Below are 72,089 nucleotides of genomic sequence, written 5' to 3'. Positions count from 1 at the left end.
GCAAGTATCGGCCGATACCCGATACTTGCGGTATCGGAATGCTCAACACTAGACATGACTGAACGGCAGAGAGGTAATGATATCGTTGTTTTTTATGTTATTTTTTTGCAGGTCAAAGTTTATTTATGGATTACCAGGGCAATAAAATGTGGTCAAAAACTTGTTGTCTTTATTTCATTAAAAGACTTTTTCATTAATGTCTGTGTGTGCTTAATAGTCTAGGGTTAATAATGGATAAGTGTCTTATTGATACCTCTCCATTATTAATTGGCTTAATGTCACCTTCCAATCGCAAGGTGACACTAACACATTAATAACCCATTCGCCACCACTACAGGGCAATGGGAATAGAGAGGATAAGTGCCAGAAAAGGCGCATCTTGTAGCCGGGGAGGGGGGGGGTTAAAACAATGGTCTCTCTCAAGGCTATTAAAATCTGCCCTCACCCACTGGCTTTACCTCTCTGGTTGCGATTTTGCCGCAGGAGCCCAAACTATTTTTTCCAATTAATTAACCCCTTAATTTAACACTTAGATGTCCCAAATTTTACACACAAATCATAATCTATTAGTCATGGGCATATAAAAACAACATGAAATGAAATGGATTACTGTATGTAACCATGTGTCATTTCATGTCGGGTTTTAGAATGATTTTACAGAAGCCGGCAAATGAATTAACGGCTATTCTGCTATGATATATATGTGTATGTTTTGAAGGGTTTTTTTTGTTTTGTTTTTTTTTAAACGATATGTACAGTGTTAGTTTACAATGCTATTTTAACATGAGTTTTTACATGGAGAGACCTTTTTACAATCCTTATTGAAAAAAAATGACTAAGTATGGAATGGACAAGGCAACTGTTAGGTGGATTCATAACTGGCTTAGTGATCGGACCCAAAGAGTGGTCGTAAATGGCTGCACATCCAGTTGGAAGAATGTCTCAAGTGGGGTACCACAGGGCTCTGTCCTGGGCCCTGTATTGTTCAACATCTTTATCAACGATTTAGATGAAGGAATTGAGGGTAAACTGATTAAATTTGCTGATGACACAAAGCTAGGAGGGATAGCTAATACTAGAGAAGAGAGAGAGAGGATTCAAAAAGATTTAAATAAACTGGAGCAGTGGGCAGCAACTAACAGAATGGTTTTTAACAGGGAGAAATGCAAAGTACTACATCTGGGCAATAAAAATGAAAAAAGCATATATAGAATGGGAGGAATAGGGCTAAGCAACAGCACATGTGAAAAAGACTTGGGTATACTAATAGATCACAGACTGAATATGAGTCAACAGTGTGATGCAGCAGCAAAAAAGGCAAATGCAATTCTAGGATGTATTAACAGAAGCATACAGTCTAGATCACGTGAAGTCATTATTGCCCTCTACTCCTCTTTGGTCAGACCTCATCTGGAATATTGTGTCCAGTTTTGGGCACCACATTTTAAAAAAGACATCAACAAACTGGAGCAAGTTCAGAAAAGAGCGACCAGAATGGTGACCGGTCTGCAAACCCTGTCTTATGAGGAAAGGTTGCAGGATTTGGGAATGTTTAGTTTGCAGAAGAGAAGACTGAGAGGAGACTTAATAGCTGTCTACAAATATCTCAAGGGCTGTCACATTGTAGAAGGATCAACTTTATTCTCATTTGCACAAGGAAAGACTAGAAGCAATGGGATGAAACTGAATGGGAGGAGACACAGATTAGATATTAGAAAAAACTTTTTGACAGTTAGAGTGATCAATGAGTGGAACAGGCTGCCACGAGAAGTGGTGAGTTCTCCTTCAATGGAAGTCTTCAAACAGAGGCTGGACAGACATCTGACTGGGATGATTTAGTGAATCCTGCTTTGAGCAGGGGGTTGGACCAGATGGCCCAGGAGGTCCCTTCCAACTCTACGATTCTACCTGCTCTATGTAAAACCTAATGTTAAAATCGCATTGCATACGCATGTCATGTGGGAAAAAAAAAAAAAAACGCACTGAAATCGGTCCGGTTTTTCTATCCAGAAAACGGACCTTTTTTCTAGCAAATGGGGATGTGCCCTAAGGGGATGTTTCCACAGGCCGGAATCTCTGCACTTTGGACGCAGCAGATACCCCGCTCCAACCAAAGCGCCGCCCCCTGTTGTACGTGTGGTGATACCGCATGTGTAAACAGCGCATCCTATTCATAGACTTATTTAGCTTGTGGAGATGGAGTGTTTCCGCAAGATTAAAAGACATGATGCACCATGTCCGGTTACGCAGGGCCGCCAAATGCGGCCGTGCACGCATAGTGGAGATAGGCTTTCATTAATTCCCCTCCACCATGCTGTAACATCTGGATGCTGTGGATTGGACACGGTGGCTGTACGCAGCGTCCAATCCACAGCAAATCCTGAAGGATTACGCCCCGTGGAAACATTCCTGTAGCGCAAAAACACATCAGATGTGAACAGAGACACGTCAGAACCACAGCAGAATCCGCAGCGGGTGCACACACCCTTAGTAAGCACCTGTTCACACCTGTTCACCTGCAGACCAGGTGAGTTCTGATATTTCTTCTTCTCCTTGTACTCTTAAGGTACTGTCACACTAAGCGATATCGCTGTGTGTGATACTTACCTACGACCCGCGAGAACGTCCTGGACTGTTTCTCCTCGTCAGCTTCCTGCTGTGCTTCCTGTGGAGAGACGAGCGTGGAGCCGGGCGGGAGGACGCAGGATCGCCGCGTCTGACAGGTAAGTAGCGATCCCCGACCCCTGCGACAGCGTCATATCACTGGTCGGGATCGCTGGTACATCACTAAGTGTGACAGTACCTTTAGTAAGCACCTGTTCACACCAGATTTACCTGCAGACCAGGTGAGTGCTCACATTTCTTCCTCTCCTTGTACTCGTCAGGCAGTTTCACACTTCCAAAAAAAAGAAAAAAAAAACTGGTACTGGAGCTATCCGTGTCCATGTGGATACGTAGGCCATCCGTGTGCTATCCGTGTGCACCATCCATGTGCAGTCTGTATATTGGAAAAATTAGTTTCAATGTTAACCCTTTGACTTTTCAAAATGCACACGGACAGCATCCGTGTGCAGTATGTGTTTACACGGATCCATTGACTTGTATGGGTCCGTGTGATCCGGGCTGTTGCACAAAAATGGACATGTCAGCGTGTTTTGCACACGGACACACGGTCCATGAAAACACGCTGACATCTGCATAGACACATTCATTAGAATGTGTCAGTGTCTCCGGTACGTGAGAAAACTGTCACTACACGTACCGGAGACACAGACGTGTGAAACTGGCCTTAGGGTATGTGCACACGCTGCGGATTCACCTGCTGATTTTTCCGTGCGGATCTGCAGGTAAAGTGGCCTGCGGTTTTCCCCTGCGGTTTGACACCTGGACAATGGAATAGGCGTCAAACTGCAGCGGAATCCGCAGAAAGAATTGACTGCAGATTTCAAACCGCTTCTTTTCTGCAGGGAAAAATCCACAGCATGTGCACTGCAGATTTGAAAACCCATAGGATAACATTATACTGTACACTGCTTGCGGAACTGCTGCGGATCCACAGAGGCCAATCCGCAGCAGAATCCACAGCATGTGCACATACCCTCAGTAAGCACCTGATTTACCTGCAGACCTAGTGAGTGCTGACATTCCTCCTTCTCCTTGTACTCTTAGTAAGTGTCACGATCCCACCGCTGTCACCGGTATGTCACAGACGGAGGGATGCGACGCACTGCCAACACACGGCTATCATAGGCTCAGTGGGGGCTTATCTTAGTTATCCCACCGCTGGCACCATGTGACAAAAATACAGCAAGCTAGTCTTGCCCTGTCAATTTATCGCAGGGGGGTTATTTTGGATGCCCCACCACTGCTACCAATCTTCCACGAACTGCGGGGATTTATGGATATTCCACTTTGGAACTCGCAGCTCTCCGGCGCCCCCCTTATCCTCAGGTCAGTCAGGGAACTACACCTGGGATAATTAGTCACCGGCCTGCTGCTTCAATGAGGTCTGGCTACCCGACCCCCTGCAGTGAGGGAATTATAAATGCTCTGGCCACAGCCACCCAATTAGCTTATAAAATCCCTTCCGTCACAGCCAGCAGTACCCGAGGCCCAAATCACATTTCGCTGCCACCAGCTATGATTCTCTTAATCAATGAGTTAATTAAGAGGATCCATAGCAAACCCCCAAATTAGTAGCGATTATCTTAAAGGTGCATAAGTTTCTTAGAGCATGGAGCCAGAGCTAATAAGTTTTAGAATTTAATCCCAAAAAAAGTGAGCAGTGCTTACACAGATAAAAGATGTTATAAAGTTGAGACATTAGATATGTACAATGCAAATATAAAAGGGATTAACAGCCGAAATCAAACTTACAGTTGCTTTAGGCTAACCATGTGGCCGGGGGAAGGGGCAACCAGCCACACGTCTCCACTCATCTGGAGGGGCCCTTTCAGCACAGACTCTGCAGCGCCTCTGAATAATTTTGGCAGGGAATGCCTTATAGTTTTGGGTCTGTCACATCATGAAAAGGACGGTCTAGGGTTGTTACTCCCCCTGCTATAGAAGCTACAATTCAACTACAAAACTTATAATACCCTCTACGAGATATAGTTATCTTGTATAAACACGCACAAAGGCTCATCTTTTCCGTCTCGTCACTGGCATTCATCCAAAACCAAACATGCAGACATTATGTCACACCGTTTAGAAGGAACCCCTTTCTCAGTTTCTGGGGTGCTAGAACCTCGCAACAGCCACCGTAGTGAAGCCAGATCAGCAGAAATGTCCGTTTCATTTTTCTGTCGCGAACGGAATCCGCGCTATGCTTTTTAAAATATTTCCCAGTACTTAATTGGCCTCATGGCTTCAAACAAAGACATTCTTTCCCCTGCCTGTGCAGGGAGGGGGAAAGGGATAGCTGCTGCCACAGGAAATGTCTGGTGTCCTATTACCAGCAGGCAGATAGCTGTGGGGAAAAAAGGAGTGGGCCGCAGCTGAGACAGGCAGATTTCTCATAGAATGGAAGATTCTGGAAGGTTCCAGCAAAATCATATCATACAGACATATCTTACTTATTATTACAGTAAGCATCTGTTCACACCTGATTTACTTGCAGCCCAGGTGAGTGCTGACATTCCTTCCTCTCCTTGTACTCTTAGTAAGCACCTGTTCACACCTGATTTACCTGCAGACTTGGTGAGTGCTGACAATACTCCTTCTCCTCTTTGTACTCTTAGTATGCACCTGTTCACACCTGATTTACCTGCAGACCAGTTGATTGCTCACATTCCTTCTTCTCCTCTTAGTAAGCGCCTGTTCACACCTGATTTACCTGCAGACCAGTTGATTGCTCACATTCCTTCTTCTCCTCTTAGTAAGCGCCTGTTCACACCTGATTTACCTGCAGACCAGTTGATTGCTCACATTCCTTCTTCTCCTCTTAGTAAGCGCCTGTTCACACCTGATTTACCTGCAGACCAGTTGATTGCTCACATTCCTTCTTCTCCTCTTAGTAAGCGCCTGTTCACACCTGATTTACCTGCAGACCAGTTGATTGCTCACATTCCTTCTTCTCCTCTTAGTAAGCGCCTGTTCACACCTGATTTACCTGCAGACCAGTTGATTGCTCACATTCCTTCTTCTCCTCTTAGTAAGCGCCTGTTCACACCTGATTTACCTGCAGACCAGTTGATTGCTCACATTCCTTCTTCTCCTCTTAGTAAGCGCCTGTTCACACCTGATTTACCTGCAGACCAGTTGATTGCTCACATTCCTTCTTCTCCTCTTAGTAAGCGCCTGTTCACACCTGATTTACCTGCAGACCAGTTGATTGCTCACATTCCTTCTTCTCCTCTTAGTAAGCGCCTGTTCACACCTGATTTACCTGCAGACCAGTTGATTGCTCACATTCCTTCTTCTCCTCTTAGTAAGCGCCTGTTCACACCTGATTTACCTGCAGACCAGTTGATTGCTCACATTCCTTCTTCTCCTCTTAGTAAGCGCCTGTTCACACCTGATTTACCATTTACCTGCAGACCAGTTGATTGCTCACATTCCTTCTTCTCCTCTTAGTAAGCGCCTGTTCACACCTGATTTACCTGCAGACCAGTTGATTGCTCACATTCCTTCTTCTCCTCTTAGTAAGCGCCTGTTCACACCTGATTTACCTGCAGACTAGTTGATTGCTCACATTCCTTCTTCTCCTCTTAGTAAGCGCCTGTTCACACCTGATTTACCTGCAGACCAGTTGATTGCTCACATTCCTTCTTCTCCTCTTAGTAAGCGCCTGTTCACACCTGATTTACCTGCAGACCAGTTGATTGCTCACATTCCTTCTTCTCCTCTTAGTAAGCGCCTGTTCACACCTGATTTACCTGCAGACCAGTTGATTGCTCACATTCCTTCTTCTCCTCTTAGTAAGCGCCTGTTGACACCTGATTTACCTGCAGACCAGTTGATTGCTCACATTCCTTCTTCTCCTCTTAGTAAGCGCCTGTTCACACCTGATTTACCTGCAGACCAGTTGATTGCTCACATTCCTTCTTCTCCTCTTAGTAAGCGCCTGTTCACACCTGATTTACCTGCAGACCAGTTGATTGCTCACATTCCTTTTTCTCCTCTTAGTAAGCGCCTGTTCACACCTGATTTACCTGCAGACCAGTTGATTGCTCACATTCCTTCTTCTCCTCTTAGTAAGCGCCTGTTCACACCTGATTTACCTGCAGACCAGTTGATTGCTCACATTCCTTCTTCTCCTCTTAGTAAGCGCCTGTTCACACCTGATTTAACTGCAGACCAGATGATTGCTCACATTCCTTCTTCTCCTCTTAGTAAGCGCCAGTTCACACCTGATTTACCTGCAGACCAGTTCATTGCTCACATTCCTTCTTCTCCTCTTAGTAAGCGCCTGTTCACACCTGATTTACCTGCAGACCAGGTGATTGCTCACATTCCTTCTTCTCTTAGTAAGCACCTGTTCACACCTGATTTACCTGCAGACCAGTTGATTGCTCACATTCCTTCTCCTCTTAGTAAGCGCCTGTTCACACCTGATTTACCTGCAGACCAGTTGATTGCTCACATTCCTTCTTCTCCTCTTAGTAAGCGCCTGTTCACACCTGATTTACCTGCAGACCAGTTGATTGCTCACATTCCTTCTTCTCCTCTTAGTAAGCGCCTGTTCACACCTGATTTAACTGCAGACCAGATGATTGCTCACATTCCTTCTCCTCTTAGTAAGCGCCTGTTCACACCTGATTTACCTGCAGACCAGTTGATTGCTCACATTCCTTTTTCTCCTCTTAGTAAGCGCCTGTTCACACCTGATTTACCTGCAGACCAGTTGAGTGCTCACATTACTTTTTCTCCTCTTAGTAAGCGCCTGTTCACACCTGATTTACCTGCAGACCAGTTGATTGCTCACATTCCTTCTTCTCCTCTTAGTAAGCGCCTGTTCACACCTGCTTTACCTGCAGACCAGTTGATTGCTCACATTCCTTCTTCTCCTCTTAGTAAGCGCCTGTTCACACCTGATTTAACTGCAGACCAGATGATTGCTCACATTCCTTCTTCTCCTCTTAGTAAGCGCCTGTTCACACCTGATTTACCTGCAGACCAGTTGATTGCTCACATTCCTTCTTCTCCTCTTAGTAAGCGCCTGTTCACACCTGATTTACCTGCAGACCAGGTGATTGCTCACATTCCTTCTTCTCTTAGTAAGCACCTGTTCACACCTGATTTACCTGCAGACCAGTTGATTGCTCACATTCCTTCTCCTCTTAGTAAGCGCCTGTTCACACCTGATTTACCTGCAGACCAGTTGATTGCTCACATTCCTTCTTCTCCTCTTAGTAAGCGCCTGTTCACACCTGATTTACCTGCAGACCAGTTGATTGCTCACATTCCTTCTTCTCCTCTTAGTAAGCGCCTGTTCACACCTGATTTAACTGCAGACCAGATGATTGCTCACATTCCTTCTTCTCCTCTTAGTAAGCGCCTGTTCACACCTGATTTACCTGCAGACCAGTTGATTGCTCACATTCCTTTTTCTCCTCTTAGTAAGCGCCTGTTCACACCTGATTTACCTGCAGACCAGTTGAGTGCTCACATTCCTTTTTCTCCTCTTAGTAAGCGCCTGTTCACACCTGATTTACCTGCAGACCAGTTGATTGCTCACATTCCTTCTCCTCTTAGTAAGCGCCTGTTCACACCTGATTTACCTGCAGACCAGATGATTGCTCACATTCCTTCTTCTCCTCTTAGTAAGCGCCTGTTCACACCTGATTTACCTGCAGACCAGATGATTGCTCACATTCCTTCTTCTCCTCTTAGTAAGCGCCTGTTCACACCTGATTTACCTGCAGACCAGTTGATTGCTCACATTCCTTCTTCTCCTCTTAGTAAGCGCCTGTTCACACCTGATTTACCTGCAGACCAGATGATTGCTCACATTCCTTCTTCTCCTCTTAGTAAGCGCCTGTTCACACCTGATTTACCTGCAGACCAGTTGATTGCTCACATTCCTTTTTCTCCTCTTAGTAAGCGCCTGTTCACACCTGATTTACCTGCAGACCAGTTGATTGCTCACATTCCTTCTTCTCCTCTTAGTAAGCGCCTGTTCACACCTGATTTACCTGCAGACCAGTTGATTGCTCACATTCCTTCTTCTTCTCTTAGTAAGCGCCTGTTCACACCTGATTTACCTGCAGACCAGTTGATTGCTCACATTCCTTCTTCTCCTCTTAGTAAGCGCCTGTTCACACCTGATTTACCTGCAGACTGGGTGAGTGCTGATATTCCTCCTTCGTCTCCGTGAAAGCTTGATATATGTTTTGGATCTTGCACCTCCCTGAAAAGTTCTGTGCATGAGGTTGTGTAATATCTGTATGGGCCATTCAGATACTAAAAATTCTTCACAAATTGAGGTGCTGACATTTTTCCTTACTTATAATGTCCATTTCATATTCGGCCAAACTGGTGAACAGGAGATTCCAGGTTATACGTTCTCCTCCATCTTCCACACAATACACCAGCTCCATTCTCAGGAGCGCTCAGCTGCGTGTATTTCTGGGCAGATGAACGCCTCGATCCGAGTGCCGGCGGCAGTGTCGGGTATTGAGGTATGAGACTCGTGCGAGTTTCTCGCAAGTCTGACCCCGGCCTTACAGTCTGCACTTGGCTCCCGGCAGCAGGTGCGCAGAGGGCAGGGGAGATGTGTGAACTGCCTGTGTTTTCTTAGGGCAGTTTCACACGTCCAGATAATCCCGGTACCAGAGCTATCCATGTCCATGTGCATACGTATGACATCCGTGTGCTGTCCGTGTGCTCCATCCGTGTGCTGTCCGTATGCTGTCCGTGTGCTGTCTGTATGCTGTCCGTATGCTGTCCGTGTGCTCCATCCGTGTGCTGTCCGTGTGCTGTCCGTGTGCTCCATCCGTGTGCTGTCCTTGTCCGTGTTTTTGAAAAATGATTTTCAATATTAACCCTATGACTCCTAATAACGCACACGGACAGCATCCGTGTGCGGAATGTGTTCACATGGACCCATTGACTTGTATGGGTCTGTGTGATCTGTGCTGTTGCATAAAAACGGACATGTCAGCGTGTTTTGCACACGGACACACGGTCCGTGAAAACACGCTGACATCTGCATAGACACATTCATTCGAATGTGTCTACGTGTGTCAGTGTCTCCGGTACGTGAGAGAACAGTCACTACACGTACCGGAGCCACTGACGTGTGAAACTGGCCTTGGGGTAGGGTCATACGGGTCCGTGTGTAATGCTATGATCCCGATACCCGAAGTCTTTATCTCAGTCCCAGGGGCCACTCGTGAGGACTAAGCTCCCTGTTTTAGTACTCACAGCAGGGCCCTACCTTTTTCTAGGGTCCCCCTCTTCTGCTGGACTGGACTTGTAAGCTTTCCTCTCCTTGCTGCAGGGGTCCCCACTTCCCTGAGAGGTCCTGCCGCTTCTGTAACTATCTTTTTTCCAAGCTGGGCCTTGTTGTTCCACAGCTGATTAACCTGTCACCTTCTCTCCAGCGCACAGCATGCCTCACACTTTGTCCATCGAAAACTCCCTCATTACTTCCTACATCCCTGTAACCTTCTCACTAGTTCCCCTATAGGGCCGGCCACCCCCCTCCATGGCATTAAGGTCAACCCTCCAGGAGCCTGACACACACACCTGCCATAGCGATAAGATACACTTTTATATATTACTAGCTGAAGAGCCCGGCATAGCTACAACAAATTATAATGATTATATTGCCTGCTGCGATGTTTCAGTGGCCCTTGAGGAAGCAGCTCTTGTCTCCCTTTCGCCTTTCTGTAAGTCTTGTCTCCCTTTCTTCTTTCTGTAAGTCTTGTCTCCCTTTCGCCTTTCTGTAAGTCTTGTCTCCCTTTCGCCTTTCTGTAAGTCTTGTCTCCCTTTCTTCCATTTCTGTACTCCTTTCTGTAAGTCTTGTCTCCCCTTCTCCTTTCTGTAAGTCTGGCCTCCCTTTCTTCCATTTCTGTACTCCTTTCTGTAAGTCTGGCCTCCCTTTCTCCTTTCTGTAAGTCTGGCCTCCCTTTCTCCTTTCTGTAAGTCTGGCCTCCCTTTCTCCTTTCTGTAAGTCTGGCCTCCCTTTCTCCTTTCTGTAAGTCTGGCCTCCCTTTCTCCTTTCTGTAAGTCTGGCCTCCCTTTCTCCTTTCTGTAAGTCTGGCCTCCCTTTCTCCTTTCTGTAAGTCTTGTCTCCCTTTCTCCTTTCTGTAAGTCTGGCCTCCCTTTCTCCTTTCTGTAAGTCTGGCCTCCCTTTCTCCTTTCTGTAAGTCTGGCCTCCCTTTCTCCTTTCTGTAAGTCTGGCCTCCCTTTCTCCTTTCTGTAAGTCTGGCCTCCCTTTCTCCTTTCTGTAAGTCTTGTCTCCCTTTCTCCTTCCTGTAAGTCTTGTCTCCCTTTCTCCTTTCTGTAAGTCTGGCCTCCCTTTCTCCTTTCTGTAAGTCTGGCCTCCCTTTCTCCTTTCTGTAAGTCTGGCCTCCCTTTCTCCTTTCTGTAAGTCTGGCCTCCCTTTCTCCTTTCTGTAAGTCTGGCCTCCCTTTCTCCTTTCTGTAAGTCTGGCCTCCCTTTCTCCTTTCTGTAAGTCTGGCCTCCCTTTCTCCTTTCTGTAAGTCTGGCCTCCCTTTCTCCTTTCTGTAAGTCTGGCCTCCCTTTCTCCTTTCTGTAAGTCTGGCCTCCCTTTCTCCTTTCTGTAAGTCTGGCCTCCCTTTCTCCTTTCTGTAAGTCTGGCCTCCCTTTCTCCTTTCTGTAAGTCTGGCCTCCCTTTCTCCTTTCTGTAAGTCTGGCCTCCCTTTCTCCTTTCTGTAAGTCTTGTCTCCCTTTCTCCTTTCTGTAAGTCTGGCCTCCCTTTCTCCTTTCTGTAAGTCTGGCCTCCCTTTCTCCTTTCTGTAAGTCTGGCCTCCCTTTCTCCTTTCTGTAAGTCTGGCCTCCCTTTCTCCTTTCTGTAAGTCTGGCCTCCCTTTCTCCTTTCTGTATGTCTTATCTCCCTTTCTTCCATTTCTGTGCTCCTTTCTGTAAGTCTTGTCTCCCTTTCTCCTTTCTGTACGTCTTGTCTCCCCTTCTCCTTTCTGTAAGTCTTGTCTCCCTTTCTTCCATTTCTGTACTCCTTTCTGTAAGTCTTGTCTCCCTTTCTTCCATTTCTGTGCTCCTTTCTGTAAGTCTGGCCTCCCTTTCTCCTTTCTGTAAGTCTTGTCTCCCTTTCTTCCATTTCTGTACTCCTTTCTGTAAGTCTTGTCTCCCTTTCTCCTTTCTGTAAGTCTTGTCTCCCTTTCTTCCATTTCTGTACTCCTTTCTGTAAGTCTGGCCTCCCTTTCTCCTTTCTGTAAGTCTGGCCTCCCTTTCTCCTTTCTGTAAGTCTGGCCTCCCTTTCTCCTTTCTGTAAGTCTGGCCTCCCTTTCTCCTTTCTGTAAGTCTGGCCTCCCTTTCTCCTTTCTGTAAGTCTTGTCTCCCTTTCTTCTTTCTGTAAGTCTTGTCTCCCTTTCTTCCATTTCTGTAAGTCTGGCCTCCCTTTCTCCTTTCTGTAAGTCTTGTCTCCCTTTCTTCCATTTCTGTACTCCTTTCTGTAAGTCTTGTCTCCCTTTCTTCCATTTCTGTACTCCTTTCTGTAAGTCTTGTCTCCCTTTCTTCCATTTCTGTACTCCTTTCTGTAAGTCTTGTCTCCCTTTCTTCCATTTCTGTGCTCCTTTCTGTAAGTCTTGTCTCCCTTTCTTCCATTTCTGTACTCCTTTCTGTAAGTCTGGCCTCCCTTTCTTCTTTCTGTAAGTCTTGTCTCCCTTTCTTCCATTTCTGTACTCCTTTCTGTAAGTCTTGTCTCCCTTTCTTCCATTTCTGTACTCCTTTCTGTAAGTCTTGTCTCCCTTTCTTCCATTTCTGTACTCCTTTCTGTAAGTCTGGCCTCCCTTTCTCCTTTCTGTAAGTCTTGTCTCCCTTTCTTCCATTTCTGTACTCCTTTCTGTAAGTCTTGTCTCCCTTTCTTCCATTTCTGTGCTCCTTTCTGTAAGTCTTGTCTCCCTTTCTCCTTTCTGTAAGTCTTGTCTCCCTTTCTTCCATTTCTGTACTCCTTTCTGTAAGTCTGGCCTCCCTTTCTTCTTTCTGTAAGTCTTGTCTCCCTTTCTTCCATTTCTGTACTCCTTTCTGTAAGTCTTGTCTCCCTTTCTTCCATTTCTGTGCTCCTTTCTGTAAGTCTTGTCTCCCTTTCTCCTTTCTGTAAGTCTTGTCTCCCTTTCTTCCATTTCTGTACTCCTTTCTGTAAGTCTGGCCTCCCTTTCTTCTTTCTGTAAGTCTTGTCTCCCTTTCTTCCATTTCTGTACTCCTTTCTGTAAGTCTGGCCTCCCCTTCTTCTTTCTGTAAGTCTTGCTCATTGAGGCGTAATACAGCTTTTGTCTCAGAAATAGCAGATTTCCACCTTGTGGGAGCCTAATACCATTTAGTTAGAACTTTTACAGAAGGACTAATTCCGAGTGGCATTAGTGGCAGCTGAATAAATAAGTTTAAAGCAAAACTGTCATCAGGATTTTGCTAAGTAAACTACAGGCATGGTCAGGTTGGCGCTGATACACCGATTAAATTGATACCTGGGGAGGAGAAATCCATTTTGTGTTTCTTTTTGTAATCTGTGTTTGAAGTTATTGAGATGCTGGTGCTCCGGGGCGCGATGGTTTGCGGATGTTTTTTGGTGCTCTGGCCCCATCATGATCATTCTGGGCTTAAGTGACAGGTCAGTGAACCTTCAGCGACGTGCTTCCTATTTTAAATACTGCACCTGCGCATTTAATATTGTGGTCTAAAAAAAAACAACTTTGCTTCAAAAAAACTGTGCTGGCGCATGCGCAAAAGCATCTATCGGCAAGCAATGCTCTCAATCTGCACATGCGTAGCCCACTATGTTTCGAGGACCAATGTGGGAACACGCACAAGAAAAAGAAATTGTGGCTGTTGAACATAGCAATGCTCCCGCACTTTTACACGAAAGACATCTGGTGCCATTTTTTTAAGCAACTTTTTAACACAATATTATCCCCTTAACGACTGCTGATACAACTTTTAATGGCAGCAGTTAAGGGGCCTTATTCCTGCTGCACCTCATGCTCCTTTTTACACAGCCTCATCCTACACCTCATGCTCCTTTTTACACATCCTCATCCTGCACCTCATGCTCCTTTTTACACAGCCTCATCCTGCACCTCATGCTCCTTTTTACACAGCCTCATCCTGCACCTCATGCTCCTTTTTATACAGCCTCATCCTGCACCTCATGCTCCTTTTTACACAGCCTCATCCTGCACCTCATGCTCCTCCTTTATATGCAGGACTCTCATTTTCCCCTCACACATGCACAGCAACTTCCTGTTTTGAGCACAGCGGTGTAATCCATGAGGCTCAGGAGCAACTCCATTCTAGACATGGCGGAGCTAGATGTGGCCTGTGCCTGCTGATACTCTGAAGGTGGCGGCCCTGATTGTAGCTCGCAGCGGCTGGGACATCACAGCCGGTGAGTTTTGCAGGGTGGCTTTTAAGGTGAATGTGTCTCTGCCTGTGTGCACTAACAGCGTGCGCCGTGTGGATGGGGCTTTGCGTGTGGCTATGCGGAGTGGGCGGGGCTTGATACACACACTCAGATAGAGATATATATATATATATCTAATATATCAAGCTCAAGTGTGTGTATATGTATGTATGTGTGTATGTCCGGGATTGGCATCCGCACCGTCGCAGCTACAGCCACAAAATTTTGCACAGTCACACGTCTGGACCCCGAGAGCGTCCTAAGCTATGTTGTGAGGTGAAATTTTAACCCCGCGCGTTCCAATTCACCAAACAATTTTGCCTATTTTTCTTATCATTTCTATGGTGTTATCATCCTTCTGTAAAGCTGGAAATAACACAATTTATTACCGTGCCAACACAGACCACCCTCTGAAACAGACTGCAGGGGGAGCCCAGTATCACACAGGATAGGATTAGATACACGGCTCAGCAGTCAGTATCACACAGGATGGGATTAGATACACAGCTCAGCAGTCAGTATCACACAGGATAGGATCAGATACACGGCTCATCAGTCAGTATCACACAGGATAGGATTAGATACACAGCTCAGCAGTCAGTATCACACAGGATAGGATTAGATACACGGCTCAGCAGTCAGTATCACACAGGATAGGATTAGATACACGGCTCAGCAGTCAGTATCACACAGGAGAGGATTAGATACACGGCTCAGCAGTCAGTATCACACAGGATAGGATTAGATACACGGCTCAGCAGTCAGTATCACAGGAGAGGATTAGATACACGGCTCAGCAGTCAGTATCACAGGAGAGGATTAGATACACGGCTCAGCAGTCAGTATCACACAGGAGAGGATTAGATATACGGCTCAGCAGTCAGTATCACACAGGAGAGGATTAGATACACGGCTCAGCAGTCAGTATCACACAGGAGAGGATTAGATACATGGCTCAGCAGTCAGTATCACACAGGATAGGATTAGATACACGGCTCAGCAGTCAGTATCACACAGGATAGGATTAGATACACGGCTCAGCAGTCAGTATCACACAGGATAGGATTAGATACACGGCTCAGCAGTCAGTATCACACAGGATAGGATTAGATACACGGCTCAGCAGTCAGTATCACACAGGATAGGATTAGATACACGGCTCAGCAGTCAGTATCACACAGGATAGGATTAGATACACGGCTCAGCAGTCAGTATCACACAGGATAGGATCAGATACACGGCTCAGCAGTCAGTATCACACAGGATAGGATCAGATACACGGCTCAGCAGTCAGTATCACACAGGATAGGATCAGATACACGGCTCAGCAGTCAGTATCACACAGGAGAGGATTAGATACACGGCTCAGCAGTCAGTATCACACAGGAGAGGATCAGATACACGGCTCAGCAGTCAGTATCACACAGGATAGGATCAGATACACGGCTCAGCAGTCAGTATCACACAGGATAGGATTAGATACACGGCTCAGCAGTCAGTATCACACAGGATAGGATTAGATACACGGCTCAGTAGTCAGTATCACACAGGATAGGATTAGATACACGGCTCAGCAGTCAGTATCACACAGGAGAGGATTAGATACACGGCTCAGCAGTCAGTATCACACAGGAGAGGATTAGATACACGGCTCAGCAGTCAGTATCACACAGGATAGGATTAGATACACGGCTCAGCAGTCAGTATCACACAGGATAGGATCAGATACACGGCTCAGCAGTCAGTATCACACAGGATAGGATCAGATACACGGCTCAGCAGTCAGTATCACACAGGAGAGAATTAGATACACGGCTCAGCAGTCAGTATCACACAGGATAGGATTAGATACACGACTCAGCAGTCAGTATCACACAGGAGAGGATTAGATACACGGCTCAGCAGTCAGTATCACACAGGATAGGATTATATACACGGCTCAGCAGTCAGTATCACACAGGATAGGATTAGATACACGGCTCAGCAGTCAGTATCACACAGGATAGGATCAGATACACGGCTCAGCAGTCAGTATCACACAGGATAGGATCAGATACACGGCTCAGCAGTCAGTATCACACAGGAGAGGATCAGACACACGGCTCAGCAGTCAGTATCACACAGGATAGGATCAGATACACGGCTCAGCAGTCAGTATCACACAGGATAGGATTAGATACACGGCTCAGCAGTCAGTATCACACAGGATAGGATTAGATACACGGCTCAGCAGTCAGTATCACACAGGATAGGATTAGATACACGGCTCAGCAGTCAGTATCACACAGGAGAGGATTAGATACATGGCTCAGCAGTCAGAATCACACAGGAGAGGATTAGATACACGGCTCAGCAGTCAGTATCACACAGGATAGGATTAGATACACGGCTCAGCAGTCAGTATTACACAGGATAGGATCAGATACACGGCTCAGCAGTCAGTATCACACAGGATAGGATCAGATACACGGCTCAGCAGTCAGTATCACTCAGGATAGGATTAGATACACGGCTCAGCAGTCAGTATCACACAGGATAGGATTAGATACACGGCTCAGCAGTCAGTATCACACAGGAGAGAATTAGATACATGGCTCAGCAGTCAGTATCACACAGGAGAGGATTAGATACACGGCTCACCAGACAGTATCACACAGGATAGGATTAGGTACAGTTGTGGCCAAAACTATTGACACCCTTGCAATTCTGTCAGATAATACTCAGTTTCTTCCTGAAAATGATTGCAAACACAAATTCTTTGTTATTATTATCTTCATTTAATTTGTCTTAATTGAAAAAACACAAAAAGAATTGTCCTAAAGCCAAATTGGATATAATTCCACACCAAACATAACAAAGAGGGTGGACAAAAGTATTGGCACTGTTCGAAAAATCATGTGATGCTTCTCTAATTTGTGTAATTAACAGCACCTGTAACTTACCTGTGGCACCTAACAGGTGTTGGCAATAACTAAATCACACTTGCAGCCAGGTGACATGGATTAAAGTTGTCTCAACCTCTGTCCTGTGTCCTTGTGTGTACCACATTGAGCATGGAGAAAAGAAAGAAGACCAAAGAACTGTCTGAGGACTTGAGAAACCAAATTGTGAGGAAGCATGAGCAATCTCAAGGCTACAAGTCCATCTCCAAAGACCTGAATGTTCCTGTTTCTACCGTGCGCAGTGTCATCAAGAAGTGTAAAGCCCATGGCACTGTGGCTAACCTCCCGAGATGTGGCCGGAAAAGAAAAATTGACAAGAGATTTCAACGCAAGATTGTGCGGATGTTGGATAAAGAACCTCGACTAACATCCAAACAAGTTCAAGCTGCCCTGCAGTCCGAGGGGACAACAGTGTCAACCCGAACTATCCGTCGGCGTCTGAATGAAAAGGGACTGTATGGTAGGAGACCCAGGAAGACCCCACTTCTTACCCCGAGACATGAAAAAGCCAGGCTGGAGTTTGCCAAAACTTACCTGAAAAAGCCTAAAACGTTTTGGAAGAATGATCTCTGGTCAGATGAGACAAAAGTAGAGCTTTTAGGGCAAAGGCATCAACATAGAGTTTACAGGAGAAAAAAAGAGGCATTCAAAGAAAAAAACACGGTCCCTACAGTCAAACATGGCGGAGGTTCCCTGATGTTTTGGGGTTGCTTTGCTGCCTCTGGCACTGGACTGCTTGACCGTGTGCATGGCATTATGAAGTCAGAAGACTACAAACAAATTTTGCAGCATAATGTAGGGCCCAGTGTGAGAAAGCTGGGTCTCCCTCAGAGGTCATGGGTCGTCCAGCAGGACAATGACCCAAAACACACTTCAAAAAGCACTAGAAAATGGTTTGAGAGAAAGCACTGGTGGCTTCTAAGGTGGCCAGCAATGAGTCCAGACCTGAATCCCATAGAACACCTGTGGAAAGATCTAAAAATGGCAGTTTGGAGAAGGCACTAGTGTTGAGCATTCCGATACCGCAAGTATTGGGTATCGGCCGATACTTGCTGTATCGGAATTCCGATACCGACTTCCGATATTTTTTCAATATCGGAAGTCGGCATCAGAATCGGAAGTTCAAAGTTGATTGACAGCCTGACGTCATCATGATGCGCGGTGTGTGCGCATCATGATGCGCCGTCATTTCGGGCCTGCCGGGGGTCTCTGCCGGCCTGCCGGGGGGCTGTGCCGGCCTGCCGGGGGGCTGTGTGGACTGCCCGGGGTCTGTACCGGCCTGCCGGGGGGCTGTGCCGGCCTGCCGGTGGTCTGTGCACCCTGTGGGGGTCTGTACCGGCCTGCCGGGGGGCTGTGCCGGCCTGCCGGTGGTCTGTGCACCCTGTGGGGGTCTGTACCGGCCTGCCGGGGGGCTGTGCCGGCCTGCCGGGGGGCTGTGCTGATGTCCGGGGGTCTGTGCAAGCATCGTCCGATGGGACTATAAGTCCCATCTGGCGATGCCTGCTACCATGACAGTGATTGACACATTAGCCAATGATGGGACAGTAGTAGTCCCATCATCCGGCTAATGTGTTGAATGTTAAAAAAAAAAAAAAAAACTACATACATACTACATGCATGCTACATACATATTACATGCTACATACATACTACATACATACCACATATATACTACATACATACTACATACATACTACATATATACTACATGCATGCTACATACATACTACATGCTACATACATACTACATACATACTACATGCATGCTACATACATACTACATATATACTACATACATACTACATATATACTACATGCATGCTACATACATACTACATGCTAAATACATACTACATATATACTACATGCATGCTACATACATACATACTACATACATACTACATACATACTACATGCATGCTACATACATACTACATGCTACATACATACTACATATATACTACATGCATGCTACATACATACTACATACATACTACATGCATGCTACATGCATGCTACATACATACTACATGCTACATACATACTACATATATACTACATGCATGCTACATACATACTACATATATACTACATGCATGCTACATACATACTGCATGCTACATGCATGCTACATACATACTACATTCAAACTACATGCTACATACATACCACATATATACTACATACATACTACATACAATACATTCATACAATACATACATAGACATACAGTACATATAACATAGAGTAACATACTTACCAATACTTGTCACATTGTTCCCCGAAGCCATTGTCTTTTATGGAATAAATATTAACATAACAAACCACAAAAATACTCACCCACGATCCGAAGCAGTCCACGAGTGTGTCCCACGACGATCTTGGGTAGAGAACTGCAGCATCAGCTGTTGCTGCCGTTCTCTACGGGCTGCAGGAATCCAATGACGGAAGGTAGGTATCCTTCCGCACTGTATTCCTCCGCCACTTAAAAAAAAAAAAAGTCCCTAGTCTCACTTTATGCCATTGCTGCGTGGGAATTTCCCATGTAGTATGTATGTAGTATATATGTAGTATGTATGTAGCATGTAGTATGTATGTAGCATGTAGTATGTATGTAGCATGCATGTAGTATGTATGTAGTATGTATGTAGTATATATGTAGTATGTATGTAGCATGCATGTAGTATGTATGTAGCATGCATGTAGTATGTATGTAGCATATATGTAGTATGTATGTAGTATATATGTAGTATGCATGTTGCATGCATGTAGTATATATGTAGTATGCATGTTGCATGCATGTAGTATGTATGTAGTATGTATGTAGCATGTATGTAGTATGTAGTATGAATGTAGCATGTATGTAGTATGCATGTTGTATGTATGTAGCATGTAATTTTTTTTTTTTACATTCAACACATTAGCCGGATGATGGGACTACTACTGTCCCATCATTGGCTAATGTGTCAATCACTGTCATGGTAGCAGGCATCGCCCGATGGGACTTGTAGTCCCATCGGACGATGCCTGCACAGACCCCCGAAGCCTGCACAGCCCCCCGGCAGGCCAGCACAGCCCCCCTGGCAGGCCGGCACAGCCCCCCGGCAGGCCGGCACAGACCACCGGAGCCTGCACAGATCCCCGGGCAGTCGGCACAGCCCCCCGAAAGGCCCGTACAGACCCCAGAGAGGCTGTACAAGGGAAAAACAGGATTTTTCTTATTCCGATACCGGAAGTCCCATAGACTTGAATGGGACTTCCGGTATCGGAATCGGCGATACCGATACTTTTTTTTTAAGATCGGCCGATCCATTCCGATCCGATACTTTGAAGTATCGGACGGTATCGCTCAACTCTAGAAGGCACCCTTCTAATATCAGGGACCTGGAGCAGTTTGCCAAAGAAGAATGGTCTAAAATTCCAGCAGAGCATTGTAAGAAACTCATTGATGGTTACCGGAAGCGGTTGATCGCAGTTATTTTGGCTAATGGTTGTGCAACCAAGTATTAATGATATGTTATTTCCAGCACTTTTGTACTGTCTTTATTTTGTATTTGAGTGAGGGCTACATACACTGTTAAGTGTATTAGGACGATATGATGAGGATGATCTCTTGGTTAATCATATGCCATATATACAGCATATTTTTTGTCTTATTTTTGTAAGCAGCGTTGCGCATGCGGTTGAGTTTGGCACTGGGATCTCTGCATCTGAGCGATGTCTGTTACCACCTCTTGTGCGCAACTCTGGTCCGGGACTTTGGCCCCGCCCCCATGCTCCCGTGTGATGAGGTATAGATGCCAGGATGACTGCAGGACCTGGCTCTTGCTCTGTGCATGCGCCTATTTAAGCCGCTTTCATTGGTCCATGGACGCATGTGACCAGGTCACCTGACTGACCACCAATGGTATTTGAAGGTCCTTGTGGCGCTTCTCTAATACATCCCCTTGAGAAAGCCACTTGACGAAATGCGCGTCGGGGTCTCTCTCGGATCCACTTTGGTGTCTCATGCCTGGTTTTTATGGGATTTACTCAATTTATTTAGTTTGGCACTGGGATCTCTGCATCTGAGCGATGTCTGTTACCACCTCTTGTGCGCAACTCTGGTCCGGGACTTTGGCCCCGCCCCCATGCTCCCGTGTCATCTGCACCTCAAAAACATTTCTAGAATTCGACCTTTTCTTACTTTTGACTCTGCAAAAACTCTTACTGTTTCTCTTATTCATTCTCGTCTCGACTATTGTAACTCTCTTCTAATCGGTCTCCCTCTTACAAAACCCTCCCCTCTTCAATCTGTCTTGAATGCTGCAGCCAGGATCATATTCCTCACCAATCGTTACACCGATGCCTCTACCTTGTGCCAGTCATTACACTGGCTACCCATCCACTCCAGAATTCAGTATAAACTTATTACCCTCACCACAAAGCCCTCCATGGCTCAGCACCACCCTACATCTCCTCCCTTGTTTCAGTATACCACCCTACCCGCGCCCTCCGTTCTGCTGATGACCTGAGGTTAGTATCCTCAATAGTCAGAACCTCCCACTCCCGTCTCCAAGACTTTACACGTGCCGCGCCAATTCTTTGGAATGCACTTCCCAGGTCAATACGATTAGTCCCCAATCCCCACAATTTTAAGCGTGTCCTGAAAACGCATTTATTCAGACTGGCCTATCGCCTCAACACATTAACCTAACCTATCCCTGTGTGGCAGAGCCAAAAATTTTACCATAACCAGGTTCCCAGCATCATGTTCCCACATGCTTTATGCATCCATTAGCCCTCTGTGTCTGTACTGTTACACACTTAACATTATGGCTGGTCCATACAATCAGGGCAACTGTTACCACCCACCTTTCGTGTCTCCCTCTTTCCTCATAGACTGTAAGCTTGCGAGCAGGGCCCTCACTCCTCTTGGTATTTGTTATAATCTACTGTATGTGATTATTGTTATGCTGTAATGTCTATTGTCTGTACAAATCCCCTCTGAAATGTAAAGTGCTGCGGAATATGTCGGCGCTATAAAAATAAAATTTATTATTATTATTATTAATTTATTGTGGGCGACTCTTGCCGGGATTATTATACACTGCAGGCATGGCACACTAATCCTTTGGGGTTCTTACCTGGCACCCAGTGTCTGCTATAGCATATAGGTCTTATCGCCCCCAATATTGATTTTCACCCTGTTATCTTTCAGGGACACTAGCACCTTACTTACATTTGGGGGCTTTATATGCCTAATTACCAGTATTTTTGTGTTGACATTGAGCCCCGGGACATTTTCCCTCATTATTTTTTCCTCCTTCTGTGTATCCTATACTGTGCATTTCTGTATTATAACCTTACTATTTTGAAACTATGATATTGATATGACATTAATAAATTTTGCTATTTTATATGTTCCTTTGTCCTCCTATTTTCATGCTAGTGTGAAACTAGCCTAAGTCTAGAAAATATGAGTGAATCATTTCCAGTGCTGAAAATCCCGCTGTAAAAGTATATGCTAATGATGATGCAAGTGCACTGGGGAGGGGCAATGCTGCCTGAGCAGGCCAGCCTTTTCCATTACTCTTCTACATGGTTGACAGCTCTGCCTCCACTGGACAAAAGCAGAAAGCAAAAAAATGCAGAACTGTCAATGAAGTAGAGGAGAGAAATGTAGACCCCTGATGCCTCATCCTGCACCTCCCCGTGCCCAGGAAACGTTCAGAACAAGATTTCTCAGCACTTTGTGGCCTCATTCAGTCGTCTGTTTTTCACCTTCATGTTCTGCCTTCATTTTTCCACCAGAGAGCACATAACTATTATATTGTTTTGCCAACCAGGTGTTTGTTTTTTTTATCACCATCATGGATGAAAATCAAGCATACAAGTCTGTAACAATCACCGACGGCACTCAGGCGGCATCACGATCTGTGTCCTGTCTGATTAACTCTGCAATGTGCAGGAGAAGTTTGTAATGTATTTATTAATCCATAAGTGGAAATCACCGACGAAACTGATGGTAAAAACTGAATAAACCCTGAGGAAAGTGGGAAACAAAAGGCGTAAAGTTGCTGATACAATGTTGCTCAGCTTTACAGGGATGCTTTTTTCAGCTGAAACCATGTGCACTGTGATTTCCTACATGGTCTGAAAACTTTATGCTGCTTTCATGTCACATTAGACTTGCTTGTCGACCTGGGCCAAAGTCTCGGGTGCCAAAGTCCAGAGCCAAGTTCAATTTTTTACAAATGTAGAGAAGAAATCTGCCAAGATTCTGTTCTTGTTTTGTGTCTCATTTTCAGATGACTCTTAGTTTCTAGGAGGAAGTATGTGGTATGCCTCTTCCACCACCAGCTGATGTGTCTTACACCACATGCTCCCCTTGCCTGGCACTTTCTACCTGTAGTGTGAACATAGAAATGGATATTTTGAGTCCATAAATATACAGAATGTATTCAGACCAGAGCAGCATTGCTGGTCATACATTTACAGACAGACAATGCTTATAGTGACACAATCTTGATAACTGTTTACTCCCATTGTCTGAAGGTTTTTGCCTCACAAATAGTTCTATGTTTGTTATTGTAAAACATGGAGGTTTATTTAAACTCTGTCTGACTCAGCAATCCCGACAACGATATCAGCGTGTCAGGGTCGCTGGTGAGTCGCTACATGATCGCTGGTGAGCTGTCAAACAGACAGCTTCACCAGTGATCAGCACAGCGACGCCGAGCGCGCGGCGTCGCTGTGTTCATTAGTTACCAGCGCACTGATGCAGGGAGCTGGTATCTAACGTACACATCGGTTTTCTAAGGGACGCACGGCTGGTCTCCCGCCTGCCACACGCAGCGATGCGCGCTGGCCAGTGGGAAACCAGCGACAAAAGAAATGTCCTGGGCTTTCCGACAGCGATCAGCGATACCGGCAGGGGGGCCGGTCGCTGATCACTGTCACACACCGCGATCTCGCTGGTGAGATCGCTGTTGTGTCACAAAACTTGTGACTCAGCAGTGATCTCGCTAGCGAGATCGCTATGTGTGACGGGGCCCTTATGTAATCCTTGGGATCTTTTGAATTGTGTGTTTATTGCCCATTGTCTGATGCCTGCCTTGTATCCCTGATTCATCTTATCCCAAAGGCTGGACACTGGCGAGAAAGGGTGAACCTGACTTACCAGATAGTGCAAATCCTTATATTAGGCCAGAGAAACATGACTAAGACTGAAGCAGAAAGTTGGGTACCTGTACTTATATGTGTACAGTGTTGTGATACCTGCATAAGTGGGGATGATCATGCAGTGTTGTGAAATTTCCAGGAGTTCTCTGTCTTGGTGGTTGCTTCTCTGATATTCCAGACAGATGATGTTTAAATAGCTCCTTGGTAATGATGTGAGTATATGTATTTAATCTTTATATGTACTTAACCTTTGTATGTTAAAATATACAAAAGTGTACGCAATCATACTATTCCTTCAATTTTGTACTTTGAAATAAAATGGCGTAATATCACAAGTAGTAGCCTTCTTTAAAGCTGTATCCGAGCCTTAGTGTTAAAAACTTGGCAATACACTACCCCACAAAAAATACATTAGCATTTTTCAGCTTCTTTTTCACAGATCCGGAGAAGCTCTGTGGAGCAGGACTCTGTCATTAACTTCTGGCCAATTTTCACACAGAAATCTGAGTTTTCTTCCTGAATAGTTCTAAGAAAAGAAAACATTTCAAAAGAATAATAAAATGTTCATAACATGTAAAAACTATAAAATGTGTGCATGAAAATTATCAGCTTATCACTGAGCGGAGCTCCCTCTATACATGACAAGATCCTGTCTGCAGCCATCACTATGCTTAGTCGCTATGCTGTGTTATACCTATTTGATGACTATTTACCTTCCCTCGATAGTAAAACTAGTTTAGATATCCTGAGCTAATGTCATTGTTTTGGTAATGATCAGTTTGAAGAAGAATTAATTCTATTTTGAATGAATATGGTTATAGACATGCCCCCACTATATCGTATTTACAGAGTTTATACAGTTCTCAACTGGATACCTGTAGTTGGTTTGAATGCACAATTGATTGTGATATTCACAAATTGGTGTGACATTGGACCCCATCGCGGTTCCCCTCCACTGTGGATGAAACTCCTTGCAGAACAAAAAACAAAAAAATATTGGAGCACAATCTCCAGCAAGGACAAAATAAATGCTCTTTGTTGTCCACAATGGTTGATTGTAGCAGCATTGGACTTAGATTAGATGCACACTAGAAGGAGCTTTTAAAGTTTGTCAGGACATATCAGCAGTCTCTATGGACAATAGTAGTAACTTATCTCAGTACTGAGAATAAGCTGGGCTGTATCTTGGTATAGATGATTGTGGTTGTGTGTTTACAGGTCCTATATTCTAACATCTGCATACCATAAGTATTATTGCAGCTATTATTGGGTTCCCCCTAATTTTAATAGCCAGCAACTGTTAAGCAGACATCTGCAAGCTGATATTAATAGACTGGGAAGGGGCCAAGATTATTTTCCCCTCTCAAACAACACCAGCCCTCCATCATCCCAGAAATGGCGCAACCATTAGATGAGCCAATTCTGGTGCTTAGCCTCGGCTCTTCCTGCTTGCCCTTGTGAATTGGAAGAAGAAAGAGGAAGAAGTAGAAGAGGCAGTGGACAGTCCACCTCCAGTAGATCATCCCGTAATACCTTTTATATATGTGGATAAATGTAAAAAGAAGTAACTGCGCTCCAAACTGCATACAAATTAGACTAGAAACTAGAATTGGTAGTTCATTTACTTTCACTCCTACCCTCATTGGGCCATTTCTAGTCTAATTTGTATGCAGTTTGGAGCACGGTACCTTCTTTTTACATTTATCCACAGTCTATTTTGTCAGTTTGAGCACAGATTCTGTCTAGGTACCAGCAGCCCACTTCTTCTTTTGGTCAGCGCCCGTGTATTTTTTTGTGATTCACTGTCATGATTCCAGTGCAGGTTTTTGAGCTGCACACCGGGGGTTAATGTCTGGAGCTCTGTGCAGGTTGACCTGCACACTTGGGGTTAATGATTGTGGCCTCTTTCTGGTTCTGGGAGAGCTTCATAAACCTCTGCGTAGCTTCAATCCCTGCCAGTTATACTTCTGCCTTTGGCCTAGTGTGCTGACCCCCGTGTGCCTGTTTGTTGCTATAGCTTGTTTATATGGTTCTGACCCGGCTCTGTTTCCCGTTGTGAGTTTGCCTGTTGATTTTGTACTGCGTTATTATCTGTGTATGACTCATTGCCTGTGATCTGACTACTCTCTGCTCGCCCCTCTTGTACCCTGCAGCTATCTCTGTGTATGACTCATTGGCTACGTCCTGACTATTCTCACTGTCTATGCCCTCTGGTAACTTTGTCTCGCAGTTACTCTGCTAGGAATTGTCTTGCAGCTCCTAGCTCTGTGGAGTTTAGGCCACACCTCTAGCAGTCACGTGCTTCAGGTCCTGCGGGTCTGAAGTACACATCTATTCGGTTGCTGCCCGCTCCACAGGTAGCTTTGAGCACGCTTTCGCTTTACTCAGGGCACGCGCACTGGCTCAGTGAGCAAGTTCAGTGCGGTGTCTCTGACATTCATCCTTTATGTGCTGGACCATGGTGATGTTTAGTATGCAGGATTGATGAAGGTCCTTTGTGCTTTTGTGATAGCCAGAGTTCGGTTGTGCTAGTTACACCTAAAAAAATTTGTGAGACTGTTCTGTGTCTCCAAGTGCAGGATCCCCCGAATGCACCAAGAGGATAATGGCGCAGGCCATTGAGGCCAAAGTTTTGTTTGAAAAAAAAATTTTGTTTCCCCCTTCCAAGTTTTGTGCATCCCCCAGCTGGATTAAATGACTGAGACCCTAACAGGGTCAACAACCCTTTGCAAAGAAACCGAACTGTGTGGTTGCTTTATGGACAGTGCTCTTTTATCCATGAACTGCGTTTGTTCTTACCATGAACATTCCCTAAAGAAGCTTATGAGCAGAACACTTGTTTTTAAAGGGCCGTACTCTACAAAAATTAGGGAGGGGAAACCTGAAGAGGGTGACCCGATGACCAAACCAGGTCAGGACTGTGAGGGCTCCTGGATTGTCGGAGCTGTAGTGAGTTGGCTACTGAGTCATTGTGTTTGCTAGAATGGATTTCATGTGTTCAGACACCCGGAGCAGGATTAGTTGCTCAACGGGCCTGTTCTGTTTTAAAATGGACATCCTGTGTATAAGTCCCAGAAGCAAAGGGAGTGGGGTCAGTTGGACCCATGTTTTAGGAAAATAACTTGGGCACTCTGTGTCAGGGTCCCTAGTAGAATGGAGTGTGGTTATGTGGACTTGTGTTTCAAAAGGAATTTGAAAACTCTGTGTCAGGGTCCCCACAGCTGTGGGACCAGGGTCATGTGGACCTGTGTTACAAAGAACTTAAACTCTGTGTTTCCAGGGTCCCAACTGAGTGAGACTAGGGTCGATGGACCAGTATCATTAGTCGAACAACCCGAGGATCGTGCCGGGTTAAAAGGGGCTGTGCCCATGTGTATTCGGGTTTGTGTTTAATGTGGGCCAAAGGACGAGGTCATAGAAAACGGACTCTAACATGGAGCGTGATAATTTCTATGTTTAAATATGTTTTAAAGTGATGTTTACATAAGGATGTCATCCCCGACCATATCGGTACAGTATGGTTGTGGACGACCATGTTTTAGGAGGGAGTTATACAAGAGTATGTCAGGATCAATTCGTGCCCTGCACCCCTTCCTGATAAAACAAATACACTTTAGTCATAATGGTGATGACTCTGTAAAATGTTTTGATAATGGTTTTCAATGTAGTGACTCATGTTCAGCATACATTTGTGCATTTTGATAAGTCTAGGGTGTTAGCATGAGGAATTAGGTCATAAGCATAGGCATAGCATGGGTTTCATAGATTAGGGTAGGATTGGGGGGCACTGTAGTACTGGAAGTTAGGTATGATCATTATAGAGGTAGTTAAGCATAGATGAATACAGCCCCAGTTTAGAGGATTTCCCAGTTGGGAGGGGATTAAGAGCAGTAAAAAGTGCAGGACACTTCCTGGTAGTGAGTGGTTGGAGAGATGGTGTGATGAGAGGATAAGCAGATTAAGTCAAAGACTCCAAAAGAAGTAGCATGTGGACAGTCGCTACTAACTTCTGCGGGTCTTCCAAGGATATCCTTGGCCTACAGCCTGAATCAGGCAGGAAAGCAGATGCCTTCTTCACCTTCTGTAAGAGGTGGCAAAATGGGAAACCGTGTCAGAAGAGTGGGCCCAAAAGCATGGTAGCAGCAGGGGTGGAAATGGCGTCTCCGGGGCCAATGATGCCAGAAAGTGAAGCAAGAGCTCAGGATAAACAAATGGACACGTACTGTCCTGTATCTGCAATTAACCACCTGATATTAAGGAAAGTTGAGCTATTAGAAAAGGAAACAGAGTATGTCGCTGAATGTGTGGTATTGTGAGGAAAGAGGGAGACACAAGCGCAATATAGGGTCTTATCCCACAAATAAAGTAAGCGGTTTAACAAAAAACTGCTCACCTGGTAGTAGGTATTCAAAGCATGTATAGATAAGGGCTGCTGCAGATCCACAAGTCGATCACCGACTATCTGAAACAGAACTCTGCAAAGGAATACGTGGATTTCTTCAGGTATTTCCTGAAGAAGAGGTTGCAAAAAACCTTGAAACGCGTAGAATAAACCACTGTCAAACTTTATTAACCTTCTGGAGTTTCATCATTTGGGCAGCGCGGACAAAATCCACATATTCCTTTGCAGAGTGCTGAATGTGTGGTGACATATAGATCCAGGAACACAAGACCAGAGGAATCTCCAACCCTAAACGTGAGCGTTGTACACTATGCACAAATGGACCACAGACCGCGTTAGACACTATGGATGAGTAATTGCATCCAGAAATAATTTTCAACTCTTTTTGAGAGTGATATAGTTCACCGAAATGCACCATAGACCACATAATGCTTCATGGGTGAGTAATTGAATCTAGAAAAAAAACTCACAGCTTTTTGGGAGTGTTATATACCGCAGAAATGTAGCACAAAGCACATAATATTCTGTGGTTGAAAATATAGTCAATTTTTCATCCTAAAGAAAGCAATCTGGTCACGTGCAGCAGCTATATATTTAGGAACGACTGTGCCCTGCCTGAAGCCTTTATTTTGCCACTCTGTCTGCGCTGCCCCTAGGCTAAAGGCACAATTTATCTAATAGAAGCAGAAAACAATGAATATTCTACGATCTGCAGAGTAACTTACTCTTCTATTGTGTTGTCCGACCAGTACCATAATTCTCCAGGGTAACGGTCACGACTTTCTTTTTTCAGTCCAACCCAAAAATCTCTTCTGAGACTCTTAACGTAGCCCTAAGAAACAGAACCTCAGATTCTCAAGAGATGGAAAACAAAAGAACAAAGGACTAAGGCAAGAGGAGGCCATGACCCTCCATTCACTTCATATGGCCATAGAGATGATGTGCCCTACTTACAGTATAATTCACATTACCAATATGGCAGAGGGCTCCATGTTCCCCCATGTGCCTCACACAATGTGGACTATCAGAAAAGGCAAAACTGGACCCCGAAATGGATTTCATGTAGCAAGAAAAATCAGATGAAGAACACTCTACACAGTGCACACACGATGACCCAAAAGCACAGTGGCCAGTCTTCACCGTCAGTCATGGAAGGAGATGGCATCAGTCAGATCTAAGGGTTGTAACGTGATTAGAGCAAGTTTAGCCTGAACAATCACTATCTTGTTTAAGGACTGACATCTTAAAGGGAACCTGTCAGCGGCCACTGCCTTTCTGAGGTGATATAGAGCATTCTATAATGCTGTAGATAAGCCCCCGATCCGACCTGAAAGATAAGAAAAATAACTTTCATTATACTCCCCCCGGGGGGCGGTCTGGTCTGATGGGTGTCGCAGGTCTGGGTTGGGCGCCTCCCTTCTTCTTGCGATGCCGCCCTCCTGCTTGCTTCACAGGTTCCCCGGCATCGCTCTCCTGCGCAGGCGTACTTATCTGCCCTGTTGAGGGCAGAGCAAAGTACTGCAGTGCGCAGCTGCTGGGTCTCTCTGACCTTTCCCGGCGCCTGCGCACTGCAGTATTTTGCTCTGCCCTCAACAGGGCAGACAATCACGCCTGCGCAGGAGCAAGATGCCAGGGAACCTGTGAAGCAAGCAGGAAGGCGGCGTCACAAGAAGATGAGGCGCCGGACCCGGACCTGCGTCACCCATTGGACCAGACCACGCCCCCCGGGGGAGTATAATAAAAGTTATTTTTCTTATCGTTCAGGTCAGATCGGGGGCTTATCTATAGCATTATAGAATGCTCTATATCACCTCTGAAAGGCAGTGGCTGCATCTTATATTGGCCTAACCTGCCAACAGGTTCCCTTTAATAAGAAAAGTTGGAGCACAGAGCGGCCAAATAAGAATAACGACTCTGGACAAAGGGCTGGAAAATCAATCCCATACCATGTGGGACTATAAACGGGCCACTATGTGCCGACAGATTTAGTGCGAACATGTGACATTCTCACACCAGTCATCTCCGCACTGCTGTAGGAGAAGGACATTCTCACACCAGTCATCTCCGCACTGCAGTAGGAGAAGGACATTCTCACACCAGTCATCTCTGCACTGCTGTAGGAGAAGGACATTCTCACACCAGTCATCTCTGCACTGCAGCAGGAGAAGGACATTCTCACACCAGTCATCTCCACACTGCTGTAGGAGAAGGACATTCTCACACCAGTCATCTCCGCACTGCAGCAGGAGAAGGACATTCTCACACCAGTCATCTCCGCACTGCTGTAGGAGAAGGACATTCTCACACCAGTCATCTCCGCACTGCTGTAGGAGAAGGACATTCTCACACCAGTCATCTCCGCACTGCTGTAGGAGAAGGACATTCTCACACCAGTCATCTCTGCACTGCTGTAGGAGAAGGACATTCTCACACCAGTCATCTCTGCACTGCTGTAGGAGAAGGACATTCTCAGACCAGTCATCTCCGCACTGCTGTAGGAGAAGGACATTCTCACACCAGTCATCTCCGCACTGCTGTAGGAGAAGGACATTCTCACACCAGTCATCTCCGCACTGCTGTAGGAGAAGGACATTCTCACACCAGTCATCTCTGCACTGCTGTAGGAGAAGGACATTCTCACACCAGTCATCTCTGCACTGCTGTAGGAGAAGGACATTCTCACACCAGTCATCTCCGCTCTGCTGTAGGAGAAGGACATTCTCACACCAGTCATCTCCACACTGCTGTAGGAGAAGGACATTCTCACACCAGTCATCTCTGCACTGCCGTAGGAGAAGGACAGTCTCACACCAGTCATCTCCGCACTGCTGTAGGAGAAGGACATTCTCACACCAGTCATCTCCACACTGCAGCAGGAGAAGGACATTCTCACACCAGTCATCTCTGCACTGCTGTAGGAGAAGGACATTCTCACACCAGTCATCTCTGCACTGCTGTAGGAGAAGGACATTCTCACACCAGTCATCTCCGCACTGCTGTAGGAGAAGGACATTCTCACACCAGTCATCTCTGCACTGCTGTAGGAGAAGGACATTCTCACACCAGTCATCTCTGCACTGCTGTAGGAGAAGGACATTCTCACACCAGTCATCTCTGCACTGCTGTAGGAGAAGGACATTCTCACACCAGTCATCTCCGCACTGCTGTAGGAGAAGGACATTCTCACACCAGTCATCTCTGCACTGCTGTAGGAGAAGGACATTCTCACACCAGTCATCTCTGCACTGCTGTAGGAGAAGGACATTCTCACACCAGTCATCTCCGCACTGCTGTAGGAGAAGGACATTCTCACACCAGTCATCTCTGCACTGCTGTAGGAGAAGGACATTCTCACACCAGTCATCTCCACACTGCTGTAGGAGAAGGACATTCTCACACCAGTCATCTCCGCACTGCAGCAGGAGAAGGACATTCTCACACCAGTCATCTCCACACTGCAGCAGAAGGACATTCTCACACCAGTCATCTCCACAATGCAGCAGGAGAAGGACATTCTCACACCAGTCATCTCAGCACTGCTGTAGGAGAAGGACATTCTCACACCAGTCATCTCCGCACTGCTGTAGGAGAAGGACATTCTCACACCAGTCATCTCCGCACTGCTGTAGGAGAAGGACATTCTCACACCAGTCATCTCCGCACTGCTGTAGGAGAAGGACATTCTCACACCAGTCATCTCTGCACTGCTGTAGGAGAAGGACATTCTCACACCAGTCATCTCTGCACTGCTGTAGGAGAAGGACATTCTCACACCAGTCATCTCCGCTCTGCTGTAGGAGAAGGACATTCTCACACCAGTCATCTCCACACTGCTGTAGGAGAAGGACATTCTCACACCAGTCATCTCTGCACTGCCGTAGGAGAAGGACAGTCTCACACCAGTCATCTCCGCACTGCTGTAGGAGAAGGACATTCTCACACCAGTCATCTCCGCACTGCAGTAGGAGAAGGACATTCTCACACCAGTCATCTCTGCACTGCTGTAGGAGAAGGACATTCTCACACCAGTCATCTCTGCACTGCAGCAGGAGAAGGACATTCTCACACCAGTCATCTCCGCACTGCTGTAGGAGAAGGACATTCTCACACCAGTCATCTCCGCACTGCAGCAGGAGAAGGACATTCTCACACCAGTCATCTCCGCACTGCTGTAGGAGAAGGACATTCTCACACCAGTCATCTCCGCACTGCTGTAGGAGAAGGACATTCTCACACCAGTCATATCCGCACTGCTGTAGGAGAAGGACATTCTCACACCAGTCATCTCTGCACTGCTGTAGGAGAAGGACATTCTCACACCAGTCATCTCTGCACTGCTGTAGGAGAAGGACATTCTCACACCAGTCATCTCTGCACTGCTGTAGAAGGACATTCTCACACCAGTCATCTCTGCACTGCTGTAGGAGAAGGACATTCTCACACCAGTCATCTCTGCACTGCTGTAGGAGAAGGACATTCTCACACCAGTCATCTCCGCATTGCTGTAGGAGAAGGACATTCTCACACCAGTCATCTCTGCACTGCTGTAGGAGAAGGACATTCTCACACCAGTCATCTCCGCACTGCTGTAGGAGAAGGACATTCTCACACCAGTCATCTCCACACTGCAGCAGGAGAAGGACATTCTCACACCAGTCATCTCCGCACTGCAGCAGGAGAAGGACATTCTCACACCAGTCATCTCTGCACTGCTGTAGGAGAAGGACATTCTCACACCAGTCATCTCCGCACTGCTGTAGGAGAAGGACATTCTCACACCAGTCATCTCTGCACTGCTGTAGGAGAAGGACATTCTCACACCAGTCATCTCCGCACTGCTGTAGGAGAAGGACATTCTCACACCAGTCATCTCTGCACTGCTGTAGGAGAAGGACATTCTCACACCAGTCATCTCCGCACTGCAGCAGGAGAAGGACATTCTCACACCAGTCATCTCTGCACTGCTGTAGGAGAAGGACATTCTCACACCAGTCATCTCCGCACTGCTGTAGGAGAAGGACATTCTCACACCAGTCATCTCTGCACTGCTGTAGGAGAAGGACATTCTCACACCAGTCATCTCCGCACTGCTGTAGGAGAAGGACATTCTCACACCAGTCATCTCCGCACTGCTGTAGGAGAAGGACATTCTCACACCAGTCATCTCCGCACTGCTGTAGGAGAAGGACATTCTCACACCAGTCATCTCCGCACTGCTGTAGGAGAAGGACATTCTCACACCAGTCATCTCCGCACTGCAGCAGGAGAAGGACATTCTCACACCAGTCATCTCTGCACTGCTGTAGGAGAAGGACATTCTCACACCAGTCATCTCCGCACTGCTGTAGGAGAAGGACATTCTCACACCAGTCATCTCTGCACTGCTGTAGGAGAAGGACATTCTCACACCAGTCATCTCCGCACTGCTGTAGGAGAAGGACATTCTCACACCAGTCATCTCTGCACTGCTGTAGGAGAAGGACATTCTCACACCAGTCATCTCCGCACTGCTGTAGGAGAAGGACATTCTCACACCAGTCATCTCTGCACTGCTGTAGGAGAAGGACATTCTCACACCAGTCATCTCCGCACTGCTGTAGGAGAAGGACATTCTCACACCAGTTATCACCACATTGTAACATAGTAACATAGCAAGGCCGAAAAAAGCCCTGTGTCCATCCAGATCAGCCTATATTCTGTCAGAATAAGTCCCCAGATCTACATCCTTCTAAAGAACCTAACAATAAGGCTAAGTGCACACGTTGCAGAAAATTTCTGCACAAAAACCTGAATCCCTTCCCAGAAACCGCACCTATTTTTCCGCGGCGGTTTTTGCGTGTTTTTTGTGCGGTTTTGATGCGTTTTTTACCGCAGCGGTTTCTCACCGCATGGAATAAGCCAAAACCGCGGAAAAATCCGCAAAATGAATGTGCATGCTGCGTTCTTTACCGCGATGCATTTTTTTCGCGGTAAAAAACGCATCAATGTGCACAAAAAGTGAAAAATGCATAAAAAAGACTGTGCAGCTTATTTTTAGCGGTTTTTTAGCGGTTTTATAGTGAAAACCGCGGTAAAAACCGCTAAAAAAACGCTGTGTGTGAACACAGCCTAACTGTAAGATACAATATTGTTACTCTCCAGGAAGACATCCAGGCCTCTCTTGAACCCCTCGACTGAGTTCGCCATCACCACCTCCTCAGGCAGGAATTCCAGATTCTCACTGCCCTAACAGTAAAGAATCCTCTTCTATGTTGGTGGAGAAACCTTCTCTCCTCCAGACGCAGAGAATGCCCCCTTGTGACCGTCACCTTCCTTGGTATAAACAGATCCTTGGAGAGATACTTGTATTGTCCCCTTATATACTTATACATGGTTATTAGATCGCCCCTCAGTCGTCTTTTTTTCTACATTGTAACAGAAGAAGGACATTCTCACCCCAGTCATCTCCACACTGCAGGAAGAAAAGGACATTTGCACATCAGTCATCCCCTCACTGCAGCAGGAGAAGGATGTTCTCACATCAGTCATCTTTATACTGCTGCAAGGACATTTGTGGCGCCCCCAGGACTATTGTCGCCACAGTGGCATTACCTTCCTCCTAGGGAGTGTGATGTCATGCTTGTAAGCAATAAAGGGTCTCTCTGGCAGTTAACTACAGCACACAACACAGTTCCCACTCCAGGCCAGCAGAGGGAGCTCTGAACCCAAAACTGGGGGAAGAGCTGCTCTCTGGGTGCCAGGAAGGGGAAATGAGGAGTTCGTGTGAGGAGGGCAACGTGTGTGGACGTGAGGAGAGGAGCTGGGAGATTGAGCAGAGAGTTCAGGCTCATTCCCAGCTATAGTGGGTCGCCCTCCCAGGGCTGTGGGGTACTCGGTACCGGGCCAGTATCTCAGAAGGAAGTGTCACAGTAGCGGTGACCCAGTCGGTGGCCCTGAGCGCCCATGTAAAAGGGGATTAAGTGATGGAATAAAGTTTATGAGTGAATGATTCTTGACGCCACCTGTGGTGTTCGGCAATGAAGATGTTAAGCCAATGCTGCGGACAGATCCTCTGGGACAAATGGTGGGGTGCAGCAATGATGGTGTACAGTTGTGGCCAAAAGTATTGACACCCCTGCAATTCTGTCAGATAATACTCAGTTTATTCCTGAAAATGATTGCAAACACAAATTCTTTGGTATTATCTTCATTTAATTTGTCTTAAATGAAAAAACACAAAAGAGAATGAAGCAAAAAGCAAAACATTGATCATTTCACACAAAACTCCAAAAATGGACAAAAGTATTGGCACCCTCAGCCTAATACTTGGTTGCACAACCTTTAGCCAAAATAACTGCGACCAACCGCCTCCGGTAACCATCAATGAGTTTCTTACAATGCTCTGCTGGAATTTTAGACCATTCTTCTTTGGCAAACTACTCCAGGTCCCTGATATTTGAAGGGTGCCTTCTCCAAACTGCCATTTTTAGATCTCTCCACAGGTGTTCTATGGGATTCAGGTCTGGACTCATTGCTGGCCACCTTAGAAGTCTCCAGTGCTTTCTCTCAAACCATTTTCTAGTGCTTTTTGAAGTGTGTTTTGGGTCATTGTCCTGCTGGAAGACCCATGACCTCTGAGGGAGACCCAGCTTTCTCACACTGGGCCCTACATTATGCTGCAAAATTTGTTGGTAGTCTTCAGACTTCATAATGCCATGCACACAGTCAAGCAGTCCAGTGCCAGAGGCAGCAAAGCAACCCCAAAACATCAGGGAACCTCCACCATGTTTGACTGTAGGGACCGTGTTCTTTTCTTTCAATGCCTCTTTTTTTCTCCTGTAAACTCTATGATGATGCCTTTGCCCAAAAAGCTCTACTTTTGTCTCATCTGACCAGAGAACATTCTTCCAAAACGTTTTAGGCTTTTTCAGGTATATTTTGGCAAACTTCAGCCTCGCTTTTTTATGTCTCGGGGTAAGAAGTGGGGTCTTCCTGGGTCTCCTACCATACAGTCCCTTTTCATTCAGACGCTGACGGATAGTATGGGTTGACACTGTTGTACCCTCGGACTGCAGGGAAGCTTGAACTTGTTTGGATGTTAGTCGAGGTTCTTTATCCAACATCCGCACAATCTTGCGTTGAAATCTCTTGTCAATTTTTCTTTTCCGTCCACATCTAGGGAGGTTAGCCACAGTGCCATGGGCTTTAAACTTCTTGATGACACTGCGCACGGTAGACACAGGAACATTCAGGTCTTTGGAGATGGACTTGTAGCCTTGAGATTGCTCATGCTTCCTCACAATTTGGTTTCTCAAGTCCTCAGACAGTTCTTTGGTCTTCTTTCTTTTCTCCATGCTCAATGTGGTACACACAAGGACACAGGACAGAGGTTGACTCAACTTTAATCCATGTCAACTGGCTGCAAGTGTGATTTAGTTATTGCCAACACCTGTTAGGTGCCACAGGTAAGTTACAGGTGCTGTTAATTACACAAATTAGAGAAGCATCACATGATTTTTCGAACAGTGCCAATACTTTTGTCCACCCTCTTTTTTATGTTTGGTGTTGAATTATATCCAATTTGGCTTTAGGACAATTCTTTTTGTGTTTTTTAATTTAAGACAAATTAAATGAATATAATAAAAACAAAGAATTTGTGATTGCAATCATTTTCAGGAAGAAACGGATTCAGGAAGATTCAGGAAGAATCTGACAGAATTGCAGGGGTGTCAATACTTTTGGCCACAACTGTAGCTCTCCACAGGCAGGGCTGTAGTCCCAGGGCAGAGTAGATGAAGAGGGTATGTGTTGAGGAAGAGGGTGTAGTGTCTGGCACAGAGATGTAGCAGTGCTGGAGAGTTTGCAGGAAGAAGGCAAGGACACAACAGGGTGCAGTTTCTTTACCTTTACTTGGTAAATGCAGTCCAGGGTCCTGATTACAGATGGCACAGGAGCTGGCTTGCCTGGAAGCAACTTAGGAATCTCTCTCTCAGATGGGTTGTGTAGTCTCCTTCCTAGCGCTTAGTTTTAGGTATTTGCAGTACTGTGTTACACTGAAGTTCCACTTGTTTATTCTTGTTAGAACTCCCTGGTATGGCAGACAGCTGTAGCCTTTCTCTTCAAGCTCACACGTCGCTGTTGTGCCTCCGAGTCTTATGTGGGAATAGAGCATTTACAGCTTCCTATTCCTCCGGTTTCTGTTGCAGGAACATCAGTATCCATACAACCTTGGCGATTGGGCTCCAGATCATGCACTATAGCTGGGAATGAGCCTGAACTCTCTCCTCAATCCCCCAGCTCTTCTCCTCACGTCCACACACATTGCCCTCCTCACATGAACTCCTAATTTCCCATTCCTGGCCCCCCAGAGAGCAGCTCTTCCCCCAGTTTTGGGTTCAGAGCTTCCTCTGCTGGCCTGGAGTGGGAGCTGTGTTGTGTGTTGTGATTAACTGCCAGAGAGATCTGTTATGAATGGGTCACCGAGGAGAAAAAGGCAAACAAGCTAAGTCACAGAAAACCAGAGAAGTTGGTAACTATGCAGATTGCAGATCCCTGATCTTACAACACAACTAGCAGTAGCCGTGGAGCGTGCCTACGATGAACCTAGACACCTTGTCACTGCCAGAGGACTACATAGCCTAAAGCAAGAAAAGGGAAAACTAACTGCCCCAGAGCAGACCCCAAAGGAATAGACAGCCCCCAAACATATATTGTCGGTGAGACAAGATGAGACACAAACACAGGCAGGAAAATAGGCTGAGCAAATGATGGGGCCCAAACTAACTAGACAGGAAAGGAAAGGCAAGTCACTGTCTGCAACCTGCAAAAAACCCTACAAAAATAATGTCCAACACTTCTGATAGCAAAAATTAACCCTGAAGTCACTAGACTTCTCCCACTATATCAGCACACTGGAATATTCTGAGACAGAGCAAAAAGAGACCGAACTAGTAAGGGACAAAAAGCCAATTGGCAAAATACTGATAAATAAGAGTGGAAATTCAGCACAGCGCCCAGCCGGGGCTGGCAGGCCACACAAAAAACTGAATAGACCAACAAAATCAAGTGTGAACATTAGCAAAAAAACTTAGCTTTATATGACTGGAACAGAGCTGAAAACCAAGAGCTGACAAGCCAGAAGGAATCACCAGCAACTGAATAGGGCGTCGGCTGTCTTAAATCCAATCTGAGAATTCCGAGATCCAATCATCATCCCCATCCTCAGGTGGCAGATCTCCACCGATCAAACCAGCCGCACCACCTCCCGTCACCACCAGAGGGAGTTCAGAAGGGGAACCAGAGAATGAACTCACAACAGAGATCCTTTATTGCTTCCAAGCATGACATCACACTCCCTAGGAGGAAGGTAATGCCATTGTGGCGACCATACTCCTGGGGGCACCACATTCCCCCCCTAGTGCAATTCAGTACTCCCGGACTGATGAGAATACATGCAAACATATAAACAATTATAAATATAGCAAGATTTAAAAAAAATGAAAAATTGCAAAAACCAAAGCTCAAAAATACTCCTAATGACGATTAGTCCATGCCTCAATGTCCATGGTCCAATTCCTGAGGAAGTTGGTAAACTATTTACAAGTTGAGTTTTGACCACACAAGTCCTGTGGTCCAATTGTCCATTCAAACAAAATAAAATATCCCAAAAGTCTTAGAGTCTCTGTAGGCACAAAACTTGAAATATTACATATTTACAGATCAACATTTACAAAACTTATCTATATGCGGGACCTTAGGGGTGGAATACCTTGGGTACTACGGACAGACCTACATAGCACTGGTGTGGGTAAACTGGGTAGTAACCGTCTACGAACTCTTAGACTCACCATGGGCATGACAGATTCACCACTGGCAGGGCAAAGGTTCTCTGGCTCCACTGCTGGTGTGGCATCTGCTGCCTGAACTTCCTGATTTTCAGGGTTCTCTTGAGTCTCTGCTACTTCAGTTGCAGTAGGCTGGGGAAAGATTAGGACAGGAACTACGATGGCTTGATCCATTCTTGTCCAGTTTGCAGGAAATTCTCCAAGTACAGTGCTGACCTTTTCTTCTTCTTCTATGGGTTGAAGGTTGTTTTGTTCTTCCATTCTGTCTAGTTGGTCAGGGCACAGTTTCAGATGATCTCTTGATACTGCTGATGAGGTTTCTCCTCCATCCTTACTGATAAGGCACACCTTGGTGTTGTCGAAGTTTGATGGTAAGACTGTGTAGGGTTCAGCTTCCCATTGGTCATCCAATTTATGCATCCTCCTTTTCCTCTTTAGGACTTGTTCTCCTGGTGACAAGGGAACTTCAGGTGCATGTTGATTGTAGTTCTTCTCTTGTTTTTGTCTCGCCTGAGCTAGACTCTTTTCTACACACTTACGGTATTGCTGCTGCTGTTCTGTTTTCCAGTTAGCAACTGGTGATGTTACCTCAGGTGTAAGGACTCCCATATCCAAATCAATAGGCAACTTGCCAGGCCTCGCTCTCATTAGGTAGGCTGGAGTGCAGTTGGTGGAATTCACAGGAATGTGATTGTAGAGGTCTACCAGATCTGGCAACTTCTCTGGCCACAGATTCCTCTCTTCCAAAGGCAAGGTCTTCAGTAGGTCGATCACCATTTGATTAATCTTTTCACACATGCCATTGGTCTGTGGATGGTACGGTGTTGTCCTGATCTTCTTGCAACCATGCAAGTTACAGAATTCCTGGAACACTTCTGCCTCAAAAGCTGGACCTTTTCACATATGCCATTGGTCTGTGGATGGTATGGTGTTGTCCTGATCTTCTTGCAACCGTGCAAGTTACAGAATTCCTGGAACACTTCTGCCTCAAAAGCTGGACCTTGATCTGTAAGCACTCGCTCGGGGTATACGTGTGGTCGACAAAAGTGCTGTTGGAATGCTCTGGCTGCTGTCCTGGCTGTTTGATCCTTGACAGGCACGACTACCAGGAATCTCGAGTAGTGGTCAACGATGGTAAGAGCATAAATGTAGCCTGAATGGCTTGGAACCAGCTTCACATGGTCCAGGGCAACCAACTCAAGGGGTTGTTTGGTTTTTATTGGCTGCAAAGGAGCTTGTTGGCTGTTACTGTCCTTCCTGCGCAGGTTGCATTGTCCACACTCCAGGCACCAATTTTCAATGGCTTTCCTCATACCAGCCCAGTTGAATCTCTCCCGAAGCAAGGCCTCCAACTCCTTCCATCCGAAATGTCCAGCTCCATTGTGGTATGCTTCCAAGACCATTGACGCCTCCCTCTTTGGGACTATCAGTTGCCAGACCAACTCATGAGTGCGGGCATTGATACTCCTCCGGCATAGCTTTCCCTCATAGATGAACAGCCGGCCTCTTTCCTTCCACAACTGCTGGGTTTCTTCATGAGCATCTGGACTTGGGCGTGAGTCAGCTTGTGACAGTAGCTCCTTTACCAGGCGGACTGTGGGGTCGCTATCCTGCGTTTCTGCCCAGTCATGATGAGGCAATGGATTTAGGGTGGCCTCTTTCACGATAGACCGTCTGTTTCTCACTCCTTGGGCACGTTGGGCCGCAATTGGCCGGTGGAAGGCAGGTAACTATTTCTTCGAGTGCCTCAGGGTCTTCTCCTGCATCTGGCAGATTAGGCATTCTGGACAGCGCATCAGCATTGGCATTCTTATGCCCTGCCCGGTACTTGATGGTAAACTCATAGTTAGACAGCCGAGCCATCCATCGCTGCTGCAGTGCACCTAGTTTTGCAGTTTCTAAGTGAGTCATCGGGTTGTTGCCCGTGAAGATGGTAAACTTGGCTGAAGCTAGGTAATGCTTGAATCGTTCAGTCACAGCCCAGACTATGGCGAGGAACTCCAGTTTGAAGGAACTGTAGTTGTCAGGGTTCCTTTCAATGGGACGAAGCTTCCTGCTGGTGTAGGAGATCACTTTTTCTTTGCCATTCTGTACCTGTGACAGTACTGCTCCCAGTCCCACACTGCTGGCATCAGTATACAGAACAAATGGTTGGTCATAATCTGGGTAAGCCAGAACTTCATCTCCTGTGAGAGCCATCTTCAGTCGAGTGAAGGACCTCTCCGGTTCTTCAGTCCATTCAAATGTAGGACTCTTCTTTCTGGCTTTCTTGGGCTGGCCCACCAGAAGATTTTGCATAGGCGTGGCTATTTCAGTGAAGCATTTGATGAACCTTTGGTAGTAGCCTACCAACCCCAGGAATTGAAGTACTTCATGGAGGTTGCTGGGCTTCTGCCAGTCTCGGATGACAGTGACTTTGTCAGGATCCGGTGCCACACCTTCTGCACTCATTACATGCCCGAGGTACTGTACCTTGGGTTTCAGGAGGTGGCATTTGGAAGGCTTCACTTTCAGGCCAAAGTTGGACAAGGCTTCAAACACCTCAGCCAGGTGCTTCAGATAGTCTTCATAAGTCTTGGAGAAAACAATGACATCATCAAGGTATAATAGGACTGTCTCGAAGTTCTTGTGTCCAAGACAGCACTCCATTAGCCATTGAAATGTCCCAGGGGTGGTGCAGAGCCCGAACAGCATGTAGTTGAACTCGCAGAGAACCATAGGGGTAGTAAATGCTGTTTTCTCCTTGTCTGCCTCTGCCACGGGAACCTGCCAATACCCATTAGTGAGATCTAAGGTGAAAAAAGTTTGCAGTTTTAAGTGCAGTTAATGACTCTTCAATTCTGGGTAATGGGTAGACATTCTTATGTGTAATGCTGTTAATTTTTCTGTAATCAACACACATTCTCATGGTACCATCTTTCTTTTTCACAAAGACTATTGGAGCTGCCCAGGGGCTACTACTGTCTCTGATCACCCCAGCCTCCTTCATTTCCCGCAACATACTTTTGGCACATTGATATTGTATGGGGGTTTAGGCCGGTACCTTTCTTTAATGGGTGGATGATCTCCAGTGGGAATATGGTTTTGAACCCCTTTTGCCTTCCCAAAGTCTAGAGGGTGTTTACTGAATACCCGCTCGTACTCCTGAGTCACTCGGTAAACCCCACTCTTTTGGTATGAAGGGGTGGAGTCAGTTCCCACCTGCAGTTGCTGACACCACTCCTCCAGCTGCTTTACAGAGCCATTGTCCTCCACCTGGTCGGATGAGACCAAGGGCTCTGATGCCTGTATTGCGTTGTTACTGACAGTAAGCAGCTTAGCAACTGTGGCATACTGAGGTATTGTGGCCTCCTCCTCCCCACAATTCAAGAGGCGTACAGGTACTCTCCCTTTGCGGACATCAACTACCCCTCTGGCTGGCAGGACAGTGGGCCGGCTATCTGAGAACACTGGCTCTACCAATGCTTGGTAATCTTTTCCTCTGAGGCCTATGGATGCCCGACACCAAATTAACATTTCACATATGGAGGGTATTACAATGGGGAAAAAATCACTCACTCTGACACTGCAAATTTCTCCACCAGACAGTTCTACCTGCTGTCTTTGCATCAGGGCCTTGATCTCCTTCTGTAGGACTCGTTGTTCATTGGAACCAGCAGTCTCGGCTACCTGTTGCAACAAGACAATAACCTCGGCAAGACAATTTTCAATCACATTAGTACCAAGGGTCATCATTGGGTTACGTTCTCGTCGATCAATGTCTACAACTATCAGACCTTGAAATTTTAACTCTACTCACCCCACTTTAATGGTAATCTCTTTACATCCTACTTGCGGCAAAGACTGACCATTGCTGGCATCTACTGTGAGTTCATCACTTGGGCCACGGGTAAGTTCAGAGTCAGCCCAATACCGCTTGTAAAAGATATATGGCATAGTTGTCACCTGAGAGCCAGTGTCCAGCAAAGCGTTCATGGGGATGCCGTCAATCACCACTGGGAGGACTTGTCGCCCTTCAACATACTTGGCTCGCCAGTTCTTTGGGCCTTGTGGTCCTACTCCTGTGGGTTGGCCCTCTGCCCCAGGGGTTGCTCGTTTAAATAACAGAACCTTGCAATGTGGCCTGCCTTGTGGCAGTGACGACAGATGGGACGTCCGTCCAGGTCATAGCGATCGTTGTATCTTCCTCGGCGTGGCGGGATCCTCTTCTTCCGTAGCCATGGGACATCCTCTGGACTGGAGGCCAGCTGGATCTTCTCCTTTGATGACACCTGCAGGGACTGCACAGTTTTGGCAAGTGCAGCCATATTTTTGGTCAGCTCCTGGACCTGAAGACGCAGTTCGGCAGATGGGTCTTTGTCCAGAGTCTGTGCACCAGCCCCCACAGGGCTGAGAGGGAAAGATGATGCTTCTTGATGGTATGTGATCGCTGGGCGCCTAGGGGGCGCTGGACGGCTGACATTTGGTTCATGCAGCACCTGAATAGCCCTGTCTTTGAAGTCTGCAAAGTCTAGATCAGGGTTCTGTAGGGCTATGATGCGCAGCTGTGCTCTGTGGGTACTGTATAGGAGGCCCTCAATAAATTGCTCCTTTAACAGTCTGTCTCTGTCCTGCACACTGTCTGGATCAATCTGCTTGATGGCTCGCAGCGCCTCCTGCAAGTTAAGGGCATAGTCCCGTATACTGTCCTGCACTCTTTGCTTACACCCAAAGAATCTCATCTTGATATCAGCTGCAGTGCCGGTGTCAAAGGTGCTTCTTAGCTTAGCCAGAATCTTTTTAACAGTCTCTTTATCAGTGTCCTGCCAGGCTTTTACTTCTCTTTGCGCTGCACCAGTTAGCTGCCCAATAAGGATGTTCACTTTTTGGTTTTCAGACAGAGGATACACCTCAAACAAACTGCACAGTCTCTCTTTAAATTCACTCAGGGTATGTGACTCTCCTGAGTACTGCAGTAGCCAGGCTGCTCCCGGTATATAGGGCATGGACAGCGGCATGATGGGGAACACAGCGGTGGGTGCTGATTCTTGCGGTACTGTGGAGGCAGCGCTGGCTGATGGATTCTGCTGTGCCATTGGAGCCGCAGCTGCACTGGGTCTTGCAGCTTGCGGCACTGTGGGGTTTGCAGTGGCGTCCGCCGCTGCGTCTGCTCTTGCTTCAGACATTCTCTTCCCCCTTAGTCAACGTTTGACCAGGCCCTGGGTTGCGCTGGCTACCGCTCCACCGGCTGGACGATCGGGGGGACGCCGGGACTGCAGACCTCGGCTTCTCACTTCTTGCTCGCTGGCCTCTTCCCGCGCGGCACTTCTCTTTTTGCGCTTTTCGGCTGGCTCCGCCCATGATGGCCCGCCCCTTAGGCTTCCCGCACGCACCAAGCAGCGGGGTAATGGAGGCAATTGCGCAGTCTATGGCACACAATTCCCAGCTATAGCACATGATCTGGAGCCCGGTCTCCAAGGCTGTATGGACACTGATGGTCCTGCAACAGAAACCGGAGGAATAGGGAGCTGTAAATGCTATGTTCCCACATAAGACTCGGAGGCACAACAACGACGTGTGAGCCAGAAGAAGAAGGCTACAGCTGTTTGCCATACGAGGGAGTTCTAAAGAGAATAAACAAGTGGAACTTCAGTGTAACACAGTACTACAATTACCTAAAACTAAGCGCCAGGAAGGAGACTACACAACCCATCTGCCTAGAGAGAGATTCCTAAGTTGCTTCCAGGCTAGCCAGCTCCTGTGCCATCTGTAATCTGGACCCTGGACTGCATTAGCCAAGCAAAGTAAAGGTAAAGAAACTGCACCCTGTTGTGTCCTTGCCTTCTTCCTGCAAACTCTCCAGCACTGCTACATCTCTGTGCCAAACACTACACCCTCTTCCTCAACACCTACCCTCTTCATCTACTCTGCCCTGGGACTACAGACCTGCCTGTGGAGGGCCACACCATCATTGCTGCACCCCACCATCTGTCCCAGAGGATCTGTCCGCAGCATCTGCTTAACATCTTCATTGCTGAACACCACAGGAGGCGTCACGAATCATTCACTCATAAACTTTATTCCATCTCTTAATCCCTTTTACATGGGTGCCCAGGGCCACGGACCGGGTCACTGCTGCTGTGACACTTCCCTCTGAGATACCGGCCTGGTACCGAGTACCCCACATCCCTGGCGGGCGACCCACAATCGCACACCATTTATCTCCACACTGCAGCAGGAGAAGGACATTCTCACACCAGTCATCTCCACACTGCAGCAGGAGAAGGACATTCTCACCCCAGTCATCTCCACACTGCAGCAGGAGAAGGACATTCTGACTCGCCCCCAGAGGTCATGGGGTACTCGGTGCCGGGCCCATTGATTACAATGGGAGATGTCACAGTGGCAATGACCCGGTCTGAGGCCTCAGGCGGTCAATGTAAAAGGGGTGGAGTGATGGGGATAAAGTCATTTAGATGATTCGTGACGCCACCTGTGGTTTCTGGTCAGTTTGACCAGCGCTGCATGGTTGCCTCTCTGGGACAGATGGTGTGGTGCAGCAATGATGTTGTAGCCCTCCACAGGTAGGGCTGTAGTCCCAGGGCAGAGTAGATGAGATTGGCAAATAAGGAGATAGTGAGGTGAAGTAGATGGTGCAGTGTTAGGCACAGAGATGAAGCAGTGCTGAGTGGGTTGGCGCAGGAAGAAGGCAATGAGACAGATGAAGGCAGTCACAGTTCTTTTACTCACGTTCTTGGCACAGACAGGTGCCCGCTTCAATGCTGCGGTCTCCAGATCAGGGGCTCAGCCAACTCCCAGGCAGATGGAATTAACCTTTCCAGCTCTCCCTTTCGTGTGCCTGTTCTGAACGTCTCCACACTAGCGCTTATACTGAAGTACTTGTAGTTGCGTATTAAACTCAAGTTCCTCCTTCTTGATGCTATTTAGAACTCTACTTGTACGGCAGACAGCTGTAGCCTACTTCGGGGACTCCTTGCTATCAAGTCCCGGCTCACTCACGTTGCTGTTGTGCCCCCAAGTCTTAGGTGGGAATAAAGTGGTGACAACTTCTATTCCTCCGGTGTCTGCTGCAGGACCATCAGTATCCATACAACCTTGGGGACCGGACCCCGGCCATGCGCTTAGAACTTGAGGAAGGACTCTGCTCTGACCCTAGTCCTTAGTTCTCTTCTCCTCATGTTCCATACTAATCTTTCTTCCTTCTGGAGAATCAGGCTTTCTATTTCTCTTTCCCGTGCCAGCAGCTTCAGGTCACTGAAGTCTGCTGCAGCACCTCCTTCACTCCATCCCTGATCTTCTCTCACAGACTGACCTTTTCCTAATATTCTCCCGCTCTCTTGTGGAGTCTGAGCTCCACCCACCTCCCAGCACTCTTCGTGTTCCAAGCAGGGAGCCACCAAAGGTGCTTTGCTACACTACTATGTTGAGTGGGATGCAGGTGTTGCAGTCTGGTCAGGTGTTACCATCTTACCTGGAGAGTGGGATACTACACCTCAGGAGGAGGTGCAGTACCTCTGTGGCGACTGAACCCTCAGGGGCGCCACAATTCTCACACCAGTCATCTCCACACTGCAGCAGGAGAAGGACAGTCTCACACCAGTCATCTCCACATTGCTGTAAGAGAAGGACATTCGCACACCAGTCATCTCTACACTGCAGCAGGAGAAGGACATTCTCACACCAGACATCTCCACACTGCAGCAGGAAAAGGACATTCTCACACCGGTCATCTCTACATTGCTGTAAGAGAAGGACATTCTCACACCGGTCATCTCCACACTGCAGCAGGAGAAGGACATTCTCACACCAGTCATCTCCACACTGCAGCAGGAGAAGGACATTCTCACACCGGTCATCACCACACTGCAGCAGGAGAAGGACATTCTCACACCAGACATCTCCACACTGCAGCAGGAGAAGGACATTCTCACACCAGACATCTCCACACTGCAGCAGGAGAAGGACATTCTCACACCAGACATCTCCACACTGCAGCAGGAGAAGGACATTCTCACACCAGTCATCCTCACACTGTAGCAGAAGTACTTTCTGCAGCAAGAGAAGAACATTTGCGCATGGCCTTCCTTCCTTGAGCTGGATATTACATTTAAGTAGTTTCCAAAGGCTGGTGTCCACAGTTTGGTACCCGAACCTTTGTCTGCCCTCAGACACACACTGAGGTCAACTCTGACACATAGTAATATTTGAATATTAGACAGTATAAGAACATCCTCAATAGGGTTGGCTTGCCACTGGTGGGATTGTTTTTATGGTTTTTTGATAAAAAACTACGATTACTAGTGATGGGAGAACCCAAACTGTAAAGTTCATGGTCTGTACTAAACACTTAATGTCTGTGCACGGACCCCAAAACATGGACTTCCTGTTACTCTTCTGGTTCAGCATCCCAAACATCGGGTGTCTCCTACACTGTGTGACAGCACGAAAAACACAAGCGACTCTGATCAGATTACTACTCTTATCATCCTACATCTGCTCTCTCTGATAGCTGCAAGAACAGGCGAGGCTGAGTATTCATTAACCGGCACATGTGCAATAAATAACAAATAATAAAAAAAGGCGTGGGTTCCCCTCTAATTTTGATAACTAGTGCAGGTAAAGCTGACAGCTTTATATTGACTGGTTATCAAAAATAGAGAGGTCTCCACTTTTTTTATTATTTAAATAAATTATTTAAAAAAACGGTGTGTTGTCTCCCCCATTTTTGACAACCTGTCTGTCACGATCCATTCTTGGATCTGTGGCAGAGTGTGGATTCTCTTTTACAAACCTTTTCCCTTTTGCCTCCGGTGGCCGCTGGTGTTGCTACAACTGTAGTTGGTCGGCTGCTGGGTTTTTACCCCTCCGGTGGCTGCTGGTGTTACTACAGTTTTAATTAGTCAGTGGTGACCCCCCCCTCCTTCCTATAAAAGGTCACCAGCTGCTGCAGCTCCCTGTTGGTAATATTGGTCATTCACTAACCAACCTGTCTGAAGAGAGGAGCTATCTGGAGCAGTGCTGTTGCAGCTTATCTGGAGCTTTGGTGTTTCTGCTGGAAGCTGTGTCTGGGTGCCTGACTCTGCGGTCCTGTGCCTGAATGCAGAGCAAGCTAAGTGTTGTTTCCATGGTGTTTTATTAGTACAGAGGTGAGGACCAGTGTCCGCACTTGCCAGTTCCCTAGTAAGGGATAGGTGCAGGGCAAGTGAGGGACTGAGGTATCCTGGCAGGCGACAGGCTGAAAGAACCTGTACAGGGAACATGAGGAGAGTTCAGGGCTCTTCCTTAGGAGAGTGCAGGAGGTGTCCACTTCCCTGTTCTCTATTATAGGGACTACCGTTGTAATTGTTTCGCTGGTGTCCCCTTGTCTGTCTTGTGGTTTTGTGACCGACCGATCGTCGGGTCGCATCACGCAGAGCCAGACATATCGTGACACTGTCAAGCTAAAGCTGACAGCTGGGGGATGGTATTTTCAGACTGGGTAGGGGCCATGAATATTGGACCTCCCCAGACTAAAATTAGAAGACCACAGCCGCCCCAAAACAGGGTCGTCTTTTATCACAGCCAATTCTGGTGCTTTACCCGGTTCTTCCCAATTGCCCTGGTGCGGTGTCAAGTGGGTCAATAGTTGTGGGATTTACGTCAGCTTTGTAATGTCAGCTGACATCAAGACCACAGGTTAGTAATGGAGAGATGTCTATGAGAAGTCCCCATTACTAACCCTATAGTCATATTGTAAAAAATACACAGCAAAAATAAAGTTCTTTATTTGGCAGAAAGACACAAACTCCATTTTAAATAAAAACTCCCCACCCTCTTTTACCCATTTATTCAGAAAAAATAAAAAAGCAAAGTTATAGTCACCTTTCTGCCGATAATCCATCGATGCCCATGTCCCACTGTAATAGGTTAAAAAAAAATAAAAACACCATATTCCTCACCTGTCCACCAATAATCCATTAGTGGCCATGTCCTACGACGATCTGGATGATTTAGAGAGCTGTCACATCAATGATGCGGCCGCTCTCCACGTCAGCCACTAAGATAGAAGCATAAGAATGTTCCTGCAATGTATAGGACTGACGTTAGAATGGTCACCAGTGTTCATAGCTGTTGAACTTCGGTAAGCTCACTTACAGCACAGCTTGCATCATGGGAAAATTCTCATGCAGCGAGCGGTGACATCATTGAGGTGACTGGGGTTCATCAGCTATGTACTCCAGTGACCTTTTTCATGTCAGCACTACACACTGCAGAAGCATTCTCACGCTTCTCTCAGTGTGTTCTGGCTGGCTTGCTGAGCAGTCACATCATGCTACCACTCAACAAACCATCCAAATGTAGGAGAGCTGGAGCTCTTCATGGGAAAGATATGGATTATCTTCCCATCGGACAGGTGAGAAATATGGTGGTTTATCATTTTCTATTTTACAGTAATAAATGGGTAAAAGAGGTAGGGAGTTTATATTTCAAATAAAGGAGTCTGTGTGTTTATTTGAAATAAATGACTTTATTTTGGCTGTGTCTTTATTACAATATCCCTATGGGGTTAGTAATGGGGGTGTCTCAAAGATGCCTCTCCACTACTAACCTGTGGGCTTGACAGCAGCAGATATTACAAAGCTGACATCAACCCCACAACTATTACCCCACCGCACCAGGTCAAGTGGGAAGAGTGACACTAAGCATATCTAATTGATGCGCTATTTCTGGGGTGAATAAGAGCTGATGTTTTTAGTCTGGGTGGGGGCCAATATCCATGACCCTTTCCTAGGCGATTAATATGTGCCTGCAGCTGTCTGTTAATCATTAACCAGCGAAGGCTAAAAGGCGGATCCCACGTCATTTTTTGGGGAGGTCTCCCATATAATAGCCAGTAAAGGCTAAGCAGACAGCTCCTCACAGCCAATAGTCCTATTGTGTGGATGGGGATTGTAGACCTAAAGAAGCCGTCACTAGAGGGGTCTCACATGCAGTCCCAGCTGATGGGCTTCTTAAATATTCTTCATTCTTTGAGCTAAAAGCAAATGTTGAAGGGGCAGGGAGGAAAAGAAGCCCCATATTTAGTCAGTGAGTTAGGATGGTTGCATTGAGGGGACAGGATCTAGGCTGAGGTCCTGGAGCCATGCATGGATGGCCTATGGATTTTTGGAGATCGGTTGCCGGCTGGGCTGAATCCCCCTGCTACAGTTGAGGGATCTGTTATCTGGATTTCATGAACATTCTTAAGTATTGTTTCTCCTGGATACATTGGCGTCGGTTGTGTTATCTGTCATCTGGAGGAGCATAGACTGTGACTACAGCCGATACTGCCTGGAGATATGAAATCTATGGGCCAACCAAAAGTTGGGAGACAGTGAGTATTGCCTGATACGGGGGCAGTGGGAATACTGGCTCCGAGGAGGGGATCTTGTGCACTGGGAGCCATGTATATTCGCCATCTACATTGATTTGCTGTAAAACCATGGACGTAAGGAATATAACAGTTGCCTCATTAACCTACCTAGTTGATTCTTACAATTCACAACCTCAGATTCTCACAACTCCCACCGCTCCTCACAGCTATCAGTGAGAGCAGATGTAGGATAATGAGTAGTACCCTCATCATCCGACACCTGTGACGGGCGGTAACCTTTTTTTAACCTTAGTCACACCTGCTGGCTCATGTTGTCATCTGACATCGTGGGAACCGCAGCGCTCTGTCCGGTGATAACGATCTTACAGCCAATCGATTCCCGAGTTTCCCGCACTGTCACTCTGATGACAACGGGCTGTGCCGGCCTGCCGGGGGGCTGTGCCGGCCTGCCGGGGGGCTGTGCAGTCTCCGGTGGGCTGTGCCGGCCTGCCGGGGGGCTGTGCCGGCCTGCCGGGGGGCTGTGCAGGCTCCGGGGGGCTGTGCCGGCCTGCCGGGGGGCTGTACCGGCCTGCCGGGGGGCTGTGCAGGCTTCGGGGGTCTGTGCAGGCATCGTCCGATGGGACTACAAGTCCCATCGGGCGATGCCTGCTACCATGACAGTGATTGACACATTAGCCAATGATGGGACAGTAGTAGTCCCATCATCCGGCTAATGTGTTGAATGTAAAAAAAAAAAAAAAAAAAAAAAAAATTACATGCTACATACATGCTACATACATACAACATGCATGCTACATACATGCTACATTCATACTACATGCTACATACATGCTACATTCATACTACATACATACTACATATATACTACATGCATGCAACATGCATACTACATATATACTACATGCAACATACATACTACATACATACTACATGCTACATACATACTACATACATACCACATACATACTACATACATACTACATACATACCACATACATACTACATACATACTACATACATAACACATATACTACATGCATGCTACATACATACTACATGCTACATATATACTACATACATACCACATACATACTACATACATACTACATACATACCACATACATACTACATACATACTACATACATACCACATACATACCACATACATACTACATACATACTACATACATAACACATATACTACATGCATGCTACATACATACTACATACTACATACATACATACTACATATATACTACATGCATGCTACATACATACTACATGCTACATACATACTACATATATACTACATGCATACTACATACATACTACATGCATGCTACATACATACTACATGCTACATACATACTACATATATACTACATGCATGCTACATACATACTACATGCTACATACATACTACATATATACTACATGCATGCTACATACATACTACATGCATGCTACATACATACTACATGCTACATACATACCACATATATACTACATACATACTACATACAATACATTCATACAATACATACATAGACATACAGTACATATAACATAGAGTAACATACTTACCAATACTTGTCACATTGTTCCCCGAAGCCATTGTCTTTTACGGAATAAATATTAACATAACAAACCACAAAAATACTCACCCACGATCCGAAGCAGTCCACGAGTGTGTCCCACGACGATCTTGGGTAGAGAACTGCAGCATCAGCTGTTGCTGCCGTTCTCTACGGGCTGCAGGAATCCAATGACGGAAGGTAGGTATCCTTCCGCACTGTATTCCTCCGCCACTTAAAAAAAAAAAAAGTCCCTAGTCTCACTTTATGCCATTGCTGCGTGGGAATTTCCCACACAGCTTTTACCATAAAGTGAGACTAGGGACTTTTTTTTAAGTGGCGGAGGAATACAGTGCGGAAGGATACCTACCTTCCGTCATTGGATTCCTGCAGCCCGTAGAGAACGGCAGCAACAGCTGATGCTGCAGTTCTCTACCCAAGATCGTCGTGGGACACACTCGTGGACTGCTTCGGATCGTGGGTGAGTATTTTTGTGGTTTGTTATGTTAATATTTATTCCGTAAAAGACAATGGCTTCGGGGAACAATGTGACAAGTATTGGTAAGTATGTTACTCTATGTTATATGTACTGTATGTCTATGTATGTATTGTATGAATGTATTGTATGTAGTATGTATGTAGTATATATGTGGTATGTATGTAGTATGTAGTATGTATGTAGTATATATGTGGTATGTATGTAGCATGTAGTATGTATGTAGCATGTATGTAGTATGTATGTAGTATATATGTAGTATGTATGTAGCATGTAGTATGAATGTAGCATGCATGTAGTATATATGTAGTATGTATGTAGCATGTAGTATGTATGTAGCATGCATGTAGTATATATGTAGTATGTATGTAGCATGTAGTATGTATGTAGCATGCATGTAGTATATACAGTCATGGCCAAAAGTATTGACACCCCTGCAATTCTGTCAGATAATATTCAGTTTCTTCCTGAAAATGATTGCAAACACAAATTCTTTGGTATTATTATCTTCATTTAATTTGTCTTAAATGAAAAAACGCAAAAGAGAATGAAGCAAAAAGCAAAACATTGATCATTTCACACAAAACTCCAAAAATGGGCTGGACAAAAGTATTGGCACCCTCAGCCTAATACTTGATTGCACAACCTTTAGCCAAAATAACTGCGACCAACCGCTTCCGGTAACCATCAATGAGTTTCTTATAATGCTCTGCTGGAATTTTAGACCATTCTTCTTTGGCAAACTGCTCCAGGTCCCTGATATTTGAAGGGTGCCTTCTCCAAACTGCCATTTTTAGATCTCTCCACAGGTGTTCTATGGGATTCAGGTCTGGACTCATTGCTGGCCACCTTAGAAGTCTCCAGTGCTTTCTCTCAAACCATTTTCTAGTGCTTTTTGAAGTGTGTTTTGGGTTATTGTCCTGCTGGAAGACCCATGACCTCTGAGGTAGACCCAGCTTTCTCACACTGGGCCCTAAATTATGCTGCAAAATTTGTTGGTAGTCTTCAGACTTCATAATGCCATGCACACGGTCAAGCAGTCCAGTGCCAGAGGCAGCAAAGCAACCCCAAAACATCAGGGAACCTCCGCCATGTTTGACTGTAGGGACCATGTACTTTTCTTTGAATGCCTCTTTTTTCTCCTGTAAACTCTATGTTGATGCTTTTGCCCTAAAAGCTCTACTTTTGTCTCATCTGACCAAAGAACATTCTTCCAAAATGTTTTAGGCTTTTTCAGGTAAGTTTTGGCAAACTCCAGCCTGGCTTTTTCATGTCTCGGGGTAAGAAGTGGAGTCTTCCTGGGTCTCCTACCATACAGTCCCTTTTCATTCAGACGCCGACGGATAGTACGGGTTGACACTGTTGTACCCTCGGACTGCAGGGCAGCTTGAACTTGTTTGGATGTTAGTCGAGGTTCTTTATCCAACATCCGCACAATCTTGCGTTGAAATCTCTTGTCAATTTTTCTTTTCCGTCCACATCTAGGGAGGTTAGCCACAGTGCCATGGGCTTTACACTTCTTGATGACACTGCGCACGGTAGACACAGGAACATTCAGGTCTTTGGAGATGGACTTGTAGCCTTGAGATTGCTCATGCTTCCTCACAATTTGGTTTCTCAAGTCCTCAGACAGTTCTTTGGTCTTCTTTCTTTTCTCCATGCTCAATGTGGTACACACAAGGACACAGGACAGAGGTTGAGTCAACTTTAGTCCATGTCAACTGGCTGCAAGTGTGATTTAGTTATTGCCAACACCTGTTAGGTGCCACAGGTAAGTTACAGGTGCTGTTAACTACACAAATTACAGAAGCATCACATGATTTTTCGAACAGTGCCAATACTTTTGTCCACCCTCTTTTTTATGTTTGGTGTGGAATTATATCCAATTTGGCTTTAGGACAATTATTTTTGTGTTTTTTCAATTAAGACAAATTAAATGAAGATAATAATAACAAAGAATTTGTGTTTGCAATCATTTTCAGGAAGAAACTGAGTATTATCTGACAGAATTGCAGGGGTGTCAATACTTTTGGCCATGACTGTATGTAGTATGTATGTAGCATGTAGTATGTATGTAGCATGTATGTAGTATGTATGTAGTATGTATGTAGTATGTATGTGGTATGTATGTAGCATGTAGTATGTATGTAGCATGCATGTAGTATGTATGTAGTATGTATGTAGCATGTAGTATGTATGTAGCATGCATGTAGTATATATGTAGTATGTATGTATGTAGTATGTATGTAGTATGTATGTAGCATGTAGTATGTATGTAGCATGCATGTAGTATATATGTAGTATGTATGTAGCATGTAGTATGTATGTAGCATGCATGTAGTATATATGTAGTATGTATGTAGCATGTAGTATGTATGTAGCATGTATGTAGTATGTATGTAGTATGTATGTGGTATGTATGTAGCATGTATGTAGCATGCATGTAGTATGTATGTAGTATGTATGTGGTATGTATGTAGCATGTAGTATGTATGTAGCATGTATGTAGTATATATGTGTTATGTATGTAGTATGTATGTGGTATGTATGTGGTATGTATGTAGTATGCATGTGGTATGTATGTAGTATGTATGTAGCATGCATGTAGTATATATGTAGTATGTATGTAGTATGTATGTAGTATATATGTAGCATGTAGTATGTATGTAGTATGTATGTAGTATATATGTAGTATGTATGTAGCATGTAGTATGTATGTAGCATGCATGTAGTATATATGTGTTATGTATGTAGTATGTATGTGGTATGTATGTGGTATGTATGTAGTATGCATGTGGTATGTATGTAGTATGTATGTAGCATGCATGTAGTATATATGTAGTATGTATGTAGTATGTATGTAGTATATATGTAGCATGTAGTATGTATGTAGTATGTATGTAGTATATATGTAGTATGTATGTAACATGTAGTATATATGTGTTATGTATGTAGTATGTATGTAGTATGTATGTGGTATGTATGTAGTATGTATGTGGTATGTATGTGGTATGTATGTAGTATGTATGTGGTATGTATGTAGTATGTATGTAGCATGTAGTATGTATGTAGCATGCATGTAGTATATATGTAGTATGTATGTATGTAGTATGTATGTAGTATATATGTAGCATGTAGTATGTATGTAGCATGCATGTAGTATATATGTGTTATGTATGTAGTATGTATGTGGTATGTATGTGGTATGTATGTAGTATGTATGTAGTATGTATGTAGTATGTATGTAGCATGCATGTAGTATGTATGTGGTATGTATGTGGTATGTATGTGGTATGTATGTGGTATGTATGTGGTATGTATGTAGTATGTATGTAGCATGTAGCATGCATGTAGTATGTATGTAGTATTTTTTTTTTTTTTTTTTTAACATTTAACACATTAGCCGGATGATGGGACTACTACTGTCCCATCATTGGCTAATGTGTCAATCACTGTCATGGTAGCAGGCATCGCCCGATGGGACTTGTAGTCCCATCGGACGATGCTTGCACAGACCCCCGGACATCAGCACAGCCCCCCGGCAGGCCGGCACAGCCCCCCGGCAGGCCGGTACAGACCCCCACAGGGTGCACAGACCACCGGCAGGCCGGCACAGCCCCCCGGCAGGCCGGTACAGACCCCCACAGGGTGCACAGCCCCCCGGCAGGCCGGTACAGACCCCGGGCAGTCCACACAGCCCCCCGGCAGGCCGGCAGAGACCCCCGGAAGGCCCGAAATGATGGCGCATCATGATGCGCACACACCGCGCATCATGATGACGTCAGGCTGTCAATCAACTTTGAACTTCCGATTCCGATGCCGACTTCCGATATTGAAAAAATATCGGAAGTCGGTATCGGAATTCCGATACAGCAAGTATCGGCCGATACCCGATACTTGCGGTATCGGAATGCTCAACACTACTAAGAACCCAATGTTATTTAAATGCACTTTTGCTTTTTTCCTTATTTAGTTACATCAGGGTTTATCATCATTGTGTTTCTTATAGGTTTTGTCTCCTTACAACATTTTGCAGTTTTCTGATTTATCTACAGTTCTACCTGAACACAACATTTATTCAGTCCAAAATTTCCTACCGTCAAAATAATCTGAGAAGGTTTTACTGTTGCAAGATCTGCCTGCGCAGATTTACACAACCGGTCACTCTCTGTCCAGGATTTCATGTTCTCCGAGAAGTAGTAACACTTTCCGTTCAGTAAAAGCCACCCAACTGAGCAGACATTGCAGCCTGGAAAAGACAGAACACTATAATGATTGCACGGATTAATAAAACATGGCGTCCACAATCACAGCCACAAAAATTGATCAATCATAGGGATTTTCCAAACTATTATGATAGAACCTTTTAGTCAGAACATGCTATGGTGCCGAACCTCTGATCTTCAGCTTTGTATAGTCCAGCAGCACCTAGTTCAGATTTCCTGCCACTTTCTAGGGAAAATAATAGTTGGAGTGGTCGACTTTTGGTCGGTATGATAATTAAATCCATCCCAACTTTCACACAACGCTTCTCACCCCTCCTTACCTCCAGCCGCCTCTAGGTAAAACATTTCTCATATCCACTCTCTCCTCCACTTAGAATAAAGCAGTGTTTGTAATACATGCCCCCATCATCTTCTGCCTACTAATGATCTCCAAGTCCATCTGATGTAAAGCTCTCCTAGTTCACAGGTACCAGAGAAAGGGTCCACTACAAAAAATAATAGATCAAAGATAGGGATGATCGGCTGTACAGGTTTGGTCGAACAACTATAATCCAAAGTTCGCTTCGGCATCAGAACTTGACCTGAACTTGACCCCGAACGCAAACCCAATAAAAGTCAGTGGAAACCCGAATTTTGGTGCTGTAAAATGGCTGTAGTAAGAGCTAAGAGACTGCAAAAGGAAGCAAAATGGGGAGGGAGCAAGACAATTGCCTTGCAAACAAATATGGATAGGGAAATGATGTAATATAACATAGAATAAAGAAAAAATAAACTAACAATCTTGAACCAAGAGCTAAAGGTCCAGTTAGAGGAGGAGGTTGAGGTGGATGTGGCAGTGCAAGTGGAAGAGACAGAGGAGGACATAGCCAACACTGATTTTTTTTTAATTTGTAGAAGCTCTAAAACATTGTGAATGGCAAACAGAAAAAACAAACTGCAGTAGAGAATAATAATGGAAGGGCGAGGCAGGTCTAATGCTCTAGTCAGCCAAATGCACAGACAATCCTTGTGGGATCCACACCCAGTTCATTTTAATGAATGTGAGCTTACCCACGTTGCCTGTGGACAGGTGGATGTTCCTGTCTGTGATCACATCTCCTGCAGTGCTAAACACACATTCCAACAGTACATTTGCTGCAGGGCAGGTCAGCACTTCCAAGGCATAAAGTACAAGCTCAAGCCAGGTGTCCAATTTGAAGACCAAAAAGTTAAATGGGGCAGATCCATCACTCGGTATGTGGTGAAGTGTGGACACATACTCTTCCACCATGCTGTTGAAATTCTGTCTTCTGCTAATATGGACAGTATCAGATGGTAGTGCCAGATGTTGTGGCGTGCTGAGGAAGGTTTTCCACATTTCAGTCAGGCTAACCCTGCCTTTCAAGGTGGTGCCAGTGCCCCAGCTGCATATGCGACTTCTCCTCCTCCTCTGCCTTGTGCTTCCACTGAGCCCCCCCAGTAGTGAGTCTACCAACGTGTGATTGTATTTCTGTATTTTCTGCTCCTGCTCCAGTGACGGAAGTAAGGATGGTGCATTGTCCTTGAGGCTGTGATCCAGCAGGGTGGCCACCCAGTAATTAGCATGTGTTCGATCATGGGTGCCAGGCTGCCCAGAGGATACGACAAGCTGTCCTTGGTGGGAGGTATATCATCTCGGTCCTCTTTATCCCCCCACAGCCATGCCACAGTGATGCCCATGAGGTGTTTGGAGGGCCACTCTGCTGTGAACAGTTCCTCCTGCTCCTAATCCTCCAGAACGGTCCATTGGCTGGACAGTTATGTATCTGGCTGCTGTTGGTTACAGGAACCCACCCACTGAGACTTGTGTGGATGACTGGCCTGATAATGATATGAATGGTCCCTGTTCCTCCTCCTCTTCCTCCTGAGCCACCACCACATCCATCACTGCCTGAAGACTTTCTTCAAGCAGGAATAGTAGAAGTGGCAGTAATGCGGATGATGGCGTCATCATCACTGGTCATGTTGGTGGAGTACTCAAAGCAGCCAAGTTGGCACACATGTCCCGCATGGAGGCCCACTCATTGGTGTTGAAGTGGTATTGTTCCGCAGAAAGAAAAAATATGATCAGCTCACCTATCATCGAGTGCACAGAATCCCAAATCCAAGGGAAGGCAGTCCATAAAGAGAAAGAGAAGGGTGGATCCAAAACTTCAAGTAAAATCCAAATTATTTTACCATCAATTAAAAAATGATTCCAGGGAGAAAAATCACATTCTACAGTGGATGAGTGGAGCTCAGACAAAATACGGATGGAGGAGTCAGGTGGCTCCATAGCTTCTCCCGCGGATCCAGGACCCCCTGACACCCTGGGATATTTTTGTGATCAGGTCACTTATAAGAATTTACATCATCTCTCAACAGAATCAGATCATTCCCATATTTCCGTTAATTCAGCTATTAACTTTTCTACACTGAATCCATAGTTTTATCCAATCCACTCTCGGGTTCCGATTCAGATAAATTTCAAGAGCTAATACAAAAAGATATGAGAAATCTATACTATTCTAGAAATAAATTAAAAGGTTATAATTTACATAAAAAAAAGAAAATGATGCCCTCAAAAATCTTATTAAAGGGAATCTGTCACCCCCCCGGGCGTTTTTAACTAAAAGAGCCACCATCAGCAGCACTTAGGCTGCATTCTGTGAAGGTGGCTCTTCTGTTTCTGACCCCTAGTAACGCCAAAAATATTAACTTTTATAAGTAGGTCCTCATACTTGTCATGTGTCCTATAGGTATGGTGTGTCCCCCTTAAGCAGCCGCCTCCCCGCTGTCAATCATGTCTCTGTAGCGTCTGTTCCCCGCCTCCCAGCCATCCATCATGCCCCTGCTCTGCCGTCTGTGCCCCGCCTCCCATAGTCATCCATCATGCCCCTGCTCTGCCGTCTGTTCCCCGCCTCCCAGCCATCCATCATGCCCCTGCTCTGCCGTCTGTGCCCCGCCTCCCATAGTCATCCATCATGCCCCTGCTCTGCCGTCTGTTCCCCGCCTCCCAGCCATCCATCATGCCCCTGCTCTGCCGTCTGTGCCCCGCCTCCCATAGTCATCCATCATCCCCCTGCTCTGCCATCTGTGCCCCGCCTCCCATAGTCATCCATCATGCCCCTGCTCTGCCGTCTGTTCCCCGCCTCCCAGCCATCCATCATGCCCCTGCTCTGCCGTCTGTGCCCCGCCTCCCAGCCATCCACCATCCCCCTGCTCTGCCATCTGTGCCCCGCCTCCCATAGTCATCCATCATCCCCCTGCTCTGCCGTCTGTGCCCCACCTCCTTCTGTCTCCTATGCCAGCGCCTGCTCTGTGAAAGCAATTCTCGGACCTGCGCAGTGCGCACTGCCCTTGAACTGACATCAGGCGATCACGCCTGCGTGTTGTGGAGGCCCCAGATCCTGTCCCGCAGTGTGAATACATCATAACACACACACTGTCTGCATAGCCTTTACTGGCTATTAAAATAGGGGAACCTCCCAAAAAATGATGTTGGGTCCCCCTATATTTTATATCCAAAAAGGCTAAGCAGACAGCTGCGGGCTAATATTCATAGCCTGGGAAGGGGCCATGGATATTGGCCCCCCGGCTACAAATACCAGCCCACAGCTGCCCCAGAAATGGCGCATCTCTAAGATGAGCCAATTCTGGCACTTAGCCCCTCTCTTCCCACTCCCGTGTAGCGGTGGGATATGGGGTAATAAGGGGTTAATGTCACCGTGCTATTGAGGGTAAAGGGGGCACCAGAGAACTGCAAGTTCCTAATTGGAACTGGAAAGCGTGATAGACAAATAAATCCCTGACAGGGAATAACACTTTGAAACATCGGTCACTGTGGATTTGCTTATCGGCTCTTACCTGGCAGAGACGAGTTTTCTCCCCCCATGGTGACCTCATGGATCAAACACTGGGACTCTTTATCTGGAGGTCTCTCAGTTATAACTACGGTGTTATTTGGACACTGAAATGAAGAAGCTAGAAAAAGGGAAATGAGATTATAGGAGTCAGCATCCAATAATAATGTGGTATAACTGTGGTATATAGAGACTTGTGCAGTATATATGTAGTGTAGTCTAATAATAATGGTGGCTGCATCCTTCTACTCATTGCGTACAGCGCGACGATATACGTCACCTACATATCAACAGCAGAAACGTCTTCGTAATGTCCTCACCTTGTATTCGTAGAAACATGACACAAATCCCAAGTGAGACACTGATCAACAGTAATGCTACGAACACCAACGTCTGTATCAAGGAAAATCGACCGCAGACTGCAATAAATAGAGAGAAGAATCATCAATGCACCAAGCTCAAGAGCTTACACTCTACAGGAGAGAGGACCTCACTCACCATAAGAGCTTACACTCTACAGGAGAGAGAGGACCCCACCGACCATAAGAGCTTACACTCTACAGGAAAGAAGACCGCGCTGACCATAAGAGCTTACACTCTACAGGAGAGAAGACCGCGCTGACCATAAAAGCTTACACTCTACAGGAGAGAGGACCGCGCTGACAATAACAGCTTACACTCTACAGGAGAGAGAGGACCCCACTGACCATAAGAGCTTACACTCTACAGGAGAGAGAGAGGACCCCACTGACCATAAGAGCTTACACTCTACAGGAGAGAGAGGACCCCACTGACCATAAGAGCTTACACTCTACAGGAGAGAAGACCACGCTGACCATAAGAGCTTACACTCTACAGGAGAGAGGACCCCGCTGACCATAAGAGCTTACACTCTACAGGAGAGAGAGGACCCCACTGACCATAAGAGCTTACACTCTACAGGAGAGAGAGAGGACCCCACTGACCATAAGAGCTTACACTCTACAGGAAAGGGAGGACCCCACTGACCATAAGACCTTACACTCTACAGGAGAGAGAGAGGACCCTACTGACCATAAGAGCTTACACTCTACAGGAGAGAGAGGACCCCACCGACCATAAGAGCTTACACTCTACAGGAGAGAGAGGACTCCACCGACCATAAGAGCTTACACTTTACAGGAGAGAGAGGACCCCACTGACCATAAGACCTTACACTCTACAGGAGAGAGAGGACCCCACTGACCATAAGAGCTTACACTCTACAGGAGAGAGAGGACCTCACTGTCCATAAGAGCTTACACTCTACAGGAGAGGGAGGACTACACTGACCATAAGAGCTTACACTCTACAGGAGAGAGAGGACCCCACTGACCATAAGAGCTTACACTCTACAGGAGAGGGAGGACCCCACTGACCATAAGAGCTTACACTCTACAGGAGAGAGGACCCCGCTGACCATAAGAGCTTACACTCTACAGGACAGAGAGAGAGGACCCCACTGACCATAAGAGCTTACACTATACAGGAGAGAGACGATGCCACTGACCATAAGAGCTTACACTCTACAAGAGAGAGAGAGGACCCTGCTGACCATAACAGCTTACACTCTACAGTAGAGAAGACCGCGCTGACCATAAGAGCTTACACTCTACAGTAGAGAAGACCTCGCTGACCATAAGAGCTTACTGACCAACGCACCTGCATTTCATTTCAGCATTTCATTAATGATATTTTCCATCATTTGTGTCATACAAGTGCATCATAAAAGTGTGGAGCTATGAATTAATCCAGAATGTAATATAATATATACAGACTGCACCCTGCCACCATCGCACTCTAATCAGCATGTCCATGTATTCTCCCTACAGGTGTGTCACCAAGCTTTCCACACTGACTTTCCCTACCTCTTCTTTTTGCACCTACTCGGTATGTCTTTCTACTAACCCCTGCTTTACCCCCAGTGTTATTTATGACCTTGTTTATTCTGCCTTGATCATATGCATCCAGTCCACTCTTAATTATCTGACCAAGATGAGCACAGACAACTCCCTTCTGCGCCACACCTGAATGCGCTTTCTATGAAATATATTGCAAACCATACGTCTGCAAGACGCCAGTCTGCAGCGTGCATCACATAAGTGCACCATACAAGTGTGAGATATGAATTAATCTAGAATGGAATTGATGGTAACTGGATACATAGGCACTGTAAACAATGTTTCTGTTTGCTTTTACTCTCACCTTTTAACCCCTCTCTGACATCATACTATTCCGTCCATGTGCCCTGGGCCTATCTGACTATGGACGGAATAGTACATCATAGCGATAGCCGCGTACACGGGAGGTGTGCTGCCGATCATGGCCGGGTGTCAGCTGATTCTCACAGCTGACACCTGGCATAAAGTGCCAGGAGCAGTCTCAGACCGCTCCCGGTAATCTAACCCCCAGAATACTGCAATTGAACATGATCGCAGCATTCCGGGAGCAGGCAGAGGGCTGACAGCCGCTCTGCCTTTGGATCGGAGACCCCGCGGTGTGACGCAGGATCCCGATCGCTGCTATTGTAACCCAATGTTGTCATGACAACATCCAGGTTACCGTAGCTCAGAGACATGCTGTCATGCGCAGTGCAAGTCAGGAAGTCTCTCAGGTCAGTGCGCAGAAGCTGTAGCACTGACAGTTTCAATGGCATGGGGAGGCTGCTTCATCTGCATGCTACAGAAGCGATCAGCCTGCAAAAAATGATTGTCCCACAGTGGGACAAAGTGTAAAAGAGAATAAATTTAAAAAAAAATGTTTTAAATGATTGTAAAAATATTTCAAAAATATATATATAAATCAATATTTATTCTATCACTAAATAAATATTTAAATTTAAAAATGTAAACAATAAAAGTACACATATTTAGTATCGTCGCGTCCGTAATGACCCGACCTATGAAACTGTCCCACTAGTTAACCCCTTTAATGAACAACATAAAAAAAACCAAGGCAAAGAACAATGCTCTATCATCATACCACCGAACAAAAAGTGCAATAACGCGCGATCAAAAGATGGATATAAATATCCATGGTATCGCTGAAAACGTCATCTTTTCTTGTAAAAACGAGCCGCCACACAGCGTCATCAGCGAAAAAATAAAAAAGTTATAGCTCACAGAATAAAGCGATGCAAAAATAATTATTTTTTATATAAAATAGTTTTTATTATATAAAAGCGCCAAAACATAAAAAAATGACAAATGAGTTATCGCTGTAATCGTACTGACCCTAAGAATAAAACCGCTCTATCAATTTTACCACATGAGGAACGGTGTAAACGCCCCCCCCCAAAAGAAATTCATGAAATGCTGGTTTTTGTTCATTCTGAATCCCAAAAATCAAAATAGAAAGAGATCAAAAAATGTCATGAGCCCGAAAATGGTACCAATAAAAACGTCAACTCGTCCCGCAAAAAATAAGACCTCACATGACTCGGTGGGTCAAAATACGGAAAAATTATAGCTCTCAAAATGTGGTGATGCAAAAATTATATTTACAATAAAAAGCGTCCTTTAGCGTGTGACAGCTGCCAAACATAAAAACTTGCTATAAAACCTGCTATAACGCCTCCTTCGCACGTCCTGATATTTCCGGTACTGGAGATGTCAGTGTCCGTGTGTGTAACTGTGGCGCCCCCAGGAGTATGGTCACCACAGTGGCTTTGCCTTCCTCCAGGCAGGGTAATGCCAGGCTTGGAGGCAATGATGGTTCTCTCTCGCAGTCAATCTATGCATGCAACACAGTTCCACTCCAGGCCAGCAGGGGGAACTCTGAACCGGAATTAAGGGGGGGAGTGCTCTCTGAGGGCCAAGGGGAAGGTGTAGTCAATTAGTCTGCGGAGGGTGAAGTGTGGAAGGAGCGCTGAGATAGAGCTGAGAGGAAGAGCTCATCTCCCGTAAGAGCGCATGAACTGGAGCCTGGTCTCCACGGCTGTATGGACACTGATGGTCCTACAGCAGACACCAGAGGAGTAGAAGGCTGTAAATGCAATACTCCCATCTAAGATTTGAGGGCACAACAGCAACACAGATAGTGAGCCGGGACTTAGGAGTGAGGAGTCCCTGTAACAGGCTACAGTTGTCTGCCGTACAAGTAGAGTTCTTGGGAACATCTGACAGGAGGAACTCCAGTGTAACTCAGCACTGGAGATCCCTTAAGTAAGCGCTAGGAAGGAGACTGCACAGCCCATCTGCTGAGAGAGAATCCTTGAGTTGCTTCCAGGCTAGCCTGCTCCGTTACCATCTGTAACCAGGACCCTGGACTGCGTTTATCAAGTAAAGGTACAGAAATTGCACCCCGCTGTGTCTTGTCTGCTTCCTACCTTTCTGGCACTGCTACATCCCTGTGACAACCACATCTACACTGCCTTGGGACTACAGCTTCACCTGTGGGGAGCTTTTACATCTTTGCTGCACCGTACCATCAGTCCCAGCGGATCTGCATGCAGCGTCGGCTTAACACCTCCCTTGCAGAGCACCACAGTTGGCGTCACGAACTATTCATCTAACTACATTCCACCATTCACATCTTCCTATTACTTGGGCGCCCAGGGCCACGGTCCGGGTCACTGATGCTGTGACACATCCCACTGATACCGGCCCAATACCGAGTACCCCAACTTGGCGTTACGAACAGGATTACGGATCCCGGTAACCCCCCGGGTCCTGTGTGCCATAGACTGTGTAAAAGACTGTGTTGGTGCCAATTGCCGCGCTGCTTGGCGCACGCAGGAAGAAAAAGGGGCAGGCCTTCATGGGCGGAGCCTAACACAGGGCGTGAAGAAGTGAAGTGCTGCGAGGGAAGAGAGGACAGCGCACGAGAAAGGGAGGAGTTGAGGCCTACAGTCCAGAGCGTCGGGCCTGCGAAGCGGCCGCCGGTGAGCTCGCACAACCTCCGGCCCTGGCTAACGTTAACTAGGGGGGGAAGAGAATGTCTGTGCCAAGCAGCAATGTAGCAGTGGACGCCGCCGCCAACCCCTCAGCGCCGCAAGGAGTAGCGCCCACAGCAGCAATCCCCATAATGCTGCTGTCCATGCCCTACATACCGGGAGCGGCCTGGCTACCGCAGTACTCGGGTGAGTCACATACCCTGAGTGAATTTAAAGAGAGACTCTGCAGTTTGTTTAAAGTCTACCCTCTGTCTGAAAGCCAGAAAGTGAATATCCTGATTGGACAGCTAACGGGTGCAGCGCAGAGAGAAGTGAAAGCCTGGCAGGACACTGATAAAGAGACTGTTGCAAAGATCCTGGCCAAGCTGAGAAGCACCTTTGACACCCGCCCTGCAGCTGAAATCAAGATGAGATTCTTTGGCTGTAAACAGAAGGCGCAGGACAGTATCAGGGACTATGCTCTCAACCTGAAGGAGGCGCTGCGAAAGGAGCAGTTCATTGAAGGACTTCTATCCAGTACACACAGAGGACAGTTGCGCATCATAATGGGTCGCCCTCCCAGGACTGTGGGGTACTCGGTACCGGAGGTCAGGGGAACATGTCACAGCAGCAGTGACCAGGTCCGTGGCCCTGGGCGCCCAAGTAATGGAAGAATTATATGTAGTTAATGAAATGGAATAGTTCGTGACGCCACCTGTGGTGTTCGGCAAGGGAGGTGTTAAGCCGACGCTGCAAAGAGATCCTCCAGGACAGATGGTGTGATGCAGCAACGTTGGTATAGCCCTCCACAGGCAGAGCTGTTGTCCCAGGGCAGTAGCAGTGTTAGGCTGACGGACGCAGGAAGGGAGGACACCAGGGCATGTAGTTCCAAAGCTTTACTCACAGTCAGTAGTGCCCGCCAGGGGCGTATCTAGGGGGGGCAGCCGAGGCAGTTGCCCCGGGCGCAGCCGGCAGGGGGCGCAGTCCTGGCCGCCTAATGCAGCGGTCCGCAGTGTCCTCCCTGGCGGCTGCGTTCTGCCGCCCCCCGGCCTGGGAGTCGGCGGTTTTCTGTGTCAGCTGTCAAGCTGACAGCTGGCGCAGAGAAGGTGCATGTGCTGGCTCCCAGGGAACAATTGTACTGGCGTTTGTATAGACGCCAGTACAATTGCAGCTCTGACCGGTGGGCCAGAGCGACGTCAGCAGCGTGACATGTCATGTGATCACGCTGCTAACGTCTCTCCCCGGCGCCCAGAGTGAACGCTCAGCGCTGGTGGTAAGTGTGCTCCAATGTGGAGCTGAAGAAACCACCGAAGATGGGGGGGTGTTAATGTGTGGCGATGGGGGTTAATGAGTGGGGATGGGGTTAATGCGTGGGGGGATTAATGAGTGGAGATGGGGTTAATGTGTGGGGGTTAATGAGTGGGGATGGGGTTAATGAGTGGGGATGGGGTTAATGTGTGGGGGTTAATGAGTGGGGATGGGGTTAATGTGTGGGGATGGGGGTTAATGACTGGGGGGTTAATGAGTGGGGATGGGGGTTACTGTGTGGGGGGTAAAGAGTGGGGATGGAGTTAATGTGTGGGGGTTAATGTGTGTGGGGGGTTAATGAGTGGGGATGGGGTTAATGTGTGGGGGATTTGGAGTAGGGGGTACATAATGTGTGGGGGGATTTGGAGTGTGGATGGGGGGTTACTTAATGTGTGTGAGGGATTTGGAGTGGGGATGGGGGGATTTAATGTGTGTGGGGAGGACACAGAGTATGTATGAGGAAACAGTATGGGGGTTGGGTGCAGACAGTATGGGGAGCGAACGGGTTAATGTATGTGGACACAGTATGGGGAGTCGGGGTATGTGTGAGCAGACAGTATAGAGAGTGAGGGGGTAAATATATGATGAGACAGTATGGTGAACAGAGGGATGTTAGAGGAGGGGAATTGTGTGAGGTGACAGTATATTGCAGACATTTTTATTCAGGAGCATTATAATGACACGTCTATCTTTAAGGGCGTCGTGTGGAGATTTGCTGCAGAAGACCGGAGAAGATGGAAGTCTGCAGAGACAAGATGTGGATGAGAAAACTCATCATGGGGTCTGGACAAGAAGAAGAAAAGGAGAACGACTCCAGAGACGTCATTTATAAGGTACCTGGATGTAAATGTTATTTGTGATACTGACTAATTCTCATGTTTTTATTTGTTAGGAACATTAAAGGGGTTGTCCAGGCTTGTGCTGAGTCTGCAGTCATTCTAGGTGACTGCAGACTTCTGAATTCTCACAGTGCTCACTGAACGCTGTTAGGATTCTCTCGTGCCGGTAATTTACATACATGCGGTCACATGCTGACTAGACGTGTGTGGCCTCACTCAATGAAAATGAATGGAGCGGGGCCGGGCACGTCTAGTCGGAATGTGGCCAGAAGTATATAAATCACATACTTGTGCTGACATGACTGTACATCGGCAAGGGAGAATCCTAAAAGTGTGCAGTGCATTCGTTGTGAGAATTCAGAAGATGCAATGTCAGGATTCAGCTCTGCAGGTTCCAGTAGTCATCACATGGACACTTCAGTCATATGTGATTTTCATACTTATGGTCCTGTGACAACGAGCTTCTCTTCCTGCTTTCAGTTTTTTACTGAACATTGATAGCATTAGGGAGAGCAGCTCGTCGGTACATGGCTAACTGTGCAAGTCGCATATGTACTTGGTGTGGGGGGGGGGGGCGCCAAACCAAATTCTTGCCCCGGGTGCCAGGAAGCCTAGATACGCCACTGGTGCCCGCTTCTGTGCCGTGTCCTCCGGGTGAGGGACCCAGCCAACCTCCAGGCAAGATGGAAAGCTCCCCTCCAACACTCCGCCAACTTATGTGCCTTTCCTGAACGTCTCCTCTATAGCGCCTTTAAGTGTGAAGATCTCCAGTACCGTGGTACGCTGGAGTTCCTCCTGTCAGATGTTCCTAATAACTCTACTCGTATGGCAGACAGCTGTAGCCTGCTTCGGTGACTCTCTTCTCCTGAGTCCCGGCTCTCTATCATATTGCTGTTGTGCCCCAAGTCTTAGATGGGAGTAGTGCATTTACAGCCAACTACTCCACCGGTGTCTGCTGCAGAACCATAAGTGTCCAGACAACCTCGAGGACCGGGCCCTGGCCTTGCGCTGAGAACCTATAGGCAGGGTTCCTCTTCTAATGCACGTCCTCTCTGTTCTCTCTCCTCCTTCGTTCCATACTTGTCTCTCTTATGGAAGCTTAGGTTTCAGTTCTACGTCTTTCTCCTTCTGTTCCTTTCCTGTGCCAGCTGGCTCAGATCACTGAGGCAGCTGCAGCACTCCTTCCTCCATCCCTTCTTCCAGGGATCCCCACTCCTGTCTGAGTGACTTCCTACCCGCCCGACCTTCTGTCAGACTGAACCTCACATCCTACACTTTCCCACTCTTTTATGTGTCTTAACTTCACCCACCTCCCAGCACATCCAGTGTTCCAAGCAGGGAACCACCAAAGGTGCTCTGCTACTCTCTAAGCACTGAGCCGCAATGTGGTTGTGCAGAACTACCCTGTTGTGTGGGGTGCGAGTGTTGGAGTGTGGAAAGGAGTTCTCACCTTACCTGGATGGTGGGGCACTACACCTTAGGAGAAGGTGCGGTACCTCTGTGGCGACTGAGCCTCAGGGGCGCCACAATAACCCTGCAAGACCCTGATCTGGACTTTGCTGATTTTAAGGACAGGGCTATACTGGTACTGCAGGAACCCACTGACAGTCGTCCAGCGCCCCCTAGGCGCCCAGCGATCACCTACCATCAGGAAGCAACATCTTTTCCTTCCATCCCTGTGGAGGCTAATGCACAGACTCTGGATAAAGATCCAACTGAAGAGCTGGGTCTTCAGGTCCAGGAGTTGACCAAAGGAATGGCTGCACTTACTAAAACTGTGCAGTCTCTGCAGGTGTCCTCCAAGGAGAAGATCCAGCTGGCTTCCATTCCAGTCTTATTCTGATGTATTTCTTCATCGTTTTCCTGCGTGAGAGCCTGGTACTGGTTCCTGAACATCCACGCCCCGCTCCTGATCGCAACATTTGAGCGTAGCGAGGGTCAGAGGGGAGGGGGCCCTAGGAGAAGGGGTAATGTTAGGCATTGGGTCTCTGCAACTGCACAGCAGGAATCCAAAGCCTTGCATTCAGCGGTCTCCCATTCTCCACCGACCGCTCAGGAGCCTGCACAGCAATCCCGGCGTTCCAGACACCCTGCTCAGACCAGCTCTGTGGGTCTGGCTGTTGCTGCCACCTCTGGGCCAGCAATAGCAGCAAGCTACTTCAGAGGCTAAGTCCTCAAGTCGCGCTACTGGGCATGCTCACGAGATGATCTCCCATTGGAGATCGGGAGTCACATGCTCAGGTCCTTCTCGTGATCTGATTGGTCCATCTCAGGGATCTGGAAGCTTCCGGAAGGTCCCGGCTATAAAAGGTTTGCATGGCCGCTCAGCCATGCGCTAGTATAGACTCTACTTGCTACATGTGTGAATGATGATGGATGCATGAACCTGCGAATGACTCATTAAGACTCCCCTCCCTCTGATATTACGTGTGTGGATAGGGACTTAGTCATAGAGTCAGTGCCAGTCAGTGGCACGCCACAGGCCACAGAGCATATCATCACCTAACTAGCGTCTGACAGAGCGCCCCTCCTGGGCACTGTCGCATAGTGGCTGTGTCAGTCGCCGCGCTGCAGTCTGCAGCACCTGTCGGCGTCCGCGGTAGCGACGCCGCATGCACAGTAGGTCTAGACGGACTCTGTCCCTCTGCCTTGGGCCCAGCTCCTGTGACCATATACCGTGCGTGCATTTCTCTGAGACCTGTGAGTTCAACAGGCTCAGTACTTATGTTTATGTCTTAGGCGTCTCTGTGAAGCTAACAGAGTACGCTCAGTGCACACCGGGTGACGTTCAACCCGTGTGCGATATACCTGTGGTAATTGCAGGTACACAGGATGCAGTGACGAGTCGCGAGACAATTTGGTGCTCTCTAAAATAACGTTTATAAGACTAGAGGTAACTTTCCTCTGTCTTGGCCTGATCGCCAACAGGGGTAACACGGGTTGCCCTCGCAGGGGCTATAGACAAGCAAACACAAATAGGTAGAACATGACTACTTCCGGCAATAGCCGGTCACTATAGGGCCGAGGTATGGCCGACTATGGGTCCTTAATTGGAAAGTCAACTTAGCTGTCCAGATGTCCGTTGCCATTCGGGTTGGTGGTCTTTCGGCGTAGTAGTTGCTGGGCCCAGTTGTTGAGGCGTTGACGGAGTCTTCGCGCCCTCCGGCGCGCTGGTGACACTGGAGGCCCACAGGCCCCGGCGGAGTCCTTGGATGGGTGGGCCGCAGGCCCCAGCCTGGGGCAAGCGGTAGCGATGGGTGGTGGTGAATGACAGGCCACCTGCGCAGCTGCGACGGGGAGTCCGTGGTTAGCAGAGGCCCGGCCCCTGCTGCGGACCGCAGCGGGGCAGTGGTGGTCGCCGACGACACGGTACCTGCCGTGGCCACGGGCGAGAGTGGGGCAGCAGGGTGGCAGGGAACAGGCCACAGCCGCAGGCTGAGGGGAGGCGGCGGCGGCCACGGGTGACCACGGGTAGGCTACAGCCGCGGGCTGAGAAGAGGAGGCCGCGGGTTGAACTGAGGCCGCAGCAAGTCTCGGCCGGTCGCATTGGCACCGTCCCTCTGGAGTCCTCGGTGAGCGTTCTCTCTGGCACTGGTGGGTCACTCTAGCTTCCAATCGCTCCCACGCTCTCCTGCAGTCTCTGTCCCGGTCTGCTGACTCATTGTCCGGGGAATTCCCCGCCTCCTTTATTCTGGTCCCTCCCCCAGCCCATCTGTCTGTCAGAACGGTCCGTCCCCGAATTCTGTCCCCTGGGGAAAGTTTCCCCCGGAACCCAGATGACCGCTCCGGCCCGTACACTCGACGGGGGCCGTTCCTCCCACACTCCCCCGCCCTGAATGCTCTCCAGTCCTCGGGTGAGGGTTTTTGTAGACTTGGGTTAGTCTTTTGAGATGACAGTCCTTGTCGCCATACGAACTGGTCCTGTTCGTACCATTCAGAGGGTTTGCCAGCTGTTGACCGCTCGGAGCGTCGAAGCTTGGGTGTAGTGGAGTCTTCTGGGGTGGTGGAGGGTGGTCGACTAGTTGGTTCTGGTGGGATTTCCGGGTCTACTGTAGTGCCACTACTGGGGCGCCCCGCAGATGTGACGGGGAAGTCCTCTTCGTCATCCAGGTCCCAGACTGTAGGCAAGGGGTCAGGGACCTGGGGGGTCGGTTCGGGCCGTGGGGG

General features: G+C 46.8%; 1 protein-coding gene across 5 annotated transcripts; it reads right to left on the bottom strand.

The window, feature by feature from the left end:
- Nucleotides 1–22,938: 22,938 nt before the first annotated feature.
- LOC141075448 (C-type lectin domain family 2 member L-like) lies at nucleotides 22,939–60,972 on the bottom strand. 5 transcript variants are annotated; one of them, XM_073562507.1, is made up of 5 exons: nucleotides 58,075–58,818; nucleotides 56,896–57,047; nucleotides 29,278–29,384; nucleotides 24,547–24,676; nucleotides 22,939–23,374 (listed from the first exon to the last, which is right to left on the bottom strand). In XM_073562507.1, exons 1-4 carry the CDS (start codon nucleotides 58,379–58,381, stop codon nucleotides 24,562–24,564), a joined length of 681 nt encoding a protein of 226 aa, XP_073418608.1. In that variant the 5' UTR covers nucleotides 58,382–58,818; the 3' UTR covers nucleotides 22,939–23,374; nucleotides 24,547–24,561. The 5 variants fall into 5 exon arrangements, 4 of the variants coding, with proteins under 4 accessions (XP_073418608.1, XP_073418609.1, XP_073418606.1 ...); XR_012227279.1 differs by lacking the exon at nucleotides 29,278–29,384 and having other exon boundaries at nucleotides 58,075–58,812; XM_073562508.1 differs by having other exon boundaries at nucleotides 22,939–24,676; nucleotides 58,075–58,820.
- Nucleotides 60,973–72,089: the final 11,117 nt, after the last annotated feature.

This window comes from Dendrobates tinctorius, unplaced genomic scaffold (genome assembly GCF_039654945.1).
Source record: "Dendrobates tinctorius isolate UK_male_01 unplaced genomic scaffold, ASM3965494v1 ptg000353l, whole genome shotgun sequence".
In the NCBI taxonomy this organism is placed as follows: Eukaryota; Metazoa; Chordata; class Amphibia; order Anura; family Dendrobatidae; genus Dendrobates; species Dendrobates tinctorius.
Note: the sequence above shows the minus strand (reverse complement) of the source record. Positions and strands in the feature narration are given on the sequence as shown.

Coding starts and splice junctions, on each gene's coding strand:
- LOC141075448 (XM_073562504.1), bottom strand. CDS start 58,381: ATGTGGAAAACCTTCCTCAGCACGCCACAACATCTGGCACTACCATCT. Junction 57,048..58,074: donor CCTGTCCACAGGCAACGTGG/GTAAGCTCACAT, acceptor TGTCTTTTCCAG/GCTGCAATGTCTGCTCAGTT. Junction 43,045..56,895: donor CTTCTCAGATTATTTTGACG/GTAGGAAATTTT, acceptor TTGTTGCAACAG/GTAGCCGAGACTGCTGGTTC.